We start from the raw sequence: 71,378 nt of genomic DNA, 5'->3' as shown, positions 1-71,378 counted from the left end.
AGAATCATGAACTGGGAGAGTGTTCTTCTGTCCAAGCAGTGATAAATGGTAGACCTGACCTGCATCAATGATGCATCTTCACATAACTTTTGAGAAAAAAGTGACTCAGAAAGTGGCTCACAAAGAATAAATAAATAAATAAATAAATAAATAAATAAATAAATAAATAAATGACCCCGAGTTCCCAAAGGGCTCAAAACATTAACAAATGCAGATTGAACACCAATGAATTGCAACTAGAACAGACAATGTACTGGGATGCTTCACCTCCCCTTGCTAAATGTAAGAGATAGACCACCTGAACCTGGGCCTCTTTGCTCAGCTATTATGGAGCAATACAGCATATAGTTCTCTATTTTTAGGGTCTTCCTACACTGTCTGATACTGAGGATTTTATTCTTCCTTAATTTCTAACAGTGTGAGGGAAGGGAAGATAAGATTCATTATTCTCCAGTGGAAACATGCCCTAGACCTCTTGTGTTTCTTACATGGAATCCATGTCTATATTAGGACAAACTAGACCACATATGCACAACAATTGATTAGGCAGGAAAAGGAAGTCCTGCACATCTACTCCCATTGAGGCAGCACAAAACGCTGGCACTTGTTTTTCAGCCTCCCCATGGCTTCCTTCACCTCTTTGTTCCTCAGACAGTAGATGAGGGGATTGAGGGCAGGGGTGACCACCATGTAGAACATACCAGCCATCTTATCTGCCTGGGAGGTAGAGGAGGTTTTCATATACAAAAAAAAACTGGGACCATAGAAGAGGAAGATGAACATTAGGTGGGAGCCACAGGTGGAGAGACCCTTTTTGACACCCTTTCCAAATTGGCTACAGAGGGTGGCCAGGTTGGTGACATATGAAAACAGCAATGGTGAGAAGGTTGGGTACAATCATCAAACATCACTGAAAAGGTAGAGGATCTGACTAACAGAGATGACTGAACAGGCCAGCTTTTTTAACTGCATGAAGTTATCGAAGAAATTGTCCAGGACATTCGTTCCAAAGAATGGTAGCTGTGTGGTGACCACAAGTTGGTTAGTTGGTTCAGAGTGCAATCCTGACTGTGCCCTAAGCTGGTGTAAATCCCTTATGCCAGCCTCCCCATGTCACAGAAGTGCTATAAGGCGTTTCTGCGACGACTCGGGAGTTTCCTGGCCACACCAGTGGAAGCACATGTGCCTGCCTGCACCCTCTGGATCCATCCCCAGACTGGGTACATAAATGCTGGCCTGGGAAGGCTGGCAGGGGGAGGGGCTTTGGGGGTGTAGGGAGGGCAGGAAGGAAGCATGTAACTGTGCAACTAAATTCAAGCAATTGTGTGTTTATATGAATATTTTGAGGGCCAGTCGATGCCATGCCATATGTGCACTTAGCAGTGGACCTGGCGCTTTGCAAACGGGACAAATGCCCAGAGTGCTGAGTCTGCATCCCTCTAGGATCGCGTGGGACTCCCAACGTGGTCGTAAACTGCTGGTTTTCTGTGGAGAAGACCATGGAGAAGTCTCAGAACACCTCCCTTAGAAACCTCCTGGAGCTGCATGAGGCTCTGTTTCACTGTGGGGATGGTGGTTTTGTGCACGGGGGGGGGGGCAGCACATCTCATGGGGCGGTGGCATCACAGACCTTTGCCCTGGGTGCGGGTCTGGGTACGTTTGCCACTGCATCTTCCCCCAGATTCTTTGTTTGGCACCATCCATGGTACTAAACCTCAGACAGCTGCTTCACACCTGGCAATGCAGTCTGCCTTCGGCATCCATGGGGGTCCCATTCAAAGAATTCCCATGGATGCCAAAACCCGCAGCTAACAGAATCCATAGGTCTCAGAGGCTTGGGACCTCAGAACACCCCCCGACCCAGAGGTGTCAGAAAGGCACTTCCAGGTTTTCTGAAAATGTCCAGAGATCAGGTAAGTGCCCAGACCTGCACTTTCAGGGGGGGTGTTTTGAGGCCCCGGCCTCAGAAAGCCACCCCGATGCAACCAGAAGGCACTTCTGGTAATGAGCTAAAATCAAATGTTTGCAGACCAGCCGAATCCTAAGCTAGAAACGTGCAGATGGCTTCTGTCATTCCTTAGGGTAGAGCTGTTGTCTTGTGTGCTCCCTCAGGCATTTGGTGGGCCACTGTGAGATACAGGAAGCTGAACTAGATGGGCCTAAGGCCTGATCCAGAGGGGCTGTTCTTATTAGCTTAGACGAGCATCAGGTTGGAAGTGTAGGGAGGACACACCTTCCTAGATCAAAAATTCACTCAGTTTATCTTCCATTAGTGGTCATCTGGGAAATCCTTACAGACAGCTGACACATGAGACACTAGAGCACAACAACCACTTGTTTTCCTCATAGCTGGTATTCTGAGCAATCTTGAATAGGAGGAGTGTTGTTCTGTCTAAGTCAGTGATTTTCAACATTTTTCGTCTCATGGCACACTGACAAGGTACTAAAATTGTCAAGGCACCCCATGCGGTTGGTGGGGGGCTCATATCCCCCAATGGTCCTAATAATAAATGACCCTCCACCAAACTTCTGCGGCACACCTAGGGACCATTCGTGGCACACCGGTGTGCCACGGCACAGTGGTTGAAAATGTCTGGTCTAAGTGGTGACAGGGGGTAGTCCTGACCTGCGTCAATTATGCATTCTCAGAGATATTATTACAACAAATATTTCTATAACTTTTTTTCAGCAAAAAATAAATGGTCCCCTGCCACAAAAGGGCTCAAAACCTTAAAAAAATGCAGAATGTCAGCAAATAGCCACTAGAAGAGACAATGTGCTCAGGAGAACAGGGACAGTTGGTCTTCCCCTGCTAAGCACAAAATGACCCTATATGCGGATTTGGGACCCTCAGTTTAAACTAGCCACAGGTTCCAAAACCATGATGGAGGCCAGACCTGAGCTCTCAGATGTGACCAGAGATGCTTTCTGGTCACATCTTGAATCCTTTTGGAGGCCTGCAGAGGTCCTGTGTAGCCTCTGTGGGCTTTGGAAAAGCCTCCAGAGATACTAGAAAGACACTTTGGTTCTTGGAAAAACCCAAAGAGCCTTTCCGGTGTCTCCAGAGGCCTCTGCACACATCAGAACACCACTGGATGATTACTGGATAACATCTCCAGTCACATCCAGAGGTGCTATGGACCACAACTTGCATATTTGTTTATCCGTGGGTTTTGGTATCTGTGGAGAATGAGGGAACAGATCCCCCACAGATACAAACATCTGACTCTATAAGAGATGTATAATTTTGAACAGAGCCACTTTGTCCAGCTGCTACTGGAGCAGCGAGGTACAATGTAAGCTATTTTCATGACAGTGGTACAAAGCTCTATAACATCCCATGCTTCCACACTTCTACTCCTGTTGATTGAGCAGGAAATGTTTACATTTGTTCTTCAACTTCCCCATGGCTTCCTTCATCTCTTGGTTCCTCAGACTATAAATGAGAGGATTGAGGGCTGGAGTGACCACCAGGTAGAAGATGCTGGCCATCTTGTCCACCTTTGAAGTGGCAGAGGGCTTCATATACACAAATAAAAGAGGACCATAGAGGAGGAAGACGACCATCAGGTGTGAGCCACAGGTGGAGAGTCCCTTCCTGCCACCCTTTCCAAAACGGCCACAGAGGGTGGCCAAGATGGTGGCATATGAAACCAGCAAGGTCAGAAGGTTGGGTAGAATTATCAAACTGTCACTGAAAACAGAGGATCTCACTCACATAGATGTCTGAACAGGCCAGCTTTTTTAACTGGGTGATGTCACAAAAGAAATTGTCCAGAACATTTGGTCCACAGAATGGTAGCTGGGCAGTGACCACTGTCTGGAAGACACCATGAATAAGGCCTCCTATCCAGCAAAGTATGAGAAGATTGAGGCAGCGCTGCTGGTCCATGATGGTTGTGTACCTCAATGGGTGGCAGATGGCCACATAGCGATCATAGGCCATCACACTGAGAATGAAGACTTCTACACCTGCAAAGAAGTGGACGGTAAATATCTGGACCATACATCCTCCATAAGAAATTGTACAGCTGCTAAACAGTATATCGGTCAGTAGTTTCGGGGCAGCCACTGACCCCAAAGATATGTCAAAGAAGGACAGATTGGCAAGGAAGAAATACATGGGGCACTGAAATAACTTGGTGTCAGTACACACAGTCACCATGATCAGCAAGTTGCCCACAAGGACAACGGTGTAGCAGGTCAAGACCAGAAGTAAAACTAACAGCTGAGCAAACTGGGAGCCAGAAAAGCCCAGTAAGACAAACTGTGTAACGGTGGATCCATTCATCTTGATGGCTGGCTCTGGTGGGAGAAACAAATGGGATACTGTTAACCCTGCAGATCCTGCTCAGCTCCCTTACCATTCTATATCAAACCCCCCCCCCTTTGATCTCTGAATTCAACCTAAACCTTCTTGCTCATGTTTTTCTGGGTGAAACAGGTAGCTCCTGTCTCTGTACTGCATAGCAGAACAATTTTGGCACAATATACAGAATTTGTTGCTCTCTCTTAAAAATCTGTTTGTTAGGAGCTGTTTGTTAGGAGCTGTGAAGATCAGCCACATGAATCAGATTCCGTTCCCTAGATCCACTCTCAGCATTGCACTTAACAAGACTTCAAGTAGCAGGGCTGGACAGTTCTGGGCACAGCACCATCATGAAGGTGTAGCCAGAGAGTTGTACAGTGACTGGGGAGACTGATGATTAAACCCTTATCCCTTATTCAGCAATGGAGTTTGCTAGATGACCATGTCCAGTCCGTCCGTCTGTCCCCCCCCCTCTCTCGTCTAACCAGTTTCAAATTACTGCTGTGAGGAACAAGGGGATGACAACAGTGTGTTGCCCTGAGCACCTTGGTGTAAGGATGGAATACAAATGATACAATATCACATACCCTTGATCTGAACTGTGCATAAAGCAACTTCATGTGTCTCACAAAGATTTCCATCTGTTCTTGTTACTGGAGTTCTGAAAATGGATAAAAATACAGATTGAGACAATGTCCTCTGTTGAAACTATTAAACCAGAGAAGGTTCACCACCTCTGACTTCTTTTTGATTTCAGCTTAAGAGAGTATGTCTTCATTCTGAAGCCATCATTTGCCTTTCATACAGTAATACTTTTATTCCTAGACCCAGGTGACCCATCACACAGATTCAAGAGATAGAGTCTGAGATTTTTGTGGTTCAGATACATTTCATCAAAAGTTTGTGCTAATGACTGTTGATAGTGGGCTGTCATCCCAATCCTAGCCACACCTTCCTGGGAGTAAGCCCCATTGACTCTAATGGGACTTACTTCTGAGTAGAAATGCGTAGGATTGGGCTGTGTGACTGTTAAATATTGAGACAAAAAATTCAACATAAGTTGTAATAACATCCCTGTTGTTAATATGCCACCAAAAAAATGAAATATTATTTTTTTCTATCCACTGGTTTATTAATAAGCTAATTTTTTTTTTTTTTTACAATGGCTCATGGGTGTATTTATATGGTTCCTGCAGTTGATTACTTAATTTTATGCCTAGCTATCATGCAGGTTTCTCTGCCCAACTAAATTCAGTTTCCTTCTCCATAAAAACTTACTTTCTCTTAAACTATTCATACCCCCTGAAACAAAAAGCTTTAGCCTCTCTCTCTCTCTCTCTCTCTCTCTCTCTCTCTCTCTCTCTCTCTCTCTTAATTTGTACCCTGCAGTAGTTTAGAGTGTAGCCTCATGACAGTTTGTTAAACAACGGAAAAAGTGTAGGCTGATAAAGCAGAGACAAATCGGGATGGCTTGAGAAAAGTATAGATTTTCACAGATGTACAAGGTGTTGAAATATTCCCCAAACTAGAACAGTAGGATGATTTTATGGTTAAATGGGCACAAGAGATAGGACATTATATTCTACTGAACACTTAGAAGTTCTTATGCATAAGAGGCATCACTAGAATTTGTGTCACCCCCATGATGTGAGATCTCACTGCATCAGTCCCATGATGTACCTCCTCCTGTACTAGACCATACAAAATAAATTACAATATCATATGCACAACCTAAATGCAGTCGCATCACAAGGGTTGGTGTCATCCCCCATTAACTTTATTTGCTTTTCAGTCCAGATCACCAAACAAATCAGTAACCGACCAAAACCAGTGGCCAACTTGATGACTCACACAACTGAATCAGAGTTCTAGTATTCCATGTGATGCATGAAAAGGATTGCTGACACATAACAACACCTTCTTGGTTCACTTCTATGTCAAAACACCCCACTGCCTCTCAGAAATCAGTTTCATTGGTCAGTTTTGAGTGAAAGAAATCCACTTTTTGTTACATAAGGCTGTTGTGTTTTCCTTTTCTGATTATTTGGCTATAACGTTTGATAGAATGCAGATATTTCATTTTATGACATTATTCAGAAATATCAAGATTTTCACACTTCTGTCCAGTAGTGGTGTCACCCCCTCCTGAGCATGTCATCCCCCTCACTTCCTAGCAACACCACTGGTTTAAGGAATAAGGAATGTAGATTATCTTTAAATAAGAATATTTATGAAATCTCTTCTAAGATTATATGAATTAGTAAATTTCTCAATATGGAGATACGGAGAGCACAATCCTGCACATAAATCCTGTTTCTATGCTCAGATGTAACTCCCATAATTTTCAGTGTGGCTTATCCCAGGTAAATATGTATAGGCTTCCAGGCTTTCTAAATTATGGACAAAAATATGTATGAATTTAGATTCTCCCTGCAACTTGTAGCTGCAAGAAGAGGCACATCCAGAGAAAGAAAAGCAACAGATTTCATAGTCTACCAAGTCACAAAAATAGGCATATTACTCACTCTTGATGCAATTCACACTTAAAGGTGATCTGGGGCTAGCACCGTCCATCTCAAGGATCCAGACTGCATTCAATGCAAGCCTGCCTTCCTCAAATGTTGTGATCCTCCAAGAAGGCTCTGAATGGACAGAAAAGGAGGTGTAAGAAATTCAGGTGAGAAAAGTCAGGAGATGGGAATGGAAGGTGGGATGGTGTAGGTCCGTACTCTTCTGAAAATGAAAGTACCTCAATGAAAAGAAATTTCTTGGAATGATGCAAGGGGAGATTGTGAGTGAGAATACTCCTCCCCCCCACCTAATATCTTTCACCTCCTCTGGTAATCAAGAGGATGCAGCCATTCAAGTGTCCCTTGATATAACCCTTTTGCAGTCTGAGGTCCTGACATTTCACACTCTCTGTACAAAGCCTCTTTCTCCAGTTGACAAAGACGTCAGCAGCCTGGACAGTGCTGACTGCTGTTCAGTCCCAAAGGGGTTAATTACAAATTAAGTTGATGCTGAAGTTCTTGTAAACTTTAGAATGAAAGAAGTCTTTGAAACTCCTGCAGACAACAGAAGTATAGAGGGCAAATGTCCCTTTTCTCAAATGCAGAAGCTGGTTAGTTGATTTAGGCTGCAATTTAATATGCACTTTCCTGGGAGTAAGCCCCAGTGAACACAATAGGACTTTCTTCTAAGTAGACATTCATAGAATTGTGCCCTTATTTAATTTACACCACAAGTATCCTCGGTGCGGCAAGCATGGGTTCCTTAAGAACATAAGAAGAGCCCCACTGCATCAGGCCGTAGGTCCATCTAGTTTGGTTTCCTGCAACTCACTGTGGCCCACCAAATGCTTCAGGGAACACACAAGACAGCAAGACACACCATGTGCCCCGGTGCCCTCCCCTGCATCCGGCATTCAAGGTAACCCCCTTCTAAAATCAGGAGGTTGCACGTACCCATCATGGCTTGTAACTTGTGATGAACTTTTCCTCCAGAAATCTGTCCAATCCCTTCTTAAAGCCATCTAGGTGAGATACCATCACCACTTCCTGTGGCAAGGGGTTCCACAGACTAACTACACACTGGGTAAAGAAATGTTTTCTTTTGTCTGTTCTAACTCTCCCAACACTCAATTTTAGTGATCTTCTTTTAATTCTCCTAAGAGTCAAATAAGGGTGCTTTCGCTGAACAACAGCATCTGGCTCAAAATTTACTTGGTGGACCTTTGGTGCCAGGAAAGGGGTAGATGAACCTCAGAGCCCTGCTGGGGCCTGTCTCAGAAGCTGTATGCTCTGCCTTTAGAAGTGGATTATCTCAGAATACCAGATGCAAGGATTGGCAACAGGATGCAGATCTCTTGTTGTCTTGTGTGCTCCCTGGGGCATTTGGTGGGCCACTGTGAGATACAGAAAGCTAGACCAAATGGGTCTATGGCCTGATCTAGCAGGGCTGTTCTTATTAGCTTAGCGGACTATCAGGTTAGAAGTGAAAGGAGGACACACCTTCCAAATAAAAAATCCACCCGGGTCAACACAAATTTTCCACTAGGGTCAACTGGGAAATCATTCCAGACAGCTAACATCTGAGACTAGAGCATAAAAACCTCATGGCTGGTATTCTGAGGAACCCTGCATAGGAAGAGTATACTTCTGTTTAAGTGGTGATAAAGGGTAGACCTAACCTGTATCAATGATGCACCCTCAGAGGAACCATAGAGACTCGCCCATAGGGTGAGAATTTCTGCCAATAAATCACGCTTAGTTCATCGCCTTGGTCAGGGGTCAGGGTTTTTCAAGCAACTTGTGCAAGCAAAGCTACAGAAGCAATGCAGTGATCGTTAGAGGGTTGTTAATCTCCAAGACAACCCTCCAGGGCAAAGCTCCAGCCAAAGTTCACCTTTTATTCTCCCACTAAAAGCTTCCTTTTAATTCAGTCAAGCCTCCTTCCATCTTGCAAATACTTTCCAGAAGTCTGTTTTTTTTTTAAACACCAGGATATCATCCTTGTTTCCTTTTGAAACATAGTCCGAGGCTACAATTCAGTGTACCATTACTTAAGAATAACACCCATGGAAAGCAATGGGTCTACTTCTGAGAAAATAGGGTTGCAACTACCAGCTACTGCACATGCTCACAGTAATTCCTTGTTGCTTGTCTCTCTGCTGTCTATTGAATTGCACACTCCTAGTTATGTGTTATAAGGTGTATGTTATATGTAGATCCTCTGGCTTAACACATCAGGCACCTTAAAGAAGGCTTTGATTCATAGTTCTCCTGCAGTGGTACCCAATCTTTTTTCACTTGCATACCCCTTGGCTGCCCATTTCCATAAATTGTATCCCTCATGTTAGCTAAATGTTTGTAATTAATATGAATGATATAAACCTTCATCTCCTCCTTATGAAAACCCAGACTTTATGTATTTGTCAGAATATTTTCTCTCTTTATCTATTTGAAGAACAGAAGACAGGAAAAGGAGGTTCCACATGTCTACTCCTGATGATTGAGCAGGAAATGTTTACATTTATTCTTCAACTTCCCCAGGGCTCCTTTCATCTCTTTGTTCCTCAGACTATAAATGAGAGGATTGAGGGCAGGGGTGACTATCATGTAGAAGATGCTGGCCATCTTGTCCACTTTTGAAGTGGCAGAGGGCTTCATATACACAAATAAAAGGGGACCATAGAGGAGGAAGACTACCATCAGGTGGGAGCCGCAGGTGGAGAGTCCCTTCCTGCCACCCTTCCCAAAACGGCCACAGAGAGTGGCCAAGATGGTGACGTATGAAACCAGCAAGGTCAGAAGGTTGGGTAGAATGATCAAACTGTCACTGTAAACATAGAGCATCTCACTCACATAGATGTCTGAACAGGCCAATTTTTTTAACTGTGCGATGTCACAGAAGAAATTGTCCAGGATATTCGGTCCACATAATGGTAGCTGGGCGGTGACCACTGCTTGGAAGATGCCATGAATGAGACCTCCTACCCAGCAAAGTATGAGAAGACTGAGGCAGTGCTGCCGATCCATGATGGTCGTGTACCTCAGCGGGTGACAGATGGCCACATAGCGATCATAGGCCATCACACTGAGGACGAAAACTTCTACACCTGCCAAGAAGTGGGCAGTAAATATCTGGACCATACATTCTCCATAAGAAATTGTACAGCCACTAAACAATAGATCAGTCAGTAGTTTTGGGGTTGCCACCGACCCCAAAGATATGTCAAGGAGGGACAGATTGGCAAGGAAGAAATACATGGGGCATTGAAATAGCTTGGTGTCTGTCCACACAGTCACCATGATCAGCAAGTTGCCCACAAGGACAATGGTGTAGCAGGTCAAGACCAGAAGTAAAACTAACAACTGAGCAGACTGGGAGCCAGAAAAGCCCAGCAAGATAAACTGTGTAACGGTGGATCCATTCATCTTGATGGCTGGCTCTGGTGGGAAAAACAAATGGGATACTGTTAAACCTCCAGATTCTGCTCATTCCCCTTACCATTCTGAATTTCGAACCCCCCCCCCCAACTATGACTAGAACCTAAACCTTCTTGCTCTCGTTTTTCTGGGTGGAACTGGTGGTTCCTGTCTCTGTTCTTCATACCAGAACAATTTTAGTCCAATATACAGAATTCTTTGCTCTTTCTGAAAAATCTATTTGTAAAGGGCTGTGAAGATCAGCCAGATTAATCAGATTACGGCTGCAATCCTATCCACACTTACCTGGGTGTAAACCCCATTGACATTCAATGGGACATACTTCTGAGTAGATAAGCATAGGATTGTGCCCAAAATTCCCTTGGTCCACTCCTACCATTGCACTTAACAAGACTTAGGGCACAAGCCTAACCAGGTCTACTCAGAAGTAAGTCCAACTTTGTTCAGTGGGGCTTACTCTCAGGAAAATGTGGCTAGGAATGCAGCCTTAAAGTAGCAGGGCTGGACTGTTCTGGGCTACAGCACCATCGTGAAGGTGTAGTCAGAATATCGTACAGTGATTGGGGAGACAAAAGTTCAAACTGTTATCCCTTATGGAGATTGCTGAGTGACCTCTCTCTCTCTCTCTCTCTCTCTCTCTCTCTCTCTCTCTCTCTCTCTCTCTCCTCTAACATGCTTCAAATGACTGCTGTGAGGAACAAGGGAGGAGCAACATGTGCTGCCCTGAGCACTTTGGTGGATGAATGGGATACAAATGATACAATATCACATACCCTTGATCTGTAAAGTGTATAATGCAACTTCATGTGTTTCACAAAGATTTCCACCTCTTCTTGTTCCTGGAGTTCTGAAGGCAGATAAAAATACAGATTTAGACAGTGTCCTCTGTTGAAACTGTTTAAACCAGAGAAGGAGCACCCCTTGTGACCCCTTTTTGATTTCAACCTAAGAGAGAATGACTCCATTCAGAAGCCACTGTTTGCTTTTCATACAATAATACTTTTATACTTGGACCCAGGTGACCCTTCTCTTTCTGTCATGACACAGATCTGAGAGATAGATTCCAAGACCTTTTTTTTTTTCTGTCCAGCTGCATTTCATTAAAAGTCTTTGCTAATTATGATTTACTGGACTGTTAACAGTGGACTGTGATTGGCAGAAGTTGAGAAAAATTATTCAGCTTAAGTTGTAATAACATCCTGATAGCTGATATGCCACAGAAAATTAAATAGTATTTTTCCCCCACTGACTTATTGATAAACCGATTTTTTAAATTATCAAACAGGCTATCCAGTTTATTACTCATTTTATGCGATGGTATCATGCAGAGTTCTCTGTTCAACTAAATTCAATTTCCTTCTCAGTAAACTAATTACCTTGTCCTTAACTATTCATACCCCCAAAACGAAAAGCATTCACCCCCCCCCTCTTAATTTGTACCTTGCTATTTAGAGCACAGCTTCATGACCGTTTGTTAAACAATGGATAAAAGTAAGGGGTGATGAAAGAAGGAAGAAATAGGGATGGCTAGAGAAAAGTATAGATTTTCACAGATGTACAGAGTGCTGAATATACTTCAAAACTGGAACAGCTGGATGATTTTATGGTTAAATGGGTGCCAGAGATAGCAGGTCTTATGCAGACGAATTACCAGGGTCTGCATCACCTTCATAATGTGAGATATCACTTCATCAGCCCCGTGATAGACCTCCTCCCATACCAGACCATACAGAAATAAGTTACAATATCATATGCACAACATAATGCAATGATATCATGAGGGTTGGTGTCATCTCCATTAACTTTATTTTTTAAAAATTTTAATATATAACATTACAGGTCAACCAACAAATCAGTAACCAACAAAAAACAGTGGCCAGCTTGATGACTCACACAACAGAATCAGCATTCTAATATTAACTCTGATGCATGGAAAGGAGAGCTGACACATAACAACACCTTCTTGGTTCACTTCTATGTCATAACACCCCACTGCCTCTCAGAACAATCAGTTTCATTGGTCTGTTCTGAATTAAGAAAATTCACTTTTTGTTACAGTTGTATTGTATAAGACAGTTGTATTTTCCTTTTCTGATTATTTGGCTATAATGTTTGATAGAATGCAGTTATTTCATATGATGACATTATTCAAAAATATCAAGATTTTCACAATTCTGGTGGTGTAGTAGGGGTGGTGTAGTAGCGGTGGTGTAGAAGTGATGTCACCCCCCTCACCTCCTAGCGATGCCACTGGCATAGGGAATAAGGAATGTAGATTATCTTTATCCTGTATCCTTTAACCTTATAAAGATATCTGTAGATTATCTTTATAAGGAATGTTGAGTCAAATAAATATATCCTAATTAAGAATATATATTAAATCTATTGCAAGATTATATGAAGTAGTAAAACTCTCAATATGTAGAGTAGAATTTTGGCCAGTAGTTGTGTCACCTTCCCCCCACCCCACGAGTGTCTCACCGCACTAAGAATACCACTGGCTTAGGGAATAAGAAATGCAGATTATTTTAAAATGAGAATGTATATGAAATCTGTTGTAAGATTATATGAAGTAGTAAATTTCTCAATACATAGATACGCAGAGCACAATCCTGCATATAAATCCTGTGTCTATGCTCACATGTAACTCCCATAATTTTCAGTGGGGCTTATCCCAGGTAAATGTGTATAGGCTTGCAATCACAATAAGCTTTGTATAAAAATATGTGTGAATTTAGATTCTTCTTGCAACTCGTAGCTGCAAGACGAGGCACACCCAGAGAAACAAAAGCAACAGATTTCATAGTCTACCAAGTCACAAAAATAAGCATAATACTCACTCTCAATGCAATTCACACTCAAAGGGGATCTGGGGCAAGCACCGTCCATCTCAGCAATCAAGACAGCATTCAAGGCAATCCTGCACTGGTGTAAGAAAGAAGGTGTACGAAATTCAGGTGAGAAAAGTATGGAGAAGGGAATGGAAGGTGGGATGGTGTAGGTCCTTACCTCTGAAAACAAGAGAACAGGAAACTTCAATGAAAATAACTTTCTTCTTGGAATGATTCAAAAGGAGGAGTGACTGAGAATACTCCTCCCCCTACCAAATATCTTTCACATCTTCTGATAATCAAGTGGATGCAGCCCTTCAAGTGTCCCTTGATATAACCCTCCTGCAATCCGAGGTCCTTTGATTTCACCCTCTATGGACAGAACCTCTTCCTAAAGTTGATGAAGATGTCAGATAGAGCCAACTGCTGTTCAGTCCCAAAGGGGTTAATTACAAATGGAGTTGATGTTGAAGTTCTTGTAAACTTTAGAATGAAAGAAGACTTTGAAGTTCCTGTAAACAACAGAACTGTAGAGGACAAATGTCCCTTTTCTCAAAGGCAGTAGTTGGTTAGTTGATTTATTTAATTTACACCACAGGCATCATCAGTGTGGTCAGCAGGGATCCCCCCTCTCCTCCTCCTCCTCCTTCTTTTAATTATCCTAAGAGTCCAGTAAGGGTGCTTAGGCTGAGCTATAGCATCTGGCTCAAGATTCACCTGGTGGACCTGGACCTCAGGAGAGGGGCAGGCAGGCCTCAAAGCCCTGCTGGCATGCTGGGACCTGTCTCAGTAACCTTGTGCTCTACCTTCCCACCCAGTGAATTGTTCATCCCCCACTTCCCATCCAAAGACTTTCACGTGGCCTGAACTTTAGGGCCCACCCCTTCTTTCCCACAAATACCCCCCGTTTAAGAACATAAGAACATAAGAACAGCCCCACTGGATCAGGCCATAGGCCCATCTAGTCCAGCTTCCTGTATCTCACAGCGGCCCACCAAATGCCCCAGGGAGCACACCAGATAACAAGAGACCTCATCCTGGTGCTCTCCCCTACATCTGGCATTCTGACTTAACCCATTCCTAAAATCAGGAGGTTGCGCATACACATCATGGCTTGTACCCCATAATGGATTTTTCCTCCAGAAACTCGTCCAATCCCCTTTTAAAGGCGTCTAGGCTAGACGCCAGCACCACATCCTGTGGCAAGGAGTTCCACAGACCGACCACGCGCTGAGTAAAGAAATATTTTCTTTTGTCTGTCCTAACCCGCCCAACACTCAATTTTAGTGGATGTCCCCTGGTTCTGGTATTATGTGAGAGTGTAAAGAGCATCTCCCTATCCACTCTGTCCATCCCCTGCATAATTTTGTATGTCTCAATCATGTCCCCCCTCAAGCGTCTCTTTTCTAGGCTGAAGAGGCCCAAACGCCGTAGCCTTTCCTCATAAGGAAGGTGCCCCAGCCCCGTAATCATCTTAGTCGCTCTCTTTTGCACCTTTTCCATTTCCACTATGTCTTTTTTGAGATGCGGCGACCAGAACTGGACACAATACTCCAGGTGTGGCCTTACCATCGATTTGTACAACGGCATTATAATACTAACCGTTTTGTTCTCAATACCCTTCCTAATGATCCCAAGCATAGAATTGGCCTTCTTCACTGCCGCCGCACATTGTGTCGACACTTTCATCGACCTGTCCACCACCACCCCAAGATCTCTCTCCTGATCTGTCACAGACAGCTCAGAACCCATCAGCCTATATCTAAAGTTTTGATTTTTTGCCCCAATGTGCATGACTTTACACTTACTGACATTGAAGCGCATCTGCCATTTTGCTGCCCATTCTGCCAGTCTGGAGAGATCCTTCTGGAGCTCCTCACAATCACTTCTGGTCTTTACCACTCGGAAAAGTTTGGTGTCGTCTGCAAACTTAGCCACTTCACTGCTCAACCCTGTCTCCAGGTCATTTATGAAGAGGTTGAAAAGCACCGGTCCCAGGACAGATCCTTGGGGCACACCGCTTTTCACCTCTCTCCATTGTGAAAATTGCCCATTGACACCCACTCTCTGCTTCCTGGCCTCCAACCAGTTCTCAATCCACGAGAGGACCTGTCCTCTAATTCCCTGACTGTGGAGTTTTTTCAGTAGCCTTTGGTGAGGGACCGTGTCAAACGCCTTCTGAAAGTCCAGATATATAATGTCCACGGGTTCTCCCGCATCCACATGCCTGTTGACCTTTTCAAAGAATTCTATAAGGTTCGTGAGGCAAGACTTACCCTTACAGAAGCCATGCTGACTCTCCCTCAGCAAGGCCTGTTTGTCTATGTGTTTTGAGATCCTATCTTTGATGAGGCATTCCACCATCTTACCCGGTATGGATGTTAGGCTGACCGGCCTATAGTTTCCCGGGTCCCCCCTCTTTCCCTTTTTAAAAATAGGCGTGACATTTGCTATCCTCCAATCTTCTGGCACTGTGGCCATTTTGAGGGACAAGTTGCATACCTTAGTCAAGAGATCTGCAACTTCATTCTTCAATTCCTTAATAACCCTTGGGTGTATGCCATCAGGGCCCGGTGACTTATTGATCTTTAATTTATCAATGAGGTCTGAAACATCTTCTCTTTTAACCTCTATCTGACTTAACTCCTCGGTCAGGAGGGGCCGTTCGGGCAGCGGTATCTGCCCGAGGTCTTCTGCCGTGAAGACAGATGCAAAGAACTCATTTAATTTCTCTGCCATCTCTAAGTCTCCTTTTATCTCCCCTTTCCCTCCCTCACCATCCAGAGGGCCAACCGCTTCTCTGGTGGGTTTCCTGCTTCTAACATATTTGAAGAAGCTTTTATTATTCCCCTTAATGTTGCTGGCCATGCGTTCCTCATAGTCTCGCTTGGCCTCCCCTATCACCTTCTTACATTTCTTTTGCCACAGTTTATGTTCCTTTTTATTCTCTTCATCAGGGCAAGACTTCCATTTACGGAAGGAAGCTTCCTTGCCCTTCACAGCCTCTCTAACTTGGCTGGTTAGCCATGCGGGCACTCTCCTGGATTTAGTGGAACCCTTCTTTCTTTGCGGTATACACCTCTGCTGGGCCTCTATTACTGTTGTTTTAAGCAGCCTCCATGCATTCTGGAGAGACTGGACTCTTTTTACCCTCCCTTTCAACCTCCTTCTAACCAGCCTCCTCATTTGAGGGAAGTCCGCCCGTCGGAAGTCAAGGGTTTTTGTTAGAGATTTGCCTGGTATTCTTCCCTCAACGTGCACGTCAAAACGGATCGCAGCATGATCACTGTTCCCCAATGGCTCAGTAACGTTTACATCTCTAACCAGGTCCTGCGTACCGCACAAAATTAAATCCAGAGTCACCTGTCCTCTGGTGGGCTCCGTGACTAGCTGATCTAAGCCACAGTCATTCAGCACGTCAAGAAATCCGGTTTCCTTATCGTGACCAGAACACAAATTGACCCAGTCAATATGAGGATAATTGAAGTCCCCCATGATTACAACCCTGTCCTTCCTTGTCACCTCCCTGATCTGTTTCCTCATTTCAAGGTCCCCATCAGATTTCTGGTCTGGAGGACGATAGCACGCCCCCAGTATTACATTGCTGCACAAGCCTGGTAATTTAACCCACAGAGATTCTACGGTGGAGTCGGACCCACCTTCAATCTCTACTTTGCTGGATTCTATCCCTTCCTTAACATAAAGGGCCACCCCACCTCCAACACGCCCCTGCCTGTCCCTCCTGTAGAGTTTATAGCCCGGGATTGCGGTATCCCACTGATTCTCCGCATTCCACCAGGTTTCCGTTATGCCCACTATGTCAATATTTTCCCTTGTCACCAGACACTCCAGTTCTCCCACCTTTGCTCGTAGACTTCGGGCATTCACATAAAAGCATTTATACACGGAATGCCCCAGGATGGGCTGCTTATTCGCTCCTTTGTCCCCGCATCCTCTCATTGTGCCAAACCGTCTATCACATCCCATCTCCCTAACTTTCCCAATTTCTTCTCCTACCCTGCCTTTGTCTTGTTGTTCTCTAACCTCCCCATCCTCGTCCCATAGGGATGAGGAGTCCCGAACCGGATGCCCCTCGGCTCCTGTCGGCCTTCCCCCAGGGATCAGTTTAAAAGCTGCTCTGCCACCTTTTTAATGTTATGCGCCAGCAGTCTGGTTCCATTCTGGTTCAAATGGAGCCCGTCCCTCTTGTACAGGCCCCGCTTGTCCCAAAACGTTCCCCAGTGCCTAACGAATCTAAACCCCTCCTCCCTACACCACCGTCTCATCCACGCATTGAGACCCCTGATCTCCGCCTGCCTAGCTGGCCCTGCGCGTGGAACAGGTAGCACTTCAGAGAACGCTACCTTTCCTGCCTTTCGCCTTCCTTCCATGCACCCCCAAACCTCCAATACCTTCTCCTTGCATTCATGGGGCAGTCCCACTCATTACTCTTCCTATGCCCCCATTGATTTTCTTTCCTTTTCCTCTTCCTAAGAGTTACTCTCCTTTTTCCTCCTTTCTCCACCTATCCTCAGGGCTTCATACTGCATGAGAGTTACTCATAACTTCCCCTCTCTAGAATATAGTGTGTTTTAGTTCACGTAGGACCCACTGTGTTTTGGTTTGGGGTACTAAAACACGTTATGCACATTTCATTCTCGCCCCCCCCCAATTTTCATTACCTGCCAACGGTGCCTCTGAGTGGGGCACATAGTTTCACTTGGGCCCCATCCCCAAAGTGGGAGGGGAGGAAGAGAAATGGAGTGGCAACAGCCCGGAAAGTCTCTTGAGCCCAGGTCTACCCACCTGGTAGATCTGGCCTTCCAGTGAGCCCAGCTTCCACTATTGCCAGCTGAGATCCCAGGAAATTGCCCAGGTATCAAAACTTACTTCTGCGACAGCTCTAGTCCCACAGCTGTGTCCCTGAGTCCCTCTATGACCCTTCATGGTAAGTGGATCCACAAGCCAAACAGCAACTGTAGCTGGCTGGTTTCCTCCCAGATTTGACAGGAAGGAGTGTCCAGTATGCTTTCCCCAGCCTGGTGCATATGACTTGCAGCAGCAGGCACTGCTACATTGTCTATGGTTGTGCCCCCCCCCCAGCATGCTTTGCAGGAGGCCGGGTCGGAGCCAGCACAGCATTGGCATTGGCAGAGGTTGAGCAGCAAGGGCTGCAGGGATTCAGTTTGGGCAGTGGATCCGGATAAGAGTGAAAAATGTAAGATCCCAGGAAACTTCTGGGCACTCTCATTTGGCTCCTGGGCTCTTCATTGCATAAAGAGCCTCTCTGTTGTGTAAACAGACCCTCTGCTGCAGGCTATGGGAGAGGCAGTTGCCTCATTAAGAGTATCTTTATTGTGCTTTGACCACCGTCTTATATGCGATCCATCGTTAAGCAAACAGTTGTTAAGCAGCGCACACCTGTACTAATAGTAGTAGTATTTTGATAAGCTATTATATATTCTGCCCTGCGCTTCTTAAGATGAAGGGCCGACTCAAGTGTGCTTCATAATAATAAAAATATTATAACTACTACAGCCACTATTTATACAGCTACTGGAGACAGACGCTTTCTTCATTGCATTAAGAGCCTCTCTGTTGTGTAAGCAGACCCTCTGCTGCAGGCTATGGGAGAGGCAGTTGCCTCATTAAGAGCATCTTTATTGTGCTTTGACCACCTTCATATATGTGGTCTGTTGTTAAGCGAGCGGTTGTTAAGCTGCACACACCTGTATTGTAATGATTAGGCATTTTTTTATTGCATGTTTTATTATGCTGGTTTTTATTTTTGAATGTTGTAAGCAGTCTTCAGAGCACCAGATTTTTTTTCCTGGTAAAAAGCAGTACAGAAATCTTGAAATAAATAAATAAAAATACATAGGAATAATATTTAGACACAGGGGTGGGGAAGAGTCATAGAAACCATTTTCCTTTTAAAGTATTTGGGTTAAAATCATGACCACAGCATGCCAGCTAGATCCTATCCTTAGGAAATCCAGTCCCAGCTAGAGAGTTGCTAGAGAGATGCCATGAATGAGGCCTCCTACCCCTCAAAGTATGAGAAGACAGAGTAATTTCTGCCACTTCTTTAGAACAGAGCTTAGATGGGGCTCAAGGTGCAAGAGAAGGGAGACATGCACTGCAGGATCAGATCAAAAATCCACCTATTCCAGCACTCATTTTCCACTAGTGGTCAGTCAGGAAAACTTTCCATACAGCTAACAAATGAGGGACAACTATAGCAGGGATTCTTAACCATGGGATGCTTCCTTGATTTGTAAAGGTGTAAGGAGAAGGTAGGGCATGATTCATTCCACATTCAGAGGGAACATGCCCTAGACCTTCCAGTATACATAAAAGCAATTTCTACCTTAGGGTTCATTAGGCTTCATATGCACAACAAATGATTTAACAGGAAAAGGAATTTCCACACATTTACTACTGTTGATTCAGCAGGAAATGTTTACATTTATTCTTCAACTTTGCCATGGCTCCCTTCATCTCTTGGTTCCTCAAACTATAAATGAGAGGATTGAGGACAGGAGTGACAACCAGGTAGAAGATGCTGGCCATCTTGTCCACCTTTGAAGCGGAGGAGGGTTTCAAATACACAAATAAAAGGGGACCATAGAGGAGGAAGACGACCATCAGGTGGGAGCCACAGGTGGAGAGTCCCTTCCTGCCACCCTTCCCAAATCGACCACAGAGGGTGACCAGGATGGTGACATATGAAACCAGCAAGGTCAGAAGGTTGGGTAGAATGATCAAACTGTCACTGAAAACATAGAGAATCTCACTCACAAAGATATCTGAACAGGACAGCTTTTTTAACTGGGTGATGTCACAAAAGAAATTGTCCAGGATATTCGGTCCACAGAATGGTAGCCGGGTGGTGATCATTGTCTGGGAGATGCCATGAATGAGGCCTCCTACCCAGCAAAGTAGGAGGAGACTGATGCAGCGCTGCCGGTCCATGATGGTTGTGTACCTCAGTGGGTGGCAGATGGCCACATAGCGATCATATGCCATGACAGCCAGAAGGAACATTTCTACAGCTTCAAAGAAGTGGACAGTAAATATCTGGACCATGCAGCCTGCATAAGAAATGGTACACCTGCTAATCAGAATATTGGTCAGTAGTTTAGGTGAAGCTACTGACCCCAAAGAGATATCAAGGAGGGACAGATTGGCAAGGAAGAAATACATGGGGCACTGAAAGAGCTTGGTATCAGTCCACACAGTCACCAAGATCAGCAGGTTACCCACAAGGACAATGGTGTAGCAGATCGAGACCAGAAGTAAAACTAACAGCTGAGCAGACTGGGAGCCAGAAAAGCCCAGTAAGACAAACTGTGTAACGGTGGATCCATTCATCTTGATGGCTGGTTCTGGTGGGAGAAGCAATGGGATACCGTTAACCCTGGAGATCCTGCTCATCTCCCTTAAAATCCTATATTCCCCCCCCCCCCAACTATGAATATAACCTAAACCTTCTTTGCTCTTGTTTTTCTAGATGGAACTGGTTGCTCCTGTCTCTGTACTGCATACAAGAACAATTTTGGCCCAATATACAGGATTCTTTGCTCTCTCTGAAAAACCTGTTTGTAAAGAGCTGTTCAAATCATCCAGATGTTCAAATCAGTTAGATGATTTCCAATTTGGGAGTGTGTGCTCTATCATAAATCCTCCATCAGTATTCTGTGGGCAGAGCTGGCAGGATACACGTGGAAGTGCTTTAATTCTCTTGCAATTGGTGACAGACACAGGTATGGTCTAGGGGTCAGGCCACCATCTGCTTGCCGGAAGGAAGCTGATGGTGGTGGTGGGTGGAGGGAAGTACAGCACAGAGGGGGGTCAGGATTGGGACTGAGGCTGGCACAGGGATTGTTGTGGGAACTGGGAGACAAGGGGGCCTGGTTGGAGACTGAGAAGTGTTGAGTGTGGAAAGGGGGACACATAATCAGTAGCAGAAGTTCTAACCATTTAGAAATGGGCTAAGTCAGATGCAAGGGAGGGCACCAGGATGCAGGTCTCTTGTTGAGCTCCCTGGGGCATTTGGTGGGCCGCTGTGAGATACAGGAAGCTGGACTAGATGGGCCTATGGCCTGATCCAGTGGGGCTGTTCTTATGTTCTTATGTAACCATATCCTATCCCCTTCCAGGCTTTGATACACCAATCAGGGTCCATTCGGACTTGCACCAGCAAAATCACTGCTATAGATCCAGGTAGAAAGATGGATCTACTTTGGAGCAGGCACCGGCTTTGAAACTCAGCTGTTGGATACAGTGTGTGCCCCATTTACTGTGCTTCATCAGCAGCAGGAAAGCTATGTTGGGCTGTTGAGGTATCTGGAAGAGTCTTTGCAGGGTGTAGTAGCACTTCTCTCTTCCTGCTGGACACTAGGATTGAAATGGCTCCTCCAATTTCACTAGCTGTCCAATTCTAAGTTTCCCCAGCACACAGCAGTACAGTGGTACCAAAATGGTCACCGCTGTATCCTGTGAAGCCAGGCAAGCTGCTGGAATTGTCCTTTCCCTTACCCCATGTCAAGCGTGTCTGGTCCAATGAGTCTACTTCTATCTGGGCCAGCTGTTGAGCTGGCGCAGAACCAAGATGACCCATGTTGTTTTCAGTGGCTCTGGAGGGGTGATAATTATCAACAGCAGCCTCTGCCACGATCCCCTCCCTCCTCCCAGGCCTGACCCACCAGTAGCCTGCCCTCCTTCTGCTCAGTTCCACCCCCTCTTTGCCACCCCCTTGCCATCCCCCCGCCACCAAAATTCTCCCTGCTGCTCGACCAGGATACTCACCGCCCAGCAATCCTCCTGAGTGTCTTTCTGGCACTAAGTCCCAGCACCTACTTGTACTGGCCTCTCTGCTGGCACTGGCTCTCTCCCACCAGCTATGGGCCTACGGCACTTTTGTGATTCCCAGTTACATACAGCACAGGATTGGGTTGTCCATATGCTCAGGACAATGAGGACTAGAAACTATGTACTGGTTATTTCCGTAAAGAATGCACAAAGAATGCACTATTTTTGTTTCTGGGCCATGAGAAACATTTGTGCCTCTGGGGCACAATTTTGCCATACACTACCAAAGACCTTCCTCAGTAAGTGGCACAGCACTGAAAGCTATAGCTGAGTGGCAGAGCAGAGGCTTTGCATAGAGAAGTTCCCTAGGCTCACCCCTACCATTGCACTTGACTTCAAGTAGCAGGGCTGGACAGTTCTGAGATACAGCACAATCCTGAAGACGTAGCCAGAATGCTTTGCAGAGATGCGGGAGACAGAAATCCAAACCCTTATCCCTTAAACAGCCATGCAGGCTGCTGGGTGAACATGGCCAGTATATCTCTCTCTCTCTCTCTCTCTCTCTCTCTCTCTCTCTCTCTCTCTCTCACACACACCTACTTCAAATAACTGCTGTGAGGAACAAGGGGGGGAGCAACATGTGCTGCCCTGAGCTCCTTGGTGGAAGGGTGGGATACAAATGATACAATATCACATACCCTTGATCTGAACAGTCTATAATGCAACTTCATGTGTTTCACAAGGTTTTCCTTCTCTTCTTGTTACTGGAGTTCTGAAAATAGACAAAAATACAGATTGAGACAGTGTCCTCTGTTGAAACTATTTAAATCAAAGAAGGTCCACCACTTGGGATCTCTTTTTGATTTCAGCACAAGAGAGCGTTACTCTGTTCTGAACCCACTGTTTTCTTTTCATACAATAATACTTTTATACTTGGACCCAGGGGACGCTTCTCTTTCTGTCATCACACAGACTGAGAGATAGATTCTGAGATTTTTATTTTTATTTTTTGGTCCAGATATATTTCATTAAAAGTTGCTGCTAATAATCCATCACTGGGCTGTTAATACTGAACTGTGATTGGCAAATGTTGGGGGGAAAATGGCTTCAGTTGTAATGACATTCCTATTGCTGATATGCCACAGAAAATGAAATAATTTTTTTCCCCCCAACTGGCTCATCAACAAACTGAATTTGTTGTATGTTGGCTCACGGTTATATTTATACAGGCCCTACAATTTATTACTTAATTTTGTGCCTAGCTATCATGCAGGATTCTCTGTTCAACTAATTTCAGTTTCCTTCTCAATAAACTAATTACCTTCTCGTTAACTATTCATACCCCCAAAACAAACAAAAAGCTTTTGACTCTGTCTCTCTGTCTGTCTTTCTCAAATCATTCCCTGAAATTTGGAGCACAGCCTCATGACAGTTTGTTAAACAATGGTTAAAGGTAAGGGATGATGAAGAAGGAAGAAATAGGGATGACTGGAGAAAAGGATAGATTTTCACAGATGTACAGAGTACACAGATGCCTCAAAACAAGAACAGTTGGATGATTTTATGGTTAAATTGGCACAAGAAATAGGAGATTATTTTCTTGTGGACACTTAGGTTTGTGTCACCAAGTGCAAGAGCTCATTGCATCAGCTCCATGATGGACATCCTTCCATACCAGACCACACAGAATACATTACAATATCATACACACAACATAAATGCAGTGGCATCACGAGGCAACAAAAAACCAACCAAAAACAGTGGCCAACTTGATGAAACTCATACAACTTAATCAGAATTCTAGTATTAGCTCTGGTACATGAAAATGAGAGCTGACTCAGTTATGACCTGACATTCTTGGTTCCCTGCAGTGTCCAAATAACACCCCATTGGCTCTTTGAACAGTCAGTTTCAATGGTCAGTTCCGAGATAAAGAAATACATTTTTTATTACATAAGGCAATCATGTTTTCCTTTTCTGGTTCCTTGGCTATAACATCTGATAGAATACAGATATTTCACATGATGGCATTATTAAAAATATCATGATTTTCACAATTTTGGCCAGTAGTGGTGTCACCCCCCTCACACCCTAGCAATGCCTCTGGCTTAGGGAACAAGGACTGTAGATTATCTTTAAATAAGAATGTATAAGAAATCTATTGTAAGATTATATGAAGTAGTAAATGGTAAACTTTACTATCTGCAAGTGATAGTAAAAGAAGATAAGAATCATATTTTAAGCACAAAATACTGGATAATTCCACTACAAAATAATGGAGTCTTAATAGTAACCATGGATGGGTGGTGGAATGTGGGAATATTTGGCAATGGCAAAGCTGAAAGCCTGTGTACATGGAAGAGAGAAGGGACAAAGGGCTCAATCCTAACCCCTTACGTCAGTGCTTTTCAGCACTGGCATAGCGGTGCCAATGGGACATGTGCTGCATCCTGCAGTTGAGTGTCACTCATGGAGGCCTCCTCAAAGTAAGGTTGGTTCCCTTACCTGCATTGCCCTTAAGTCATATAGGGGTTAGCATTGCATCCAAAGTGAACCAACTTCATGTTTAAATGGTGACTATGTGCAAAGTTTTGCACAAGTCACACTTCGTTACATTCCTTTTTTCCATATTGCTATGAAGAATTGATGTTGCAGTCAGATAATGGTGTATCAGGATCTTTTTGGAGTTATACTGATTGACATAATAATATTGTAAATATCCACTGGCATTAAAAATTTAAAAAATAAATTTCTTTTTAATGAATCAGCTGCTATGGCATTTAGCTATTCATGGTCTACCAGTTTCATTTTTTGATTCATTTCAGTTCATCGCATTGGCGAACGTTCTTTCCTGTTTTTTTAACTGATAGTTTGAGTATTGCTAACCGTAAAACAACTCCCATATGCAATGAATGATCACTACTCCAATAGTAGCAGAGCACAATGAAAGTGTCGATCCAATGGGCGGTGGCAGTCAAGAAGGCCAATTCTATGCTTGGGATCATTAGAAAAGGTATTGAAAACAAAACAGCTAATATAATACCGTTGTACAAATTGATGGTAAGGCCACACCTGGAGTATTGTGTCCAGTTCTGGTCGCCACATCTCAAAAAGGACATAGTGGAAATGGAAAAGGTGCAAAAGAGAGCGACTGAGATGATTACTGGGCTGGGGCACCTTCCTTATGAGGAAAGGCTACGGCGCTTGGGTCTCTTCAGCCTAGAAAAGAGGCGCCTGAGGGGGGACATGATTGAGACATACAAAATTATGCATGGGAAGGATAAAGTGGATAGAGAGATGCTCTTCAGATAACACCAGAACCAGGGGACATCCACTAAAATTGAGTGTTGGGAGGGTTAGGACAGACAAAAGCAAATATTTCTTTACTCAGTGTGTGGTCAGTCTATGGAACTCCTTGCCGCAGGATGTGGTAATGGCATCTGGCCTGGATGCCTTTAAAAGGGAATTGGACAAGTTTCTGGAGGAAAAATCCATTATGGGTTACAAGCCATGATGTGTATGTGCAACCTCCTGATTTTAGAAATGGGCTATGTCAGAATGCCAATGCAAGGGAGGGCACCAGGATGCAGGTCTCTTGTTATCTGGTGTGCTCCTTGGGGCATTTGGAGGGCCGCTGTGAGATAAAGGAAGCTGGACTAGATGGGCCTATGGCCTGATCTAGTGGGGCTGTTCTTATGTTCACAATTGTGTGCATAAACCTGTGTCTATGCCCAGATGTAACTCCCATAATTTTCAGGGGGGCTTATTCTCAGCTAAACGTGTATAGGCTTGTAGTCTTAGTAAGTTTTGGACAAAACATGTACAAATTTCTACTTTAAAACAAACTGTATTTGCAAGTCGCATACCCAGAGAGGCAAAAGCAACACACTGCATGGTCTACAAACTCAAAAAACTAAGCGTAATACTCACTCTCAATGCAATTCACACTGAAAAGGGATCTGGGGCAGGCACCATCCATCTCAGCAATCAAAACTTCATTGCAAGGCACTCCCTGCATCCTTCAAACTTGGTGATGTTTCAAGAAGGCTCAGAATGACCAGAAGAGGTGCAAGGAGTCCAGGTGAGAACAGTAAGCAGATGGCAATGGCAAGTGGAGTGGCATATGACAATGCTAAGATGAAAATGAGAGAACTGGGAACTTCAGTGAAAATATCTTACATCTTGCAATGAAGCAAAGAGAGAGGGTGAGAGAGAAAACTCCCCCCCCCACCACCAAACATCTTTCACCTCATCTGGCAATCAAGAGGATGGAGCCTTTCAAGTTTCTCTTGATATAATCCTCCCGCAGTCTGAGGACCTTAGATTTCACCCTCTATGTACAAAGCATTTTCCTAGAAGATGTCAACATCCTGGTCAGTGCTGTGCAGTCCCAAAGGGGTTAATTACAATGAAAAAGACTTAGGTGTTCTTGTAAACAACAGAGCTTTAGAGGGCGCATGTCTTTTCTCAAATGTAGAAGTCAGTTCACTTGATTTATCTAATTTACACTCCAGCCAGTCCCACTGTGGCAAGCGTGGATCCCTTCTTCTTTTTATCCTCACAACAGCCAACAAGACAACTTATCAAAGTAGAACTACGAAACTTTATAAACACTTTTAATAAGCCAGCATGAAAAAAATAAACCTTTCCTTTTCTGGTGAAATATTGTAGGAATATAATTACAACATGAAACTTTTTTGGGGGAAGGGAAGGGCATTTATCAACCACAGCTCAGTGTATCCAAAATAAACAGTACTAAAGATTTTTAGTGAAACATTTATGTTCCATCTTTCGTCTAAGATTCGGGCAGCCCAATCCTGAGCTGCCTGGAGAGCGCGAGAACGGCTGCCGACGCATCATGCGCACCTCAGCCTGCCGTGGGTGGCGCCTTGGGAAAAGGGGACTTTTGTCCCCTTCTCCTGGGTAAGGTAAGCAGCCCGCAATGGGGCTACTCACTTTACTTGAAAGGTCGGAGGTAAAGTAAAGGAGTTCGTGTAAGGCGCCAAGTCCTACACGAACGGACAGGATCCAGTGGAGCAGAGCTCCACCGAACCCGCCACCTGCCTCTCCGCTCCCTTCCCCCAGCCCCTGCCTCCCTGTCACGCCTCCCGCTCACCCTCTCTCCACCCCTGCTGGCTCCCCCCTCCCCGGAACGCCTCCTCACTGCCCCCCTCCCCGCCCCCGCTTCAAGGTGCTAGTTCTAACCTTAAAGGCCCTCCATGATCTGGGTCCAGGCTATCTGAAAAATTATCTCCTTCCCTCTATTCCAGCCTGCCATCTTTGGTCATCTGAGGGGGCTCTTCTGCAAATGCCTTCTCTGTCCCAAGCGAGGGGGTGGATGCTCGGGGCAAGGCTCCTCTGTAACGGTGCCATCTATTTTGCTGTTGTAAGTCCAAAGAGAGGCAGGGAGCCTACTGTAACAGTGAAAAAGAGAAAGGGATCCTAGCATAAGCCACTGCCACTGGGATCCACCACTGCCTCCCTCTCCCCACTTCACATCTGCTCCTCCCCACTCCAAACTTGCCCTCCTCTGAAGCAGGGCTCTCACTTGCCTGGTAGCAGCATGATTTTTGAATAGTTGCTGGGCCTTTCATGACAGCATATCCCAAAACATGCTTCGGTCATTAGTTGCTCAGTTGGGTGAATTTTGAGCCAGCTGCTGTCTCTGAGGCTAAGTTGTCTACTTTGATATGCCTTCCGGGGTATTTCTGAATTTTTCATCAAGATAGCATACAATATTCTCTGTCCAAGTAAATTCAGTTTCTTTTTTGATAAATGAATTCTCTTGCCCTTTACTATCATATACCCGCCCCCTCAAAAAAAAAAATCTTTGTCTTTTATTTTATTTAATCTGTACCCTGTAATTTAGAGCACGGTGTCATTACAGTTATTGAAAAGTAATGAAAGAGGAAAAAATTATGATAGCTGGAGACTAGTATGGATTCCTACAAATGTTCAAATTTTTGTTAAATATGCCTTGCTGAATCAAAGAAAAATCCACCATTTCAGCCACTCATTTTTCATTAGTGGACAACTGGGAGTTCCTTTCAGACAATGGAGGCACTAGAGCAGGGGTGCCCAAACCCAGGCCTAGGGGCCACTTGCGGCCCTCGGGAACTCCCAATTTGGTCCAAGGGGAGCCCCCAATTTTCAATGAGCCTCTGGCCCTCCGGAGAGTTACTGGAGCCCATGCTGGCCCAACGCAACTGCTCTCTGTGTGAAGGTGACCGTTCAAATTCTCACATGAGCTGTGGAATGAGGGTTCCCTTAATTACTTGCTGTTTCACATCTGTGATGCAGCAGCAGCAGCAATGGAAAGGCCAGCCTTGCTTTGTTTAAGGCCTTTTGTAGGCCTTTCATTCATTCATTCATTCATTCATTCAAGTTCCATCTCTAATATATTCATTTCAAAACAGAAACTCACAAATGGTTCACAGAGCAAGAACAAACCAGCAAGCAATCAATTCTGGGTCCCTTACTTTAAGAAAAATGCAGACAAACTGGAGCAGATTCAGAGGAGAGTGATGATGATCAGTGGAGAGCAAAGAGGCTGGAGAACAAGACCTATGACGAAAGCTTGAAGGAACTTGGCATGTTCAGCCTGGAGAAGAGAAGGCTGACAGGGGATATGATAGTGCTCTTCAGATACTTGAAGGGCTGTCATATGGAAGAAGGGGCAAATTTGTTCTCAACTGTCTTTGAGAGCAGTACTAGATCCAAAAGCTACAAACTGCAAGAGAAGAGATGGAAAAAATTTCCTTACGGAAAGAGTGGTTTGGCTGTGGAACAGTTTGCCAAGAGAGGTGGTGGATTCTCCTTCACTGGAGATCTTCACTGGAATTTAAACAGTGCATCTTTGCTCAGCAGTTATGGAGCACTTAGATATAATGTTACCTGTTTTTACACAGTTTTACATTGAGGATTTTACTTTTCCTTGATTTCTAACAGTGTGAATAGGGAAGGATTCATAATATCTCCAGTGGGGACATGCCCGAGACCTCTTACATTTCTTACATGAAATCCATGTCTACATTGGGACTCAGTAGCCCACATTTGCACAACAATTGATTAGGCAGGGAAATAAAGTTCTGCACATCTACTCCTGTTGAGGCAACACAAAACGCAGGCACTTGTTTTTCAGCCTCCCCATGGCTTCCTTCACCTCTTTGTTCCTCAGACTGTAGATGAGGGGATTGAGGGCAGGGGTGACCACCATGTAGAACACGCCAGCCATCTTGTCCACCTGGGAAGTAGAGGAGGGTTTCATATACACAAATAAACTGGGACCATAGAAGAGGAAGACGACCATCAGATGGGAGCCACAGGTGGAGAGACCCTTTTTGACTCCCTTCCCAAATCGGCCACAGAGGGTGGCCAAGATGGTGACATATGAAACCAGCAAGGTCAGAAGGTTGGGCACAATCATCAAACCATCACTGAAAAGGTAGAGGATCTCGCTAACAGAGATGTCTGAACAGGACAGCTTTTTTAACTGCATGATGTCACAGAAGAAATTGTCTAGGACATTCGGTCCACAGAATGGTAGCTGGACTGTGACCACTGTTTGGAAGATGCCATGAATGAGGCCTCCCACCCAGCAAAGTATGAGGAGACTGAGGCAACACTGCCGGTTCATGATGGTTGTGTACCTCAGTGGGTGGCAGATGGCCACGTAGCGATCATAGGCCATCACACTGAGGATGAAAACTTCTACACCTGCAAAAAAGTGGACAGTAAATATCTGGGCTATGCAACCTCCATAAGAAATTGTACGGCCATCAATCAGTAGATCAGTCAGTAGTTTAGGGGCAGCCACTGAACCCAAAGAGATGTCACAGAGGGATAGTTTGGAAAGGAAGAAATACATGGGGCACTGAAATAGCTTGGTGTCATTCCACACAGTCACCATGATCAGCAAGTTGCCCACAAGGACAATAGTGTAGCAGGTCAAGACCAGAAGCAAAACTAACAGCTGGGTAGTTGGAGAGTTGTAAAAGCCCAGGAGGACAAAATCTGTCACAGTGGATCCATTCATCTTGATGGCTGGTTCTGGTGGGAAAAACAAATGGGATACTGTTTAGCCTCCAGGTCTTTGCTATATCCTTTCCCTGGAACTATGAATAGAATTTTTTTTAAAAAGTCTCATTTTTCTAGATGGAACTGGTGGGTTCTGTCTCTGTACTGCATACAAAGAACACTTTTGGACCCAGGTTCAAGGGTACTTTGCTCTTTCTGAAACCTCTGTTTTAGCAAAGACCTGTGCAATTCAGAGATCACACACACCCCTGATCCGAGGAGTGTATTAGGTAACTTCATGTGTTCCACAAGGTTTTCCATCTCTTCTTGTTACTGGAGTTCTGAAGGTAGATAAAAAGACAGGTTGAGACTGTGCCTTTTGTTGAAACTATTTAAACTGGAGAGGGTTAATCCCTTGTGACCTTTTTTTTTTTTAGTTCAGCAGAAGAGAGTTTGATTCTGTTTAACATCCAAAGCCATTATTTGCTTTTTATGCAATAATACTTTTATTACATACATAGACCCAGGAAACTCTTCTCTTTCTATCATCATGCAGAAATGAAAGATAGATTCTGATTTTTGTTCTGAATATATTTCATTAGAAGTCGATGCCAGAGGTTCTCAAACTGGGGCATCATGATGCCCCAGCCTGAGAAGTTCTACCTTTGCCCATTTAAGTGGTGGGGTGGGGGGTGGTGGTGATGCAATTGGAATGATCACACTGCCAGCAGGGACCCAGGGGCTTGGTGTTTACTCACCCCTGTCTGAAGTGGCATCCAGGAGGTGTGGAGAGCCCAGTGGAGCCCTCTGCAAGGCACCTCGCACCTCAAAATGCTGGAAAAATGTGATCGACACCCACATCTGCTTTCGCAATCGCAGAAATGAATTGCGATCGCGTATCTTCAACATCTTGAGGCACAGGGAATCTCAGAATAAGAATATACAAAGATTTGTTGTAAGGTTATATGAGATAGATTACTCAACAATAGGTAGAGAAAAAGGTAAGAGTTGCTGTATTGCTGCATATTGGAAGCAATAAGCTGTCTGAGTGGACTGTTATCATATGTGGTTCACTTCACCTTCCGCAAAGTGATAGTAAAAGAAAATACAGTAAAGATAATAATGGGGAAAATTAATAGAACATTATTATTAATAGATAATAATGGGGAAAATTAATATTAATAGAAATTAATAGAATAATGGGGAATAATTAATAGAAAATATTAATTAATAATTAATTATTAATAATTAATAGAAATTAATAGAATGGGGTATCTCAATAGAACCTCTCAAATATTTTTAGGAAGAAAAACTCTGCACACACACACACACACACACACACACACAAAGCAGAATACATAACATTTAAATGTGAAGTTATTTCATTTTGTCTCTTTCTTCCATGTACACAGGCTGTGAGCTTTGCCATTACCTATATATATATATATATATTGTCCACAAGTGTCCACAAGAAAATAATATAAATATATATATTTGGCAAATATATATATGGAATAATATTTGGCATATATATATGTGTGTGTGTTCTTCCTAACATATATATATGGAAATATTTGGCAATGGCAAAGCTCACAGCCTGTGTACATGGAAGAAAGAGACATAATGAAATAACTTCACATTTAAGTGCTGAGTATGTATTATGCTTTGCACAAGTCACGCTTTGTTACATTCCTTTTTGAAGGGTTTCTATGAAGAACTGATGTTGCATTCAGCTAGCGGTCTATCAGAATCTTTGGGAGTTATGCTGACTGATATAATATGATAATATTGTAGATATTCACTGGCATAAGAAATTAACAGCCCAGTCCTAACCCCTTGCTGGAACAGGCAGGCCAGCTGGTGCGCCCTTCATCCAGCACAGGGCTGGGGCTGGTTGTGGCAGAAACCAGAGTAAGGGGAATGAACTTGCAGTCTGTAAATTTTGGACAAAAATATGTATTCATTTAGACTTTATGGGCCCAGTCCTATCCAACTTTCCAGCACTGGTGCAGCCTCAATGCAGCCCCGAGGTAAGGGAACAAATGTTCCCATACCTTGAGGAGTCCCATACCTGTGACTGTACCCTCAACACAGGAAGCAGTACATAATCCATTGGCACAGCAGCACCAGCACTGGAAAATTGGATCGGATCGGGCCCTAAATCAACTTGTAGTTCCAAGAAGAGGCACACCCAGAGAAACAAAAGCAACAGATTTTATAGTCTACAAGGTCATAAAATAAGCATTATACTCACTCTCGTTGGAATTCACACTCAAAGGGGTCTGGGGCAGGCCATCTCAGTGATCAAGACTTCAATGCAAGGCAATCCCACACTCATCAAATGTTGTGATCTTTCAAGAAGGATCAGAATGTACAAAAAAAGGAGGTGTAAGAAATTCAGGTGAGAAAAGAAAGGAGATGGGAATGGAAGGTGATGTGGTGTAGGTCGTTGCTCTTATGAAAATGAGAGAACGGGGAACTTCAATGAAAATAAGTTTCTTCTAGCAATAATGCAAAGGAAGAATTTGAGTGACAAGACTTCCCCCACCCAATACCTTTCACCTTATCCGGTAATCAAGAGGATGGGGCTTTCAAAGTTTCCCTTGATATAATCCTCCTGCAATCTGAGGTCCTTGGATTTAACACTCTATGTACAGCACCTTTTCCTACAGTTGATCCTGGACAGTGCCAACTGCCGTTCAGTCCCAAAGGGGCTAATTACAAATGAAGTTGATGTTGAAATTCTTAACTTTAGGAATTGAAAAGACTTTGAAGTTCTTGCAAACAACAGGACTGTAGAGGGCAAATGTCTCTTTTCTCAAATGCAGAAGTTGGTTCAGTTGATGTATTTAATTTTCACCCCAGGCATCCTCAGAGTGGCCAGCATGGGTCCCTTCTTCTTTTATCTTCCTAAGAGCCAAATAAGCAGCTTAATAAGCACTAGCATCTGGCTCAAAAATCACCCAGCTGAACAACTAAAGGCCCAATTCAATTATGTCAGTGTATCTTAGGATACACCAATAAGGCCCAGCACTGTGTGAACATGCTGATGCTAGCCCAGCTGAAGCTACTGCTGCTAAGTGGGGGGGGGGGGCATTTTTTGAGTGGGAAGGGGATATTTGGGGTGGGGAGGAGAAGGGAGTGGTAGATCCCAGTGGCAGTGACTTGCACCAGGATCCCATTCCTTCTTTTCTGCTCTGGTAGACCCCCTGCCTCTCCTTGGACTTACACAAGCGTTGGGACAGGACCAATGGGACCCACAAGGAAATATTTTTACTTATCTCTTCCTTGGTGTTTGATCATGCCCCCTCCATGCATTGCAGTGCATGCCCAGTTGGTACAGCATATGTGGCTATAGTATGGCAGGAGATAGCAGTAGCTTGCCAGTCTCTCTGGCCTAAGTCCAGTAATTCAGATACAACACCAAACAGGTTCTCCTTCCAAGTTTTCACTGGACACATTTTATGCTTCTTGCAAAGAATTCCTGCAAGTGCACCAGTCCTCTAGACAATGATCCCAGGATTCACTGTTGAGCACAGCAAAGACCAAAGTGGCACTCTCAATGTTCCAGGGAAAAGGATGACCCATGCTGCTGAGAGCAAACTCAGCTGGAAGTCACATCTGTTATGCCTGTTGGAGAGCATGGAGAGGAAGGAATGGGATTTTTGGCATTCTTCTAGAATTAGATTTTGGAGACACTTGGAGACAAGCAAGACCTCAGACTTTTCAGTATAGGAGGCTGGCAGTCAAATGTTACCACATCTCTTCTTTACTGACCCATCCGTAGTTGTGAAGAGCTCCCACTGTTCATACTCCTGCTCAGATCGGCTTCAGGCTTCCTTCCTCAAACAAAGCCATGTGAGAGCTGGAAATGTCCTCCAAATGTCCTCTAAAAACATCTTTACTTTTTACTTTGATGCCCTAAGTTCCCCTGTCGGTCCAGGTCAGGACATGGAACATTCTGAGAGCAGGGGGCTGTAGGCTTTAGCAACAGTAACTCTATGCTTGGGATGAGAATAAAACTACATGGTTGGTAACCTTCAGTCTCGAAAGACTATGGTATAAGCCTACAGCACCCAGTATTCCCAGGCAGTCTCCCATCCAAGTACTAACCAGGCCTGACCCTGCTTAGCTTCCAAGATCAGATGAGATTGGGCATGTGCAGGGTAAACAGTCTTCCCTACATACTTACAAACTTACTTACATTCCCTACATACTTACAAACTATTTGCTGCTAATTAGTAGGATGGCTTCATGTCCTCACCCAGTGCTTTTAGTCCCAGTTTCCCAGCCCTCTGGTCCTTGAAGACCAGACAGGGCTGGCCTGTGTTTTCTTGCAAGAAGAGTAACCAAAAGGAGGGGTAAAGGGGAGCTTGGGTGAGTCAGAGATATTTGGAAATTTTCTGAACTTTTGCCTGTTGAATCGTATTGCTTTGAACTGAGTGTTAAAGGCTGGCTGCATCTAGCTGAACTTTGCACATGATCTGAGAACATTCTCCTTGTGCCTTGTTTGGTTAATCTGCAGTGAAGACTTTGTGACCATCCGCTCTGTGTGTCCAGATCAGACCCACTGGGCACCCCACCTTGACCTCCGATTTTGGGGGCCAGGTAACAACTTTATTTAATTTGTACTCTGCAGTTTAGAGCACAGCCTCATAACAGTTTGAAAAATGGTTAAAAGAAAGTGCTGATGCAGAAGGAAGAAATATTGATGGCTGGAGAAAAATATTGACCTTCACAAACATACAAATTTTTGTTAGGCTCTGCTTCCAAACTGGAAGAGTTAAAAAAATGTTCTGGTTAGATTGATAGAATAGATTGTATTCATCTGAGAGAGTTTATGTAATAAAGAAATATAGACTTTCCTGAACTATGAATTTACAGGAAATCGATTACTTCAGTGGTTCTCAAACTTTTTAGCACTGGGACCCACTTTTTAGAACGACCATCTGTCAGGCCCCCACAGGTAGTGATATCATTAACTTGGAAGAGATGTCTAGCTCAGAAATGACATCATCAAGCAGGAAAAATTTTAGCAATCCTAGGCTGCAATCCTACCCACACTAACCCAGGAGTAAGTCCCATTTACTACCATTGTTAAAAGCATATACATAGTAGCCTGTTAAAAGTACAGACTTTTCCCCAAGTGACATACCAGTCTAATATATCAAAAATAAAATATTGAATGGGAACCCACCTGAAATGGGCTCACGATCCACCTAGTGGGTCGTGACCCACTGTTTGAGAAACACTGTATTATATAGTACATGTTCTATGGCAAATAATACTCTGTAATTAGAAATGAAATCAAGACCTGCAATATCTTTGTATCATGGAAAAGGCAAGCTGCCCAAACGGACTGTTATCATATATTTCACCTGTTGAAAAGTCTCTCCCTTTTGCTGCAATTCTCATTGAATGGGGATCTGGAGCAAATACTTTCTGTCACCGTAACCAGCTCTCCTGTGCAAGGCAGTGTTGCGTCCTCAGATGTCCATGATTTTTCAAGAAGGCTCAGGATGGAGGAGAGAAGAAGAAATCCAGGTGAGTGGAAGGCAGGAGATGGAGACAGATGAGGAACTTGTCCAGGACGATATTGTTATATGAAAATGTGGGAACTGTACCTTGAACAAAAATAAATCTCTCCATGCAACAAGGCAAATGAAGAATGTGAGTGAGACGAGTCATTTGTGTCCCCCCCCCACCAATATCTTTCACCTCAACTACAATTTAAGAGGATGCAGTACTCCCAGGTTCTCTTGACCTAATCCTATTGGAATGGGAGGTCCTTGGCTTTCACCCTCTATATTCAGAGCATAACTTAAAAAAAAAAAATTAAAAGTTGATTAAGTCATCAGTATCCTGGTGGATAAAGATTGCTCTTAAATCCAAAATGGGTTCATTATAAATGAAAAAAGGTTCTGAAGTTCTTGTAAACAGCAGAACTTCAGCGGGCTTCTCTGCTTCTCCTAAGTGCTTTTCCCCCAGGAGGAAGAGCCAACATTTGCAGACAGTGGTGCCATTCACTCACGCAAATTGTACCCCATCCATTCTCAATGTGGCAATCTTGGTTGCCTTCCACTCTTTTCACTACAACAGCCCAGTAAAGCTGAAAGAAAGCAGCTGTCCCAAAACCACCCAACTGAACCATTGACAGCACAATCCTAAATTGGCAGTTTGCTGGCACGGACATCCCCACACCAGCTCAGAGTGTTGCAAATGTGCTGTAAGGCAAATTTGTGGCTGCTCATGAGCTGGCTGGGCTGGCCCGAAGGCCTCTGTCAGCTCAGAAGCGTCACATCTGGACCCTATAGTGGCTGGCACAGGTAAGTTTGTGCCGGGTGGCACAGGGTGTGGGGAGTGTGGCAGGAAGGTGTTTTGGAGGTGGGGGGTATTTTTGGGTAGGGAAGGGCGGAACAGGGGGTGGATCAGACCAGAGAGGGAAGACTAGCAGAGCAGGCCTTCTCCATATCCTAACCCCTCCCCTCTTTTGGCTCAGCTGGCATAGATCTGAGAAGCCCCATAGTGGTGGCCGGCGCTCGACATGGGGTAAGGGGAAAAATGCCCCTTGTCCCGAGGAGACATCCAGCCTGCTTCTAAATTGCTTTGGATGCAGCACAGGGCACGTGAACTGGCTATGTCAGTGCAATTTAGGATTGGGCTGCCTGATAAACCAATCCTAACTGGGCTTTACGACAGTGGAACAGCGAAGCACACAGCACTGGCGATAGAGTGCGCACTGCAAGCTATGGTAAGAGGGCCAATCAAATGACCCCAGAGTTGTAGGTAAAACATTCTCTTACTTTCTTTCCTGGAGGATGCCTGGTCTCCAATGGGTTTCCTTGGACCTATGACAGCCATTTTGCTGGCTCATGTTAGAGGACAATCAGGGGCATCTCAGGATGGGGAAATGGGGATAGGATCTTGCTGTGTGCAGCTGCACAGCTTAGAGGGAATGCTGCTTCCTGCAAACCTCAGGAATATCCACATGACCTTCACTTGGGTGGAAAGCCCTGGTTTGCAACACAGTGTTCTAAGTGATGGTAGCTGTTAGGAAGAACAGAGAGAGGAGAAGGGAGGGCAGAGAAAGTCCTTTGAAGGAGAAGGGAGCAGAGCTTGAAGGGTGGAAAGAAGGGAAGAAAGGACACAGAGAGATTATGTGGGTTTCCAGAGATACCTGGGATCAACAAAGTGGGGTCCTTAGGATGCAGAAGGGATAGAAGAGGGGACCAGGTTGAAGGGTTAGTGGAGAAGAGAAAAAGGAAGGGTGACAGCAATTCAGATAATAAAAAAACCTCTAGCAAATAGTTTAGATCAAGGCAATAATATTCTGCTCCAGCAGGGTGTGGTACATCCATATGAATTTGGATCATGCAATTATACAATGGTCAATCAAAAAGAGGTCTCCTTGTCCAAGGCCTCTTGCCACCAGTCCAGGAAGTACCATTTACAGTCCAGATTGTCCCCGAAGAGGATATCCAGCACCACATGTGCATGTGAACATGTGTGACTCTGCACGCCTTCAAAGGAAAGAAAAAGATTAGCTGGGCACCATCAGGTGAGAGTTGGCAGTGGACAGTGCCTTCCCACCACATGTGTTGAGATTACTTTGGAGGGCAATTAAAAACTCCTGTGAGATCATAGAATGGGAGATCAGCAGGATTATGAAATTGGGTAGGTAGATTGCTCAGGTTTCCCCCACAATAAGCACATGTGACAACAAGTTGGAAGAAAATAAATGGGCCATGTTTATTAGTTATACATACATAGATAGGTCAATTCCATCAGGTTCTGCCAGCCTACTCCCAAATTCCTCCTGTATGGACACCTATCCTGGAGGAGACAGTTGCCTGCCTAGAGCCCACCTTTTGTCATAGCTGCCCTGGCACCAAATCTCCTAGTGGCTCTCAGCTTCCTGACCAACAGCCCCTGTGAAAAGTGGTCAAGGAAGCAGAATTGCTCTGCCAGGTATGCACTGGAGCGTCACTAAACCTGGAATTACAATTCAAACCTGAGGTTCAGTCAGCCTCATGACTGACCACCGGAAGTGAAAAAGACTGTCAGTGGCCACAGCAGCCTTATGGACACATGGGTTCAAGTTGAGGGAGCCTTGATCAGGAAACGGAGGGTTCAGGAGCAGAATACATAAGTCCCTCCTGGTCTACGATGAGCAATTCTGGTAGAGTCACTCCCAGAGGGCCATAAAAGGCTTTGTCTAAAAGTCAAAGTGGCCTAGGATCCATTTGGTCCATTTGGTGAGGAAGTCATCTGAACCTGGAGGAGGCAGAGGATGTAGAGTGAGGCAACTCCCCCCTCCCCCACTTCTGAGGCCTCTGGGGGCCCCACAAGGAGGACCTGTCAGATGGTTGCCTAAGGAAGGCTGTGGAGAGAGCAAAGGAGGCCAATAAGGAGCCATGGTGATGCCCACGGGAAGGCCTTCCAATCTGCAACATTTTCTTGCATCCTAGTACACTAAAAATGTATAAAAGTACACACAACCCACCCCACAAAGAAAAGAGGGGGAGAGAGGGGGGATTCAGAACATCCCCCCAAGAACATCTTGGTCACCAATCTAGCCAGGATCTCCATTTTACGCATCTTCACAGAAGCCCTCAGGCTGGATATGGGTCTTCTCTGACCCACAACAGCTATGGAGCCAATCTAAGTGCAAGAACAGAAAGGGGACATGTTATGTACAAAAGAGGGGGAAGCATTCTGAGGAATCCTGAATTGGAAGACTGTTCTTTTGTCCCAGTGGTGATGGATGGTAGACCTGATCTGCATCAATTATGCATCTTCGGAGTTATTCTTATAACAAATACTTCTATATCATTTTTTCAGCAAAAAAAAAAAAAAAAGCTCACAAAGCAGTTTCAAGAGGAATGAATGAATGAATGAATGAAAGTGTCACTTTGTTTTTCATCACCTGGTTTGCATCACTCAGTGCAAGAGCTCTTTGCTTCACCCCCATGATGAATCTCCTCTCATATCAGGCCATACAGAATAAATTGCAATATCTAATGAACAGCCTAAATGCAATGGCATCACTAGGGCGGGTGTAACCATCGCTAAGTTTATTTATTTTAATATATAATACAGGTACCTGGACTCACCTCCCTGCATTACAATCTCTGCGCATGAACTGGAGGTTGTCCATGACTTTGTGTACCTTGGCTCAACGATCTCCGACACTCTTTCTCTCGATACCGAGCTAAACAAGCGCATCGGTAAAGCAGCTACCACATTTTCCAGACTTACAAAGAGAGTCTGATCCAACAAGAAGCTGACGGAACATACCAAGATCCAGGTTTACAGAGCTTGCGTCCTGAGTACACTTCTGTACTGCAGCGAGTCATGGACTCTTCGCTCACAACAGGAGAGGTAACTGAGCGCTTTCCACATGCGCTGCCTCCGATGCATCCTCGGCATCACCTGGCAGGACAAAGTTCCAAACAACACAGTCCTGGAACGTGCTGGAATCCCTAGCATGTATTCACTGCTGAAAAAGAGACGCCTGCGTTGGCTCGGTCATGTCATGAGAATGGATGATGGCCGGATCCCAAAGGATCTCCTCTATGGAGAACTCGTGCAAGGAAAGCGCCCTACAGGTAGACCACAGCTGCGATACAAGGACATCTGCAAGAGGGATCTGAAGGCCTTAGGGATGGACCTCAACAAGTGGGAAACCCTGGCCTCTGAGCGGCCCGCTTGGAGGCAGGCTGTGCAGCATGGCCTTTCCCAGTTTGAAGAGACACTTGGCCAACAGTCTGAGGCTAAGAGGCAAAGAAGGAAGGCCCATAGCCAGGGAGACAGACCAGGGACAGACTGCACTTGCTCCCGGTGTGGAAGGGATTGTCACTCCCGGATTGGCCTTTTCAGCCACACTAGATGCTGTGCCAGAACCACCTTTCAGAGCACAATACCATAGTCTTTCGAGACTGAAGGTTGCCAATACAAAAAACAGTACAGTACTGTACTAACAAATCAGTTGTTGGCAACCGGGTAGATGGGACTCATCAGCCTGGAAAGGCAGCTCATCTAAGAGAAGGAAACTCTGACCTCAAACCTCCACTAACAAATCAGTAACCAACAAAAAACCAGTGCTCAATTTGATGACACCAAAAAGGAAGTCCTAGTATTGACCCTGATTCGTGGAAATTAGAGCTGACTCATACTTATTGGTTCCCTGCTGTGTCATAATAACACCTCATTGGCTCTTGGAACAATCAGTCTCCTTGGTCAGTTTTGAGTTAAAGAAATCCACTTTTTCTTGCATAAGGCAGTTATGTTTTCTTTTTCTGGTTATTTGGTTAAAACTTTTGAATGAATGCAGATATCTCAACATGGTTTGTTTCATTGCATTCTGTATTACATTACTTGTCACAATTCATATGTGCTTAATTTAAATAAATAGTCTTGAATCTTTTGGTATTAATCAAATGGAAGAAAAGCAAATATTTTGTATTCACACACGTCATCCACTCTGATGTTGACCAGTTGACAAGCTAAGGGCACACTCCTAACCCCTTATGTTGGTGCTTTCTAGCACCGACATAAGGGCAATGCAGCTCTGAGGTAAGGGAACAAACATTCCCTTACTTTGAGGAGGCCTCCGTGAATGACCCCCAACTGCAGGATGCAGCACACGTACCATTGGCACCGCTATGCCAGTGCTGGAGAGCGTTGACATAAGGGGTTAGGACTGCGCCCAAAGCCTGCAAACTGGGCAATCGACAAAATAATGCCACATACGTGAAGATTCATGATGTTCTGAAGACACAGACTGCTTGAAGCCATCTTAACAGCGAACCTGAGGACTCATATGCAATACGTCAGGGAAAGTAAGTTATACACATGGACTTCCTCTGAGGAAGCAGAAGATGTTTACACTTGTTTTTCAACTTCCTCATGGCTCCTTTCACCTCTTTGTTCCTCAGAGTGTAGAGCAGAGGATTGAGAGCAGGAGTGACCACCATGTAGAACAAGGAGGCCATTTTGTCCAATTGGGAGCTAGAGGAGGGGTTTGTCATAACAAAAACAATGGGCCCATAGAAGAGGAAGACAACTGTTAGGTGGGAGCCACAGGTGGAGAGACCCTTCCTACCACCCTTCCCAAACTGGGTGCAGAGTGTGGCTATGATGGTGGCATACGAAATCAGCAAGGTCACAAAGCAGGGTAGAATGATCAAACTGTCACAGAAAATGAAGAGTATCTCATTCACATGGATGTCTGAACAGACCAGCTTTCTTATCTGTGGGATGTCACAGAAGAAATTGTCCAGGACATTCGGTCCACAAAGAGGTAGCCGAGCCGTGACCACTGTCTGGAAAATGGCATGCATGAGACCTCCTGTCCAGCAAAGTATGAGGAGGTAGAAGCAACGCTGTCCCTTCATGATAGTGGTGTACCTCAGTGGATGGCAGATGGCCACATAACGATCGAAGGCCATGACTGTGAGAAGGAACATTTCTGCACTTCCAATGAGGTAGAAGGCAAATATCTGAGCCATGCAGCCCCCATAAGAAATGGTATGGCCATTGTTCAGTAGGTGAATCAACAATTCTGGGGCAGCGACAGAGCCCAAAGACATATCGAGGAGGGACAGATTGGCAAGAAACAAATACATGGGGCACTGAAAGAGCTTGGGCTCAGTCCACACAATCACCATGATTAGTAGATTGCCCACAAGGATGATGGTGTAACAGGTCATGACCAGAGCTATAAGGAACAGTTGGAAAGTGTAGGAGGAGGAGAATTCCAGGAACACAAACTCTGTCACAGTGGACCCATTCATCTTGATGGCTGATTCTAGTGGGAGAAAAAAATGTGATTTTCTTCAGGCCCTGCCCTCCTCATCTACCACATCATATGCCTATCCTGTAACTATAATCAATAAGTTCTTGCTCTTATTTTTCTACATGGAAATCCAGGCTCCTGTCTCATATTACCAAGACACATCCCAGACCAATATTCAAAACTCTGTACTCTCTCAGAAAATCTGTTTCAAAAAGCTGTGCAAATCAGGTGAATGATGCTGACATCTCGCTAGTTCTTTTTCAGTTTGGGGGAGTTAGCTTTGGCTAGGTGGAAGGGGTCCGGGAGAGTCAATGCCGAGTATAGTAGCCATTCTCTCTTCCTGCTGGGGAATGGGATTGACACCTGGCAGCTGAGATTTCAAGAGGCGTTCCAAGCCCATCATCAGGACCTTGAGATCTAGGAACCAAGGGGAGCTGGTTTTTCTAAAGAAAGGTCAGATGTTCAAACTTCCCAACTGTGAATTTGGTTCCCCACACAAATGTGTGTGCCTATGTGGGGGTCTGTGCAGAATTACTGACAGATGGGACAACACCTTACAGAACAACTGGCCTCCTGAGCACATGAGTAGAGACAGTATTGTACAGAGACTGGTAAGACACAGGTTCAAAACCTTATTCATCCACAGAGAACTCTGGGTGGCCTTGACCATTCATTCTGCCTCAATCCAAACAACCTTGCAGGATTGTTGTGAGGATAAAAGGGAGAACATTGTGTGCTGCCCTGAGTTCCTTGAGGAAATGATATGGATGAAATGATTTTACACATACCACTCTTCTGATTTACACATTAGGTAGCTTCATTTGTTCCATGTCTTCTAATTACCAGAGTTCTGAAGGAAGATTAAAAAAAATGGATTCAGGCATTGTCCTATGTTGCAAATATTCAGACCCTCAAATAACACAGGAGAGGGAGATTAAATCTGACTTGGTCAGGGTACATTAAACATGTTTATGCTACTGTTTATTTTGGAAATAGCGAACAGTAACTAGTAAATGCTGAACAAAGAAATTCAGTTTAAGTTATAATAACATTCCTATTTGGGATATTCCACTGGAAAATGAAAGGTTTAATTTTTCTCACAGGCTTATTAATGGACTGCACACATTTTATAAAGGTTCGTAGTTCTATTTAGATATGCCCTCCAGGGTATTTATGAAGTTTACAGCTAGGGAGCTTACGGAGTTCTCTGGCCAACAAACAGCCCAGTCCTATCCTTTGCCTCCCCATGATGCAGCCATGCCACAGGAGTAGGCACTGTATCTATTCTCTTACCTGGGGGTAAGCCTCTGGTGCCAGAACGGTTCTACTCAGACCTGCTCCAGTGACTTAGCTGGCGCAAGTTCCAGTGAATCTGGGAACACAAGTCGAGGCCTGGAAGGGGGATAGAATATCAGTGGTGCAGGCGCCACGGATATCACACCCTTCCAGCACTCATTCTGCCCCTATGTCTCTCCACTCCTCTCCTTGCCCCTCCCTGCCTCCCTTCTGCCCCTATGCTGACTTGTTGGGGGACATGGAGGAAATGCTGGTGTAGTGTGGCAACCAGTCACTGCTTGTGACAGTGGCCAGACTCTGTGATACATATTGCCTTTTGCGACAGCCATCAACTAACTTACACAACCAGAATGCTAGTTCCAGCTGTGTTCGGCCCTTGTAGAATTGGGCCATAAACCAGTTTCCTCTCTAATAAAATAGTTTCTCTTTTTCTTTTCGTACCCCCAACCCCCTTTTTTTCCCTTTATGTAATTTGTGCCTTGCAATTTAGAGCATAGTCTCTTTGCAGTTTGTGAAAGAATAGTTAAAACAGCATAGTGATGTAGTAGAAGGGAATATTGATGACTGTGTGCAAGTATAGACTTTCACAAATGTATATATTTTTGTTAAAATATGTTTCCAAGTTGTAAGAGTTCTAAAATTTTATGGTTAAATCTACATAACAAAGGGGTGAGTATGTTCCTTTGGACGTTTGCAAGAGGAACATAGATTTTCTCTAAATATGAAGTTACAAAAGCAGTTCTGTGTTAACATGAGATGATATACTACTCCATAATTAGAAATAAAATTAATACCAGTGCTATTTCTGTATCATGGAAGTGACAAGCTGCCTGAGGGGACTATTCCCATATATGATAGACCTCACCTTCTGCAAAGACTCTCACTTTCATCACAATTCACATTAAAAAAGGATCAATTCCCCTTGAAACAAGGACAAGTACCTTCCATCAAAGCAATCAGCTTTTCATTTCAAGGCCTTGGGAGTCTCATCCTGCATCTTCCAGACTCTGTGGTCTTTCAAGAAGGTTCAGGAAGGATGGAAAAAGGAGATCCAAGAAATCCAGCTGAGCTAAAGGAAGGAGATGGAGATGGAAGACAAGGTGGTACTGAATGCTGCTCTCATATGAAAATAAGATGATTTGAACATGAATGAAAACATGTTTCTCTATGCAACTGTTAGTTGGCAACCTTCAGTCTCGAAAGACTATGGTATCGCGCTCTGAAAGGTGGTTCTGGAACAGCGTCTAGTGTGGCTGAAAAGGCCGATTCAGGAGTGACAATCCCTTCCACACTGGGAGCAAGTGCAGTCTGTCCCTGGCCTGTCTCCCTGGCTATGGGCCTTCCTTCTTTGCCTCTTAGCCTCAGACTGTTGGCCAAGTGTCTCTTCAAACTGGGAAAGGCCATGCTGCACAGCCTGCCTCCAAGCGGGCCGCTCAGAGGCCAGGGTTTCCCACTTGTTGAGGTCCACTCCTAAGGCCTTAAGATCCCTCTTGCAGATATCCTTGTATCGCAGCTGTGGTCTACCTGTAGGGCGCTTTCCTTGCACGAGTTCTCCATAGAGGAGATCCTTTGGGATCCGGCCATCATCCATTCTCACGACATGACTGAGCCAACGCAGGCATCTCTGTTTCAGTAGTGCATACATGCTAGGGATTCCAGCACGTTCCAGGACTGTGTTGTTTGGAACTTTGTCCTGCCAGGTGATGCCGAGAATACGTTGGAGGCAGTGCATGTGGAAAGCATTTAGTTTCCTCTCCTGTTGTGAGTGAAGAGTCCATGACTCGCTGCAGTACAGAAGTGTACTCAGGACGCAAGCTCTGTAGACCTGGATCTTGGTATGTTCCGTCAGCTTCTTGTTGGACCAGACTCTCTTTGTGAGTCTGGAAAACGTGGTAGCTGCTTTACCGATGCGTTTGTTTAGCTCGGTATCGAGAGAATACCTCCAGTTCATGCGCAGAGATTGTAATGCAGGGAGGTAAGTCCACATCCTGAACCATGACCTGTGTTTTCTTCAGGCTGATTGTCAGTCCAAAATCTTGGCAGGCCTTGCTAAAATGATCCATGAGCTGCTGGAGATCTTTGGCAGAGTGGGTAGTGATACAAATTGAGAATCTGAATGAATGAGAATAGTCATTCTCTAGATGATCATCAAAGATAGGATCATCAAAGATAGGATCTCAAAACACATAGACGAACAGGCCTTGCTGAGGGAGAGTCAGCATGGCTTCTGTAAGGGTAAGTCTTGCCTCACGAACCTTATAGAATTCTTTGAAAAGGTCAACAGGCATGTGGATGCGGGAGAACCCGTGGACATTATATATCTGGACTTTCAGAAGGCATTTGACACGGTCCCTCACCAAAGGCTACTGAAAAAACTCCACAGTCAGGGAATTAGAGGACAGGTCCTCTCATGGATTGAGAACTGGTTGGAGGCCAGGAAGCAGAGAGTGGGTGTCAATGGGCAATTTTCACAATGGAGAGAGGTGAAAAGCGGTGTGCCCCAAGGATCAGTCCTGGGACCGGTGCTTTTCAACCTCTTCATAAATGACCTGGAGACAGGGTTGAGCAGTGAAGTGGCTAAGTTTGCAAATGACACCAAACTTTTCCGAGTGGTAAAGACCAGAAGTGATTGTGAGGAGCGACTAAGATGATTACGGGGCTGGGGCACCTTCCTTATGAGGAAAGGCTATGGCGTTTGGGCCTCTTCAGCCTAGAAAAGAGACGCTTGAGGGGGGACATGATTGAGACATACAAAATTATGCAGGGGATGGACAGAGTGGATAGGGAGATGCTCTTTACACTCTCACATAATACCAGAACCAGGGGACATCCACTAAAATTGAGTGTTGGGCGGGTTAGGACAGACAAAAGAAAATATTTCTTTACTCAGCGTGTGGTTGGTCTGTGGAACTCCTTGCCACAGGATGTGGTGCTGGCGTCTAGCCTAGACGCCTTTAAAAGGGGATTGGACGGGTTTCTGGAGGAAAAATCCATTATGGGGTACAAGCCATGATGTGTATGCGCAACCTCCTGATTTTAGAAATGGGTTAAGTCAGAATGCCAGATGTAGGGGAGGGCACCAGGATGAGGTCTCTTGTTATCTGGTGTGCTCCCTGGGGCATTTGGTGGGCCGCTGTGAGATACAGGAAGCTGGACTAGATGGGCCTATGGCCTGATCCAGTGGGGCTGTTCTTATGTTCTTATGTTCTTATTCACTTCTCCCCAATATTTTTCACCTCATCTGGAATTTACAATAAGTGGCCACAATTCTTCAGGTTCCCTTGACATAATCCTCATGCAGTTTGGGGTCCTTGGATTTCACCCTCTATATTCAAATCTTGTGGCCTTTACCTTCAGGTGATGAAGACATCAGCATCCTAGATGGTGCTGAATGCTGCTCAGTCCCAAAGGGGTTAATTATAAATGGAAAAAGAAAAGATTCAGCAGGAACAGCAGAACCTTAGAGGGTCTGTGTGCTTTCTGCAAGTGCATTTTCCCCTTGGAGGAAAAAGTTACATCAGCAAAAGTTGATGCAGCTCAACTGTTTACTTTGTACCCCAGCCATCCTAAACGACACAAGCATAGTTTCCTTCCCCTTTTAGCATTAGAGCAGCCCAATAAGGCTGTGAGGTAACATCTGGTTCAAAATCACCCATTGATCATTGCCAAAATCACTGACAGCCCAATTCAATCTAAACCCCAGCCCCTGTGGATGCAGCCATTTCACTAGAGCATGCCCTGCATCCTGGGAGTGGGACAGTCGCAGAGGTTTCTTCTGGGCAAGGGAACATTTGTAAGCCTCTGTTTTCCATGTAGGTCTACTCAGACCCATGTCAGCAATTTTGCTGCTGATACTGTACCCTTTCTGGCCTTGACCCACCCTCTCAACCCAGCCTCTGCCCCATTTCTTCCCTTCCCCACCTTGTTCCCCCCACCCTTTGCCAACCATACTGACTCTCTGGCACCAGGGCTTTCCTCAGGTTCGTTGACACCTGGCCACATCTGCTCACCGCCTGTAGTGGCAGCCTGGCCATGCTCTATGTCATGTTGAATTTCACAACGGTCATAAACCACACTGCGCCACTGGACATAAGAGTTCTGGCAAGTGAATTTACAAGGTTCTCTGGCCAACAAACAGCCCAGTCCTATCCAGCACTGTGCTCTGCAGATGCCAGAAGAGTAGACAGAGAGATGGAGCAGGGGAGCAGCACCCACACTGTGAAACTCCCTCCTCTCAACCCAAAAGTGACATCATGTGACTCATGATATTGCATGATGCCACGACATCACCGCCCTAGGCAGTGCTGCCCCTGGATTCACCTCTGTACATGATGCATGCAACGTTGGGGGTGGGGTGTGATTAGGCAGTCTTCTTGAGCTAAAGGAACTTTTTTTCCTCTATTCCCTGGTAGCCTACTGGTGCCTATGTGTCTCTTTGGACTTATGCCAGCTCTACAGCTGGTATAAATCTGAGGAGAGTAAGGAGGCATCACAGGCTGAATTTTGGGTGTATAGGATCTGGCACCCATGTTTGCCACTATGCTCCACCCCCAATGGCGTAGCTAGAGAGGGTGCAAAGCTCCAGGTTTTGCAGGGAGCCTCACCAGAGTCTGCAAGTGGTCCTTCCCCTTCAAAGCCATTCTGGGTGGTGGTTGCAAAATGGAGGCATATACCCAGAATGGTTCCAAAAGGGAGGGGGAGGGGCCACTTGCATGCCACAGTGAGGCTCCCTGCGAAACTTGGTGCTTTGCACCCCCTCTAGCTATGTCTGTCCCATCTTGCCCACTGCCCACCTCCTCCCCCAAAAGTGCTCCAGCCCTACCCCTCCCCACCCACTAAACACCTCTTACCTGGGCCAGTGCCATTGTGGCAGAGCCATTGTAGCAGTGGCTGGCATTTTGCCCAGTCATAAAGTAGGTTGAACTGCCAGACCATGAGTTCCAGCAGCATGGGTTAGCCCATAGGATTGGGCAGTTAATCTCTCTGGTCTAAGTCCAGTAATGCAGCTACACCACCACACGGGTTCTCTCTCAAAGTTTTCACTTGGTGCTTCTTACTATGAACATATGCAAGTGCACCAGTCCTTAGATGATGTTTTCAGGATCCACAGTTCAGCACGGCAAAAGACCAAAGTGGCACAGCTGAATTTTCCAGGGAGAAGACTTACCAAACCTGCTGAGAACAAACTCAGCTGGAAATCAAATCTCTTGGCCATGTTGCAGAGCATGGGAAAGGGATGGAGTTTTTTGTATTCTTCTAGAGTTGGGTTTTGGAGATACCTGGAGATGAGCAGGGATCCCCCAAACCTTCCAGTACAGGAGTTACCACCAGCCTTTCCTCAGTGTCACATCAGCAGGTGCAAAGACCTGTCACTGCTCCCACTCCTACTGCTTCTCCTCCAAATTCTGAATTTGAAAATGAAAATGGAGGAGAGGAGTGAAGGGCAGGCTGGGGCTAGATTGTCTCCCAGGAGATGTTCTAGTCCACCACTCATCTCCCCTTCACTATATCTTCCAATCCACTCACATCTTCCTTATCAAATCTGGAGAGTATATGAGTGGGCGTGATGGTGGAGGAGGGAATGCACAATAGCTACTAACATACAGCAAAGTCAAGTCCTTTCAAACCCCACTACTATCAATGGGAGAGAGTGATCTTCATGGTCAGCTGCTGGGTTCATTAACAACAATAACTAAACTTGTATGACCCTTTTATGCATTCAAAGTACAGGTTTCAGGAGAAGTAACTGCACATTAGGTGCTGCTGCTGTCCAATTGCTCATCTATTGCTGTCCAGGCTGGTCGTAGTATTTGGTATTCTGAAAAGTCCTGCCTCTGTGTAGCGTTCTGCTGTTCTAGTCATGGATGCATGGTAGTTCTGACCTGCATCAATGATGCATCTTGAGACTATCCATAATAAGAACATAAGAACAGCCCCACTGGATCAGGCCATAGGCCCATCTAGTCCAGCTTCCTGTATCTCACAGAGGCCCACCAAATGCCCCAGGGAGCACACCAGATAACAAGAGACCTAATCCTGGTGCCCTCCCTTGCATCTGGCATTCTGACATAGCCCGTTTCTAAAATCAGGAGGTTGTACATGCACATCATGGCTTGTAACCCATAATGGATTTTTCCTCCAGAAATAATGGTCTCCACTATTATGATCTTGACAAGCGGATCTATGTTCAGGATGCCATGCTTCTCTGGTGCGTAACAGTGTGAAGGATCACAGGGCAAGATCTAATAATTCTCCAGTGGCCGCATACCATACACCACATACAAAAAATTCATTTGTACATTTTAGCATTCTACAATTAGTGTGTTCCTAACATAAATACATAAATTATCCTGGAACTTTTGGTGTCAATCACATAGAAGACAAGCATATGTATTGTATTCACACACCTCAGCCACTCTGATGTTGTCCAGTCCACAAGCAAAGTCTGTGAACTGGACAGTCCATGAAATAATGCCACATGTGGGTAGATTCAAGATGCTTTGAGAAAACAGGCTGTTGGAAGCTCTCATGACACTGACACTTACATGTACAATGGATTTAGCATAAAAAGGAAGTTCCACACATCTACTCCAATTGAAGCAGAAGAAAATGTTTACACTTGCTTTTCAGCCTCCCCATGGCTCCCTTCACCTCTTTGTTCCGCAGAGTGTAGATCAGAGGATTGAGGGCAGGAGTGACTACCATGTAGAACACGGAGGCCATTTTGTCCACCTGGGAATTGGAAGAGGGGTTTGTATATACAAAAACAATGGGTCCATAGAAGAGGAAAACCACAGTCAAGTGTGAGCCACAGGTGGAGAGACCCTTCCTACCACCCTTCCCAAAACGGCCACAGAGAGTGGCCAGGATGGTGGCGTATGAAATCAGCAAGGTCAGAAAGCAGGGTAGAATTATCACATTGTCACTGAAAATGAAGAGTATCTCACTCACATAGATGTCTGAACAGGCCAGCTTTTTTAACTGGGTGATGTCACAGAAGAAAGTGTCCAAGACGTTTGGTCCACAGAGAGGTAGTTGAGCTGTGACCACTGTCTGGAACACAGCGTGAATGAGTCCCCCTGCCCAGCAAAGTATGAGGAGACTGAGGCAGCGCTGCCGGTTCATGATGGTTGTGTACCTCAGTGGGTGGCAGATGGCCATGTAACGATCATAGGCCATGACGGTGAGGAGGAGCATTTCTGCAGCTCCAGAGAGGTGGAAGGAAAGGATCTGGGCCATGCAGCCTCCATAAGAGATGGTACGGCCACTGTTCAGTAGGTCAATCAGCAGTTTTGGGGCAGCCACCGAGCCCAAAGCCATATCGAGGAGGGACAGATTGGCAAGGAACAAATACATGGGGCACTGAAACAACTTTGGATCAGACCAAACTGTCATCATGATTAGCAAGTTTCCCACAAGGACGGTGGCGTAGAGGGGGGAAACCAGAGCTAAAAGGAAGAGGTGGACAGTGCGGGAGGAGGAGAACTCTCGGAAGACAAACTCTGTAAGGGATGACACATTCATCTTGATCAGTAGTTCTACTGGAAGAAAGAACTGGGATGCTGTTAATCCTCCAGGCCTAATATCAGCTCCCACATCACATTCCCCAACTGGAATTAATAAACTAGCCCACAAGTTCTTGAACTGATTTTCTAGATAGAACCCCTCTATTTCGTATTATTGAAACATTTCAGGTCAATATTTTGTGCACCCTCTGAAAAATCTGTTCAGCTTATGTAAAAAGCTGTGGAAATCATGCAGCTTAGTGACATTTCCACCTTGTCAGCCAATTTCCAATGTAGGGAGTTTGCTTTGGCCAGCCTGAAAGAGCGGGGGAGTGAATGCCCAGTGGCATTCGGCCACCCTCCCTTCCTGTTGCAGAGTATGATTGAGTTCTGGCAGCTGAGATTTCACTAGGTATTCCAAGTCTGGCACCAGCACCTTGAGGACTAGCAACCTTGTGCTGCTTGTTTTTCCATAGAAATCTCAGCTTTTAAACCTTCCCAATTCTAATATTGGTTCCCCACATAAATATGTGAGCATATACAAGGTATGTGCTGAGTTCTGACATATATGCAGCTAATGCTATCCATGTTAACTGACAGCCCAATCCTATCTGGCACTGGAACAGGCAGGCAGGCTGGTCTGCACTGGATTCAGTGCAAGGTTGCTGCTGGCTGCAGTCAGGTTGACCAGATGTCATCACCACAAAAGAGGACAAGGCACCCCAAAATGTAGAACATCCAAGTAAAATGTAGGACATGACAAAATAAAATATAACATACTCATACATTGGTTTCATGTGGTTAAACACTACATTATTAAATTTAAAGCTATATTACATACAATTTATTAATTACAAGAAGGTTCTGTGCTGCCTGCTCACAGGGAAAAGGAGGACATTTAAGTTCTTATCCAGGGCTCAATAGGAAAAAGAGGGTGTCTGGTCACCCTGGGTGCAGTGCAACCCGGGGCAATGCGAATTGATTCCCTTTACCCTGGCTAACATGGCAGCAGCCCAAATGGGGCTATTTGCATCTGCGCCACCTAAAAAGGTGATGCAGATCCAGGCAGCCCGGCAGTAGACTAAGCCACCAGATGTGGGGTAAGGATCTTGCCTAGGTGCTAGATACTGACTCCACCTCCTCTTGGGCCCAGTCTGTCCACAGGCCTGCCCACTGCCTGTCCTGGAGCACCCCCACAATGCCTCCTCCAGCCTCCCCAGGCCCCCATGCCAAGGACCCAGCAGTGGTACATACCTGCCTTTCACCAGTGCGTCTGGGGCTGCTCCCAACTCGCCCAGTGGCACAGAATTGCCTTATGGAACTTTTGAGAAACCAGGAGGCCAGCGCAGGGGACTTGAGCCAGCCTAGGACACTCTTTGGATTGCGTTATTATTATTATTATTATTATTATTATTATTATTATTATTATTATTATTATTATTATTATTATACCACCGCTTTTCAACAGAAAGTTCACAAAGCAGTTTACAGAGAAAAATCAAACAACTAACGGCTCCCTGTCCCAAAAGGGCTCACAATCTCAAAAGATGCAAAAGAACGCCAGCAGATAGCCACTAGAAAAGACACTGCTGGGGTGAGGCGGGCCAGTTGTTCTTCCCCTGCTGAAAAGAAAAGCACCCACTTGAAAAAGTGCCTCTTATCCTGTTAAGCAGGGAACTCTCTTGTCCTTTACTATTCAAATTCCCAAACATTTTTTTCTTTATTTAATGTGTACCCACAATTTAGCACACAATCTCATGACAGTTATTGAAAGAAAGAAAGAAAGAAAGAAAGAAAGAAAGAAAGAAAGAAAGAAAGAAAGAAAGAAAGAAAGAAAGAAAGAAAGAAAGAAAGAAAGAAAGAAAGAAAGAAAGAAAGAAAGATATTGACAGTTGGAGAAAAGTATAGACTTCCACAAATGTACAGTCATGTGCCGCTTAATGTCAGGGATGTGTACTGACATCCTTGTTGTCAAGCAGGGCTTGATGCTTCCAAAGGTTCTTTGAAGCTTTGAAAAGCTTCCAAAGGTGAAGGCAAGCTCCATTCTCTTCATCTCCAGAGTCTCAGAATGCCCCAATCGTGCGAGAGATGCAACTTCCAGTTTTCTCCAGGAAACCAGAAATCATGTCCCTTGCACGATTGAGGCATTCTGAGCTTTGTAGAGGCAGCGTGTGGACGCACTCTGCGAGGCTTGGAGAAGCCTCCAGAGGTGAGGGGAGCAGAGCTCCCCTCAGCTTTGGAGACTTGGAGAGGATGCAACCTCCTGACCAGTGGCAGCCGTCTCATATACAATCTGTAGCTGACCAGAAGCTTGTTAAGGAGCGCATATCTGTACTAATTTTTGTTAGAATATGCTTCCAATCTAGATGAGTTCAAAAATATTACAGTAGTATTTACCATAGAACAGATTTCCTGTAACTTTATAGGTAGGAGAAATCTGTGTTTCCTTATTTTATAAACACTACCAAATGTTCAGGTGAATATAATCTCTCTTGTGTTACTATTCAGTAATTAGAAATAAAATCAATACCTGTAATATCTCTGTATCATGGAAATGACCAGCAGCCTGAATGAACAATTGTATACCGAAGACCTCGCCTTTTTCAAAGATTCTCACTCTCATTGCAATTCACAGTGAAAGGGGATCTGGAGCAAGTTCTTTCTCCAAAGTCTGATTTTTTAAAGACTCAGAAAGGATGAGGGACAGAGGTGGGAGAAACCCATGTGAGCCAAAGGAAGGAGATGGAAATGGAAGATGAAGAGGTCCAGGTTCTTTCTCTTATATAAATGAGAGAACTGCAACTTGAACAAAAATACATTTCTCCTTGCAACAAAGCAAACAAAGAATGTGTGTGAGAAGAGTTGTTCACCCCTCCCAAAAATCTTTCACCGCATCTTCAATTGAAGAGGATGCAATTCTTCGGGTTTCCCTTGGCACAATCCTCCTGAAATGTGGGGTTCTTGGATTTCACCTTCAGTATTCTAAGCCAACTGTCTTTTTTTTCACAGTTGATGAAAACATCAGCATCCATGACAGTACCGACTTCTCCTCAGTCCCAAATGGGCTAATTATAAATGGAAAAAAGAGTTTGAAATTTTTGTAAACAGCAGAACTTTACAGAGGTTCTGTGCTTTTTTCCAAGTGATTTTTCCCCTTGGAGGAAGAGCCAACATCTGCAGAAGTTGGTGCAGTCCATGCATTTAAATTGTTCCCCACTCATTCTTGGTGTGGCAAACTTGGTTCCTTGTTTATCTTTACAACAGCCAAGTTAGACTGATAGGTTAGCCAAGTTTAGGCAACTGGCCCAAAATCATCCAAATGAGCAAGTAACATTAATCAATCCTTCCCCTTGCCGTAGCATGTGTTGCATGCTCTAGTGGGCAATGGCAGACTTCCCCAACTCCACACCCAGGGCAATGGTCTGCAATGGCACCCCCCCCCAAGATGCCACCACTCCCATATGCAAATCTGCTCCCCCCCCACTTACTTGGAACGCAAATAGAGCCTCACGCGGCTCCAGGACAGACTGGAGAAGCCTCCTAAGGCTTCCCTGTTGTCTTAAACTGTGCTTCTGGCAGTTCTATTGGTGGGCAAGGTTCCGTGCCTGGGGCATTTGCCCCTTTGTGTTAATAGCATGTCTGCTGCTGCTGGTGGGGGAGGCTGATCAAGAGGCCTACCAACTCCTGCAGCTGCACCAGCATGACTTCCTTTGACATTCTTCATAGCCCGACCAAGCCTCTGTTTCAAAACCTGAAGCCAGCAACCAGCTACATCCTGTGTCATGCTCTGTCCCCAAAAGGTGAGGTGGACTGAGGGGAAGAAGTTGTTTGGAAGAATTTGTCACAAAGACCATGTACAAGTCGTTTCCCTGTCTCTTTTTCTTGCACTCACACACTCACAAAGTGAGAACATGCAGGATGACTTTGGGCCAAATTGTATCCAACTTTCCAGCCCTGGTGTAGTTGTGCCAATGGAGTGTGTGCTGCATCCTGTGGTGGGAGGGTAGTTATGGAGGCCTCCAAAAGGAAAAGGAACATTTGTTCCCTCACCTCAGGGCTGCATTGCAACTGCACCAGTGTTGGAAAGTTGGATAGGAGTGGGCCCTTTGACATCACATCATGCACTGCTATGCTGTTGCTTAAAAGATTTGAATCTCTCTTGGAGAGCATGCATGGCTAATAAAGCAGTGGTCAGGCAAGGCTTACAATTGTAGAAATTCAAGATTATCAATCAAGCAATCAATTTTTAACCCACTTTTCTCCTCATAGGGCACCCAAGGTGGCTGATAACCCATTAAAATACATAATACACAAACAATAAAATAGACATAAAACTATACTATAAAATGCACATTAAAAACCAGCAGCAGCATATAAAACCATCAATCATAAAAACACTATGGGCACAATCCAAAGGCCTGGTTGGGTCAGCTCAAGTCCCTTGTGCAGGCCCAGAGGTGTCGCAAAAGTGCTGTAAGGTACTTTTGCACCACTATGGGAGGAGGCAGGCCAGTGCACAGACATGCACCAGCGTCTGGACGCTGAATTCTGGAGGACAAATTGGGAATTGGGTGAATGAGGGGAATGAGGGCATTCCTGGAAATTTGGGAGGCCAAGTTGGAGAGGGCAGGCAGCTGGCAGGTCCATGGGCTGACTGGACCCAGAAGGGGGTGGAGCCAAGATCTGGCACTTATACAGGATCCTAGTAATAATAAAAATGTATTCAAATATGTTAGAAGCAGGAAACCCGCCAGAGAAGTGATTGGCCCTCTGGAGAGTGAGGGAGGGAAAGGGGATAGGAAAGGAGACTTAGAGATGGCAGAGAAATTAAATGAGTTCTTTGCATCTGTCTTCACGACTGACCTCGGGCAGATACCACTGCCCGAACGGCCAGCCCCTCCTGACCAAAGAATTAAGTCAGATAGGGGTTGAAAGAGAAGATGTTTCAGACCTCATTGATAAATTAAATATCAATAAGTCACCAGGCCCGGATGGCATCCATCCAAAAGTTATTAAGGAATTAAAGATTGAAGTTGCTGATCTCTTGACTAAAATATGCAACTTGTCCCTCAAAACAGCCACGGTGCCAGAAGATTGGAGGATAGCAAATGTCATGCCTATCTTTAAAAAGGGAAAGAGGGGGGACCTGGGAAACTACAGGCCAGTCAGCCTAACATCCATACCGGGTAGGATGGTGGAATGTCTCATCAATGATAGAATCTCAAAACATGTAGATGAACAGGCCTTGCTGAGGGAGAAACAGCATGGCTTCTGTGAGGGTAAGTCTTGCCTCACAAACCTTTTAGAATTCTTTGAAAAGGTCAACAGGCATGTGGATGTGGGAGAACCCGTGGACATTATATATCTGGACTTTCAGAAGGTGTTCGACATGGTCCCTCACCAAAGGCTACTGAAAAAACTCCACAGTCAGAGGGCAGGTTCTCTCCTGGATTGAGATCTGGTTGAAGACCAGGAAGCAGAGAGTGGGTGTCAATGGGCAATTTTCACAATGGAGAGAGGTGAAAAGCAGTGTGCCCCAAGGATCTGTCCTAGGACCGGTGCTTTTCAACCTCTTCATAAATGACCTGGAGACAGGGGTGAGCAGGACTAAGTTTGCAGACGACACCAAACTTTTCCGAGTGGTGAAGACCAGACGTGATTGATGCGTTTCAATGTAAGTAAGTGTAAAGTCATGCACATTGGGGCAAAAAATGTGCCCCACAAAAACTTCACATATAGGCTAATGGGTTCTGAGCTGCCTGAGAGAGATCTTGGGGTGGTGGTAGACAGGTCGATGAAAGTGTTAACCCAATGTGCGATGGCAGTAAAGAAGGCCAATTCTATGCTTGGGATCATTAGAAAAGGTATTGAGAACAAAACGGCTAATATTATAATGCCGTTGTACAAATCGATGGTAAGGCCACACCTGGAGTATTGTGTCGAGTTCTGGTCGCCACATCTCAAAAAGGAAATGGAAAAGGTGCAAAAGAGAGCGACTAAGATGATTGCTGGGCTGGGGCACCTTCCTTATGAGGAAAGGCTACGGCGTTTGGGCCTCTTCAGCCTAGAAAAGAGACGCCTGAGGGGGGACATGATTGAGACATACAAAATTACACAGAGGAAGGATAAAGTGGATAGAGAGATGCTCTTTACACTCTCACATAGAACCAGGGGACAACCAATAAAATTGAGTGTTGGGAGGGTTAGGACAGGCAAAAGAAAATATTTCTTTACTCAGCTTGTGGTTGGTCTGTGGAACTCCTTGCCACAGGATGTGGTGACAGCATCTGGCCTGGATGCCTTTAAAAGGGGATTGGACAAGTTTCTGGAGGAAAAATCCATTATGGATTACAAGCCATGATGTGTATGTGCAACCTCCTGATTTTAGAAATGGGCTATGTCAGAATGCCAATGCAAGGGAGGGCACCAGGATGAGGTCTCTTTTTATCTGGGGTGCACCTTGGGGCATTTGGTGGGCTGCTGTGAGATACAGGAAGCTGGACTAGATGGGCCTATGGCCTGATCCAGTGGGGCTGTTCTTAATCCCCTTCCTGCATGGCCTGGCCAAATGCCAGGCTGCTCAGATCTGTGCCACTTATTTAGGTGGCACAGATCCGAGTAACCCCATTCGGGCTGCTACTGAGTTATCCGGGGTAAGGGAAATCATCCCCTGCACCAGGTTGCCCCAGGTTGCCAGCCAGCCAGCCTGTTCCAGCACACAAAAGGATTGGGCTGTAAATCAATTTCTAAAAGGGACAAGCCAGAGTAGCCATCATACCCTCTTACAGGGTGTCAAAGGCTTTTCTGACTAAAAATGTCTTCAGGCTTCGCTGGAAAGTTAATAAAGGGAAGGAGGGAGCTCAAAGGGGAGCAAATTCCATAATATAGGTGCCACCACTGAGAAGGCCTAAGATAAATTAAATGCATAGCTATACTCCTGCCTCAAACTCCTAAACAGAAAATGTTCAGTTACAGAGCTAAGCAAAGAAAGTTATTCGATATTACTTGTTATATTATGTATATTAGCTTCTATTACATACATTATGTTGTGTCTATACTGTTGGTGTCAATACATTCTGTTCTGGATTTCTGGATTCCTCCATTTGTCCGCAAGCTGTTCTGGGAGATTATCCAGTAACAATTACAGGAGATCTAAATCTAGCTAGCCACTGTTAGAAAGAGGTGTAGGTGTGGAGGCTAAATTGTAAAGGACCACAACATATGGGTCTCTACAATGTGTTTATTGCTTACATGGTACAGAAGATAAAGTGGACCAGTAGCAAAGCAAGCAGGGAGCGAAGGTGGTCTTCCTGGGGTGCCAGGCCAAAGGGGCTGCCACGTGAGGCCTAGCCAACATGGTGATGGTGGCGCTGCTCTGAGCTTGGCTGCCTGGCACAGTAGAGCAGTTTTAGAGAAGCGCCTTGGGCCAAGTTGGGTGAGCTTGGAAGGGTTGAAGATAGTTGAAGGCAAGGAGAGGCAAGTAAAATTTATTAAAAATGATAACTTGGAATAAAAACACACAATACTGCTTTTTGCCCTTTTCATTTTTTTTTAATTTAACGAAATTTGCAAAAAAATAAAATTCAAACATCTCTACCTATAACAATGAATTTAGATTTCTACCCTTCCCTGCCCCCACAGCCTGTCATGAGTCTCAATAACCCGAATACTTAGGGATGAGAGAGAGAGAGAGAGAGAGTCAGAAAAATAATTTTCAGCAAATTACTGAAGCCTCCTTATGTCTGAGCTACAATAGCAGGTGTGCCATTAATGCAAGGGGGCAAATGCCCTGGGCATGGAAACTTGAGCGCCTCTAGGACTGCGCAGAAGCCTTACTGAGGCTCCAGACACAGACAAAAACTGTGCTTCATGTTCGGTTTAAGACTGTGGGGAAGCCTCGGCAGGCTTCTCCAGTCGGTCCTGGAGCCACATGGGGTTCCATTAAGTTCCAGGTGAGTGGGAGGGGCAAATTTGCACACGGGGGGCTGCGGCATCTTGCGTGGGGGTGCCATTGAGGAGCTTTGCCCCAGGCGTGGGGCTGGGGAAGTCTGCCACTGCTGAGCTAATATCAGCTGTACACTGTACACAGCATGCCCCCTAAATCCTAGTGACAAAAAACCCAGACCCAGCAAGAAATGTGCAAGTAACTTCTGCCTGTTGCTCATGATAGAGCTTAGGTGAGGCTCAAATTGGAAGTGGATGGAGTACATGCCTTGCTGGGTTGAATTAAAAAATAAAATCTACCTTGTCCGGCACTCCTTTTCCAGCAATGGTCAGCAGGTAAATTATAAGAGTGGACAAATGAGACACTATAGCATAACAATCTTTCCATTGTTTTCCTTAGCTGGTATTCTGAGGAATCTTGAATTGGACTAGTGTTCTTTGGTCCAAATGGTAATAAATGGTAGACCTGACCTGCTTCAACGGTGCATGTTGAGAGTTCCAAATTGATGGAACAGCTACCCTGAATGTTCTCCGCTTTACTTATATTGACAAACAGGATGTTCAGGATGCCAGCTTCATTGATTTGTAATAATGTGAGGGAAAGCAGGGCAAGATTCAGTACTTCCCCAGGGGGAGCATATTCTATATCTCATACCAAAAAAAATCAATTTTTACTTTAATTTTTGTACTACAATTAATCTGCTCCTCATAACTTGTCTTGGGACTTTTGGTATTGATGGAATGGAAGAGAAACTACAGGTTGCGTTCACAGATCACACACATCAGACATTCTGATGTGAAATCCACAAGCAAAGTCCCTGAGCTGGGCAAACCAAGGTAAAAAAAAAGGCACATACGTATAGATTGAGGACACTCTAAGAAAGCAGGCTGTCTGAAGCATGCTTGACTGTGAATCTCATATACAGTACACAACAATTGACTAGGCACGAAAAGGAAATTCTAGACTTCTATGTCTGTTGAGGCAACAAGAGAAGCTTACATTTGTTTTTCAACTTCCCCATGGCTCCCTTCACCTCTTCATTCCTTAGAGTATAGATCAGAGGATTGAGGGCAGGTGTGACCACCATGTAGAATACAGAGGCCAGTTTGTCCACCTGGGAGTTGGAGGAGGGATTTGTATACACAAAAACAATGGGCCCATAGAAAAGGCCAACAACTGTCAGGTGGGAGCCACAGGTGGAGAGACCCTTCCTACTACCCTTCCCAAAACGGCCGCAGAGAGTGACAAGGATGGTGACGTATGAAATCAGCAAGGTCACAAAGCAGGGTAGAATGATCACACTGTCACTGAAAACCAAGAGTATCTCACTCACGTAGATGTCTGAACATGCCAGCTTTTTCACCTGTGTGATGTCACAGAAGAAACTGTCTAGCACATTCGGGCCACAGAGGGGTAGATGGGTTGTGACCGCTGTCTGGAAAATGGCATGAATGAGGCCCCCTGTCCAGCAAAGTATGAGAAGACTGAGGCAGCGCTGCCGGTCCATGATGGCCGTGTACCTCAGTGGGTGGCAGATGGCCACATAGCGATCATAGGCCATGACAGTGAGGAGGAGCATTTCTGCACCTCCAAAGAGGTGGAATGTAAGGATCTGGGCCATGCAACCTCCATAAGAAATGGTACGTCCACTGTTCAATAGGTCGGCTGCTAATTCTGGAGCAGCCACAGAGCCCAAAGACATATCGAGAAGGGACAGATTTGCCAGGAACAAATACATGGGGCACTGAAAGAGTTTGGGCTCAGACCACACAGTCACCATGATTAGCAAGTTGCCTACAAGGACAGTGGTATAGCAAGTCAGGACCAGACCTAACAGGAACATTTGGACGGTGCGGGATGACGAGAAGTCCAGGAAGATGAACTCTGTAACTATGGAAACATTCATCTTGATGGCTGGTTCTAGTGGATGAAAAAAATTGGGATACTGTTGAATATCTAGATCCTGACATCATATTTCCATCCTGGAGCTATGAACAGAAGTGAAAAATCATTGTTATTATTCGGAACTCTAGGCTCCTTTCTCAGGTTAATACTTAGAAAGAAAATTTTCAGACCAATATTCAGGACACTGTGCTGTCTCTGAAGACAATGTTCATGCCAATCAGGCTGATTTGTGACATTTTTATCTTGTTAGCTACTTGACAAATTGGGAGAGTTTGCTTTGGCTCTCATACATGTAAGAAGTATGTCCGAGTCCATGCAAGCTGTAGTAGCCACTCTTGTTCCACAAGGACTACTATATCTTCTCCACGTTACCAGAATTCTGAATGAAGATAAAAATATGGATTCAGCCATTGTCCAAACTATGCAGGGAAGAGTCATCCCATGTTATTTATTTCAGACTTTATCATAAAAGAGTCTTTGATCATTGACTCTTGATCACAAAAGAGTCTTCAGTAAGATCTTCATTTTTAAAGCAGTTATTTGCTTTCTATAGAATCAGTGGCATAACCAGAGGGGTGCAAAGCACTAAGTTTTGCAGGGAGCATCACCTCCCCCTTCCCTTTACAGGCATTGCCTTCCTTTTGCTCTAGCAGCCCAGAATGGCTCTGGGGGGGGGGGGCACTTGCACACTGTGGTGAGGTTCCCTGCAAAACATAGTGCTTTGCACCCCCTCTAGCTACACCACTGCACACAATTATACTCAGTAGACCCTTCTCTTTCTCACAGCACACAGAACTGGGAGATAAAACCTGATATACATTTTTTCTTTCTTTCCAAAATACATTCTATTCAAAACGTTTGCTAATGTTTATTTGGAAATGCTGGACTGTGATTTATAAATGCTGAAAAAGGAAATTCAGTTGAAGTAATAAGATTCCTACTGCTGCTATTTCACCAGAAAATGAAGGTTTGGTTTTTCCCACCTGCTAACTAATAAAGATAAAGATAAATAAAGATAAATACTTTATTGTCATTGTACAAAGTACAAGAACATTTCAATGCACTCCAAGACACGGATTAATAGACTAAACTTGTTTTATAAAGGTTCATAGTTATATTTAGATGGGCCATCCAGTGTATTTCTGAATTTTACACCTAGATAGCGTATACAGGCATGTCCAAATAAATTCGGTTTCTTTCTTTACAAACTGACTAGTTTCTCCTTTACTATTTATACTCTTCAAACTAAAAAAAAAACAAAAAACTTTGCTTGTTTCTCTACTTAATTTGCACCCTGCAATTTTGAGCACAGCCTCTTGACAGTAAGTGAACGGAAGGTCAAAACAGAGGACATTTTGATAGCTGGAGAAAAGTATAGAATTTCACAATGACAGTTATTCCTAAATTAAAATTCCTCTGAACAATTTAGAGAGCTTATGAAATAAAGAACATTCTCTAAGCATTAATTTACAAGAAGCCTGCTCTAAGGAAATATAAGACTCTGTAATTAAAAACTAAATTAATACCAGCTATATATCTCTGTATAATGTGACAAGCTTCTGTTATCGGATATGGTAGAATTCACCTTTTGCAGAGATTCTCCCTCTAATTGCAATTCGCATTGAAAGGAGATCTGGAGAAAGTTCTTTCCATCAAAGCAGCCAGCTCTTCATTTCAAGGCAATTCTGCATCCTGCAAACTTTGCAATCTTTTAAAAAGGCTCAGAAAGGATGAAAAAAGGATGTCCAAGAAATCCAGATGAGCCAAAGGAAGGAGATAGAGATGGAAGATGGTGTGGTCCAGGATGATACCCTTAGGATAATGAGAGAACTGAGAACTTGAATGAAAATAAGCTTCTCCAAGCAGCTATGCAAATAGAGAATGAGAGTAAAATTACTCATCTCTCCTCTCCATTATATTTAACCTCATTTGGAATTTAAGAGGCCACAATTCTTCAAGTTCCCTTTGACATAATCCACCTGTAAACTGACATTCTTGAATTTTGCTTTCTATATTGAAAGCATAGTGTGTTCCCCTCCCCACATGGTCATGATGACGTCAGTAGCCTGGACAGTGCTCAGGTGTTCAGTCCCAAATGAGTTAATTACAAACGAACATGATTTCGAAGTTCTTGTAAACAGCAGAACTTTTGAGGGCTTGTGCACTTTTTCAACTTTTTACCCCTTGCAGGAAGAGCTTCCATCAACAGAAGTTGCAGCAGTTCATTTATTTATTTTGTACCTCACCCATCTCGGTGGCACAAACATAGTTCCCTTCCACTTTTATCAGTACAACAGCCCAGAAAGACATATTAGGATGAGATATAGCAAACGGGTGGCAAGGGGTATGTAGTGACTGTACACAGAGGTTGGATGGAGGTGGGACCCCCATATCCTATCCTCCATGTTGGGCCGCAAAGCTCGACTTGGAAGCTTTTAAGCCTGTGTCAGCAAAATAGCATGTGCAGACAATAAGCCTAATTACAGGGCATGGGGCTTTCCCCAGTGGAAGGGGACAACAGTCCCCTTCCCACGAGGAGACCTTCAACAGCTCCAGCGGTTCTGCTGGATGCAGCAGTAGGCATTTTGGTGTGCTGAACCTGATGGCTCTGCTAGAGATAGGACTGGGCTGTCTGTCCGGTGGCAGTGAGGGCCGGGCAGAATGAGGAGAGGAGAGAACGCAATGGGTAGGAGATGGAGAGAGAGGGAGACATGGAGTGGAGAGAGAGTTCAGGTGGGGGACAGTACCAGCACCAGGGGGTGTCAGTGTGTGCCCAGAGTCGACTGAACGTAAGAGCCAACCATATTGCGCTCTGTGGTCTTGATACACAATTGTCTATTCAGAATGCCATGCATCTGTGGTTTGTAACTGTGTGAGGGAACGTAGGGAAAGATTCATTAATTCTCCAGGGGAACATACTATAGACTTCATAAGTAAAAATCCATATGTGCTTTAATTTACATGCTATGATTACTTTCAGCCTTTCAACAATCAATAACATATCTTGGCACTTCTTGTACTGATGGAATGCAAGAAAAAGAAAACAATTACACTCTCAGGAATCATCAATCCTGATGTTCTAAAATTAACTAGTAATGTCCTTGAAGAGGACAATCCTAGAAATAGGCCCACATAACAGACAGAAGGTGCCAGGAGAAAGCAGGTTGTTGAAGCCCTTGTGACAGTGAATCTCACATGCACAACAATTAATTATTATTATTATTATTATTATTATTATTATTATTAATTTATACCCCGCCTTTTTGCCCAACGGGCACACAAGGTGGCTTACACAGACTTTAAAAATACAACATTAAAAACAATCATTAAAAACAATTTACAATAATTAAAAAATCTAAAAACAAACAAACAAACCCCGTGGATTTTCATATAAAAAGCAAGAAGCAGAACGCCAGCGAGCCTGTCAACAATTAAAAGCTTTTTGAAATAAAAAGGTCTTCAGTCCACGCTGAAACGTTAGCAATGAGGGAGCAGTTCTCAGTTCTAAGGGGAGGGTATTCCACAGTTCGGGGGCCACCACCGAGAAGGCCCTCTTCCTGGCCGCCACCCCTCTCACATCTCTTAGTGGCGGCACAGTCAAAAGGGCCTCCCCCAGATGATCTAAGAGCACGGGCAGGATTGTAGGGAAGGAGGAGGTCCCTCAAATAGCCCGGACCCGAGCTGTAAAGGGCTTTAAAAGTCAAAACTAGCACCTTGAATTGGGCCCAGAACAGAATTGATTAGGCAAGAAAGGGAAGTTCCACACTTCTACTCTCATTGAGAAAGCACAAGATGCTCGCACCTGTATTTCAACTTTCTCATGGTTCCCTTCATCTCTTCATTCCTCAGGGTATAGATGAAGGGACTGAGGGCAGGTGTGACCAATGAGTTCTACACGTCTACTCCTGTCCAGGCAGCAAGAGATGTTTGCACTTGTTTTTCAACTTCCTCATGGCTCCCTTCATCTCTTCATTCCTCAGAGTATAGATGAGGGGATTGAGAGCAGGTGTGACCACCATGTAGAATACAGAGGCCATCTTGTCCAGCTCAGAGTTGGAGGAGGGCTTTGTATAGACATAAACAACAGGCCCATAGGAGAGGCCAACAACCATCAGGTGGGATCCACAGGTGGATAGAGCCTTACTACCACCCTTCCCAAAATGGCCACAGAGGGTGGCCAGGATGGTGGCATATGACATGAGTAAGGCCATAAGAGAGGGTAGAATGATCACACTGTCGCTGAGAACCAGGAGTATTTCACTAACATAGATCTCTGCACAGGCCAGCTTGATTACCTGTGGGATGTCACAAAAGAAATTGTCCAGAACATTTGGTCCACAATATGGTAGCTGGGCTACAACCACTGTCTGGAAAAAGGCATGAATGAGGGTTGCTGTCCAGCAAAATATGATGAAAATGTGGCAGCACTGCCTGTCCATGATGGTCATGTACCTCAGTGGGTGGCAGATGGCCACGTAACGATCATAAGCCATGACAGAGAGGAGGAACATTTCTATACCTCCAATGAGGTGCATAAAAAATACCTGAGTCATGCAACCTTCATAAGAAATGGTGCCACCATTATTCAGTAGATCAGTCACTAGTTTTGGGGTAGCCACTGACCCCAAAGATACATCAAGGAAGGACAGATTGGATAGGAAGAAATACATGGGGCACTGAAAGAGCTTGGGCTCTGACCGCACTGTCACCATGATTAGAAAGTTTCCCAAAAGGATGATTGTGTAGCAGGTCAAAACCAGAGTGAGAAGGAAGAGATGGGTAGCATAGGAACCGGAGAAGTCCAGGAAGACAAACTCTGTCACAGTGGACCCATTCATCTCGATGGCTGGTTCTAGTGGGAGAAACAAATGGGATGCTATTAACCACCCAGGTCCAGCCCATTTCATAGGCTTTGCATGCAGAAGTTCCCAAATTCCAGCCTACCATTCCTAGTTAAAAACCCTCACGTTGCTTTCTTACTGGGTCATTGTAATGGAGGAGCCATACTGCTATTAAGAGGTGGGGGGGGGCACCAAGTCTGTTGGAAGATTATAGATCAGTGGTTCTAAAACGTTTAGTACCGGGACCCACTTTTTAGAATGAGAATCTGTCTGGACCCACCAGAAGTGATGTCATGACTGGAGGTGACATGATGAAGTAAGAAAATTTTTAACAATTCTAGACTGCAATCCTACCCACACTTATCCAGGACTAAGTCCCATTTACTATTATTGTTAAAAGCATATACAGAGTGGCCTCTTAAAAGTACGGATCTGTAACATTTCCCCAAATGCAGTCTCATAGCACGGGAGCATCAAGTCTAGTATATTAAAAGTAAAATATTGAAATGACTGTGGACCCATCTGAAATTGACTTATGACCAACCTACTGGTTCCTGACCCACAGTTTGAGAAACACTGGCAAAGATGATATAAATGTTGGCCTCTAGCAGCTGGGGATGATAGTCCCTACTTTAGGGGCTTGTGAGTTCCACTGTCCTCCTTGGGCTGGACTGTTCGTTCAGTGGCTTTTCTTTCTTACTGTTTCTGCCTTTGTTACAAGGGCTGTAGTTCTGTCCCTTTGTTTCACTCAGACTCAATCCTATACACAGTTATCTGGAAGTAAGTCCCACAGAATGCAATGGTTCTTACTTCTGAGTAGAGATGCATAGGGTTGTACTGTCAAGCTCTCAGCTAAAGTCAGTTTTCCTGTATATGGGGCTGCATTAATCTCTCAGACCTTATTCAGTCAGGGAGATCACTGGGGGTCACTGGCCAGTCACTCTGCTTCGATCCAGCCTACCTCAAAGGACTGTTGTGAAGGGAAAAATGAGGGACATGTGAGCTGCCTGATTTCCTTGTAGAAAGAATGGCTTATGGATGAAATAATGTCACACATACCATGGCTCTGACCACAACGAACTCCATCTCCTCATTATGGAAGATCTGAAGGAAGGTAAAAATGTGGGGTTAGGCAGTATCCTAAATAGCTGGCACAGATCCGAGTAGCCCCATAGGGCAGACTGGGCTAAAGATGGGGTGAAGGGAAAAATATCCCCTTGCCCCAAGGTGACCTCCTGCAGCCTCCTAACCTCCACTGGGTGCAGCACAGGCCACTGTAGTATTGCTGTTGCCATGAAAATTTGATCTTGTAATTAGCCATTTGTGTAGCAGAATCTTTTGGAGTGTCACTTCTTATTTAATTCAGCTGTAACTATGCACGGGTATTAATAATGAAAGAGAAACTCTTTCCTCTATATCTCAGATACATGCAATTTTGGGAAGGAGCCATTTCCATACTTCATCTACTCAACTGCTGAGGAGTTTCACTCTTCACAGCCTATCGTTTTCATTATTTTACTGGTTCCAACCACTGCATCGGTTTAAGGTCTTTCTTTAAAAAGATGAAAGTCACTTGGAGTGTTGCAAACTAAAAGGCAACTCCTCAATCCAGTAAAGGATCACTGCAGCAATAGCAATAGCAGCAGTAATGACTCATTGCTGGAAGGGTTTAAACGTGGTGTTTGTCTTACTCAGAAGTAAACCCATTGTGTTCAGTAAGTCTTAAGCTGTAATGATTCTATCTTACCAGAAACAGACTCCTCTACAAATTGGCAAAGATAGAAACATGTATGAACTTAGATTTCAGAACAAGAAGCATTTGTAAAAAGAGGCACAACTCCAAAATAATAAAAAGAGCCAATTCAAGAGACTACACAATTTTGGAAATTACTGCAGTACTCACTCTTGTTGCAATTCACACACAAAGGGAACTGGGGCAGGTACCTTCCATGTTAGAAATTGAGACTTCTTTGCAAGGCAATCTTTCATCCTCCAGACTGTGAGATCTTTATAGAAGGCTCAGAAAGGATGCAGGAAATCCAGATGAACAAGAGGAGAGGGATGGAAGTGGAGGGTGGAGTGGTCCAAGATGATGCTCTTATGAAATGAGAGGACTGAGAATGAGAATAATCTTCTTCATGCAGCTATGCAAACGGAGAATTGGAGTGAGAATACTCATTCCTCCGCATGCCCAGACAGCTTCCACCTCATCTGGAAATCAAGATAGCCTGTGAAGGTCTCCTTGATAGTCCTCTCCTGCAATCTGAGAATTTCATCATCCTTGCTGAAATCTTGCGGTGAAGACGTTAGCCTCCTGGACAGTGCAAACTGCTGTTCAGTCCCAAATGGGTTAATTACAAAAAGATTAGCAGTTTTTGCAAACAGAACTTTAGAGGGACAGTGTGCTCTTTCCAAGTTTTTTTTTTTCCCCCTCTTGAAAAAAGAGGCTACATCAGCAGAATTTGAACTGTTTATTTAATTTGTCCTCCAGCCATCCTCAATATGGCAAACACACTTTACTTCTTCTTTTAACCTTACAACAAACCTGTCAAATAGATTGCTCAGAGAAATAAGGGCTGGCTTAAAATTCACCCAACTCAGTCATGGGCAGCCCAATTCTACCCCCCCCCCCAACAGCCTATACGATGACGTAGCACTGCACTCCAGTCATCTCCGGAGGCTTGAGGCCTGAGGCTTGAGGCCCATGGAGGCTCTACAGATTGATTTAACCCAGAGGCACCCACACTGGCATGCTACCTACTCCAGTGCAGGCAGGGTGTGCCACTAGTGTGCACTTGGGGGTCTGGCGATTAGCACCAGCAGTCCCAAAGCGTACAGTGGTGGTATGTCTTTCACAATAGTAGACTAGGTTAGAACCAGATTGGTTAGACCCAGATAGGAATGGGTTCATAAGGCTGAAATCTGATGCACACTTACTTAGGAGTAAGGCTGTATGGAGTCTTCATACTTTTGAGTAGACAAACATAGGATGGTGCTATAAGTCCCTTTGGTGAAACAGTCTCAATCATGCTTCCACCTTCCCCCCCCCCACTGATGCAGCCACACCAAAACAGCTTGTGCTTCATCCTGCAGGGGGGCCAGTCCCAGAGGTCTCCTCTAGGAAAGGGACATTTGTTTACAAGGGGTAAACGTCCAAGGCCATCGCCAGCTATGTAGCTGGCACAACTTCAATGGAACTGCAAAGGCAGATCAGACACGGGAAGAGCGTTAGGGGTTCCAGTGCCACCAAACCCAACCCTTTCCAAGCCAGACCTGCTCTCCTCCCCACACAATCACCCCTCCACCTGCCCCCTCCTGCCAGATTACCTGGGTGGGCAGGCCTCCTGCACCTGCTATCATGCACGGGACTGCTCCGGCCTCTGCAGAGGTGGGCCAGAAGTGTGCATCTCCGCATGCTTCTGGAAGGCTCTTTATGATGGCTGTAAAGCAGGATCCACTGCCAACAACGGCACCCTGGGGCCTCCTGGGGCCCTGGACGACATGGGGACACAGAAACATCATCCGCTTGCATTACTGCGTCACACCTGTGCATATACCTGACACCCCCGCTTTTGGTATGGTTCCCTGTTGGAGCTATATGTGGCATGGTCAAGGGAGGATGGATGGGCTCACAGCAACAAGCACTGTGTTGTCGTCATCATCCTACGCACCCCCAGTGAATGTACCCTGTGCTGTGTACAGTTCCATGAAGCATGCCAAAACTTGGCACCAGAGCAGCTGGACACTCCTCACAGACTCTGCCCACCAGACAACTCTGGGTTCTTATCTTAATACGCAGGTCCCTTCACTCACACATTCAGGGGGCAGTCTGAAGGTGGCCTGCAAGGGAGCCCTCAGATCTTTGAGCCAGCCCTGTCTGACTGACTGCCAATCCATGCTAATCCACGCTAGAAAACTGCAGATAGTTTCTGCCGGTTGTTCAGGGTAGAGCTTGGTGGGGCCATCGTGGCTATCTAATGCAACTCCTGGTTGAGTGCAGGAAATTCAGTTACAGGTCCAAAAGATGGCTGTCCAGGCTCTGCTTGGTCTGTGAGGGGAAACATACATCTCTTTAGCTAATGGCCATTTTAGCAATGGGACGTGTGCTGCATCCTGCAGTTGGGTCTCACTCATGGAGGCCTCCCCAAAGTAAGGAAATGTTTGTTCCCTTACCTCAGAGCTGCATTGCTGGAAAGCAATGACATAAGGGGTTAGGATTGCACCCTTAGTGTGCCTGTCTCCTTGATATGATACAGTTGTTTAAAAAAAAAATAAGCCAGCAGTTTTCTTGCATCATAGAAGATTCAAAACTGCATCATCTCCCTCTGCAATTCACTATTCTTGTACTACCAGAGACTCCCTGCTTGTCAAGCTGTCATGTACCTGTCTGACTGCGCACAAAGACACACAAGGAAGCAGAGTGTGAACATGAAGAACAGCCTTGACATCGAATCAGACTTTGTCGTCCAATGGTTTGAATGACTTGAATTTCTCTGGGTGAACACGTGTCATGGGCAGCCCAATCCTAAGCCCAATCAGAATCAAGAGCCTTTGTGTCCAGCCGCGAGGCCTGACAAAGAGTTCAGCATCCCGTGTAGCTGAGTTCCACCGATCCCACCACCTTCTCCCCCACTCCTTTCCCCAGCATGCCTTCTCCCTGCCCTCTCCCCACCTCCCCCTATGCCCCCACATACCTCTCCAATGCCCAGCAGTTTGGACGACTGTCAAGAGGTGGAGCACTGGCTTTCCACCAGCACTGGGTCGGTGCTAAGGGTTCACAAATGTGCTTTACAGCACTTTTGCAACAGCGCACACCAGTGGTGAGCTGGCACACAGTTTCAGATTGGGCTCTAATAAAGCAGTGATTAGGTGAAGCCTGAAAATCTTGAAATTCGAGCTCAGAAACATAGGTTTCCTCCTACATCAAAGCACTAAATATTAATGCTTCATTAATGCTCCAGTTCAGATCTAATCCCCAAGAAAGAATTTCCATTTTACTTATTCAACAGAAACAAATTCAGTTCATATTTAGTTATGATATTTCTCCAGTTCTAGAGTCTCCCTCATTCCTTTTTCCATGAAGCTTTGACTGTTCTTTGGCATCTGGTAGATTAGCTTGTGACAATTACGGTGTCCTGAATCTAACTGATCATGGTTAGGGAGAGAATTCTACAGATCATATGGATATGGTGGCTGCAAACCAGCACAATATGTGAGACTCCAGAATGTGTTTGCTACTTATAAAGTAGCATATGCCTCCGTTTTGCTCCTCCCACCCGGAATAGCTCCAAAGGGGATGGGGAGGGGCCACTTGAATGCTGTGGGAAGGCCCCCTGCAAAACTTAGTGCTTGGCACCCCCTCTAGCTACACTGCTGCATCACATTCTATATGTGAATCATGCATCCGGATAATTCCCGAATTGTGGAATAGCTATCCATATTGCTCTCTGTGGTCTTGATTCACACTTGTATATTCAGAATGCTATTTGTCTTTGGTTTGTAACTTGTATCACACTTGTATATTCAGAATGTAATGTGTCTTTGGGGGGAACGATCCATTAATTCTCCAGGGGAGCATACTTTAGACCTCATCAGTAAAAATCCATATGGACTTTATACGCTATAATTAGTATCAACCCAATATCAATAACTTATCTTGGGACTTCTTGTATTGATAGAACACAAGATAATCCCGATCACCTAATTAAAAGAGTGATCGGAGTTTGTTTGGCCTGGCCGGGGACACGAGAGTCCCTCCCGAAGGGGGAGTGGAAGGGGACTGGGTCTGGCAGCTTTTTAAAGGGTCTGGGCCTTTTTAAAGGGCACAGGACCCAGCCCTCTTCCTCCTTTGCACGTGGGCACCGTGGGAATAGCAGCAGGTCTGGCATTCTAGCACACTTCTGGGATCGCATACTCATGGTAAGGTGGGGGCATGGGGCATTTTTTGGGGTTTTACTCATCGCTTCACCCTCCCCATTCTGTGAGCTTCACCCCCCCATTTTTCCCTCATTTTCCTAGGTGCCCATAGACCCAGTCTGTCCAGGGCTTTGCCCTCCCCTCTCCGCCCGCCAGCTTTCCGATAGCGCCCCTTACCCCTATTGCCCGGGTTCAGGGAGCATTGCAGGCTGCCTGCCCATAATTTTAGCTCATGGGTGGGGGTCCATGTTGTGT

The 71,378-nt window shown here is 44.9% G+C and overlaps 6 protein-coding genes and 2 pseudogenes across 6 annotated transcripts; all 8 read right to left on the bottom strand.

Moving 5' to 3' along the window:
* Positions 1 to 3,354: 3,354 nt before the first annotated feature.
* LOC136653966 (olfactory receptor 4Q3-like) lies at positions 3,355 to 4,291 on the bottom strand (annotated as a pseudogene).
* A 5,015-nt stretch (positions 4,292 to 9,306) lies between these two features.
* On the bottom strand, positions 9,307 to 10,245 carry LOC136653965 (olfactory receptor 4Q3-like). The gene has a single exon (XM_066630827.1). It carries the CDS (start codon positions 10,243 to 10,245, stop codon positions 9,307 to 9,309), a length of 939 nt encoding a protein of 312 aa, XP_066486924.1.
* A 9,281-nt stretch (positions 10,246 to 19,526) lies between these two features.
* Positions 19,527 to 20,462, bottom strand: LOC136653964 (olfactory receptor 4Q3-like). The gene has a single exon (XM_066630826.1). It carries the CDS (start codon positions 20,460 to 20,462, stop codon positions 19,527 to 19,529), a length of 936 nt encoding a protein of 311 aa, XP_066486923.1.
* Positions 20,463 to 28,998: 8,536 nt separating this feature from the next.
* Positions 28,999 to 30,827, bottom strand: LOC136653962 (olfactory receptor 4Q3-like). Its single transcript, XM_066630825.1, has 2 exons — positions 30,677 to 30,827; positions 28,999 to 29,951 (listed from the first exon to the last, which is right to left on the bottom strand). Exons 1-2 carry the CDS (start codon positions 30,825 to 30,827, stop codon positions 28,999 to 29,001), a joined length of 1,104 nt encoding a protein of 367 aa, XP_066486922.1.
* A 3,155-nt stretch (positions 30,828 to 33,982) lies between these two features.
* On the bottom strand, positions 33,983 to 34,097 carry LOC136654644 (5S ribosomal RNA; annotated as a pseudogene).
* Positions 34,098 to 49,596: 15,499 nt separating this feature from the next.
* Positions 49,597 to 50,535, bottom strand: LOC136653961 (olfactory receptor 4Q3-like). Its single transcript, XM_066630824.1, has one exon. It carries the CDS (start codon positions 50,533 to 50,535, stop codon positions 49,597 to 49,599), a length of 939 nt encoding a protein of 312 aa, XP_066486921.1.
* An 8,893-nt stretch (positions 50,536 to 59,428) lies between these two features.
* On the bottom strand, positions 59,429 to 60,367 carry LOC136653960 (olfactory receptor 4Q3-like). Its single transcript, XM_066630823.1, has one exon. It carries the CDS (start codon positions 60,365 to 60,367, stop codon positions 59,429 to 59,431), a length of 939 nt encoding a protein of 312 aa, XP_066486920.1.
* Positions 60,368 to 64,265: 3,898 nt separating this feature from the next.
* Positions 64,266 to 65,204, bottom strand: LOC136653959 (olfactory receptor 4Q3-like). Its single transcript, XM_066630822.1, has one exon. The coding sequence runs from the start codon at positions 65,202 to 65,204 to the stop codon at positions 64,266 to 64,268; it is 939 nt and encodes a 312-aa protein (XP_066486919.1).
* Positions 65,205 to 71,378: the final 6,174 nt, after the last annotated feature.

This window comes from Tiliqua scincoides, chromosome 5 (assembly GCF_035046505.1).
Source record: "Tiliqua scincoides isolate rTilSci1 chromosome 5, rTilSci1.hap2, whole genome shotgun sequence".
Lineage (NCBI taxonomy): Eukaryota > Metazoa > Chordata > Lepidosauria > Squamata > Scincidae > Tiliqua > Tiliqua scincoides.
The sequence above is the reverse complement of the archived record's forward strand: the minus strand, read 5'-3'. Positions and strand labels throughout refer to the sequence as shown.

Coding starts and splice junctions, on each gene's coding strand:
- LOC136653965 (XM_066630827.1), bottom strand. CDS start 10,245: ATGAATGGATCCACCGTTACACAGTTTATCTTGCTGGGCTTTTCTGGC.
- LOC136653964 (XM_066630826.1), bottom strand. CDS start 20,462: ATGAATGGATCCACCGTTACACAGTTTGTCTTACTGGGCTTTTCTGGC.
- LOC136653962 (XM_066630825.1), bottom strand. CDS start 30,827: ATGTTGAAGATACGCGATCGCAATTCATTTCTGCGATTGCGAAAGCAG. Junction 29,952..30,676: donor GGATGCCACTTCAGACAGGG/GTGAGTAAACAC, acceptor TTTTCCCACCAG/AACCAGCCATCAAGATGAAT.
- LOC136653961 (XM_066630824.1), bottom strand. CDS start 50,535: ATGAATGTGTCATCCCTTACAGAGTTTGTCTTCCGAGAGTTCTCCTCC.
- LOC136653960 (XM_066630823.1), bottom strand. CDS start 60,367: ATGAATGTTTCCATAGTTACAGAGTTCATCTTCCTGGACTTCTCGTCA.
- LOC136653959 (XM_066630822.1), bottom strand. CDS start 65,204: ATGAATGGGTCCACTGTGACAGAGTTTGTCTTCCTGGACTTCTCCGGT.